At 45.1% G+C, this 72,089-nt stretch overlaps 1 long non-coding RNA gene across 1 annotated transcript; it reads left to right on the forward strand.

Annotated features, from left to right (window-relative positions):
* Positions 1-18,785: 18,785 nt before the first annotated feature.
* On the forward strand, positions 18,786-19,483 carry LOC134608187 (uncharacterized). The gene is made up of 2 exons (XR_010090726.1): positions 18,786-18,859; positions 19,274-19,483. It is a non-coding gene; the product is annotated as an uncharacterized LOC134608187 (long non-coding RNA).
* The last annotated feature ends 52,606 nt before the right edge of the window (positions 19,484-72,089 follow it).

The raw sequence follows: 72,089 nt of genomic DNA on the forward strand, positions 1-72,089 counted from the left end.
AACACACCATGCGTTCCATTACCCGATCGATGTTCATTTCCTGGTTCCGGTCATGTGTATCATCACGTGGGAAGTGTTTCGTGAGCGGGACGCAATATGTGTTTCACATAGGGGGACAGCTTCCCTCTTTTAATGATAATGTCCTCTCGAGCTGATTCTTAAGTAGTGATATTACTGGCATATTCCTATAGTAACCACTGCCTGCTATTTCCAAATGCAGATAGCAATAAAACTAAGAACAAAATAGAGCAAATATATTGCTAAAAAACGATTAAAAGTGACACAACTCATATGACTAAAAGAATGACAATATGGATTCTTCTTATTTTCTTCTTTTTTTTTTTTGTCAATCTTTCTTTTATTGAGGCAGGAGTTAAATGGGGTACAGAATAAAGAGGAGGGGATGCACAGTATTTGTACAGAGTGGGATTGCTTTAACACAGTAGTACATCTCCTTCTAATGACAGCCTCATTTTATATTTTATATTAAGCAAACTTTTCAATAGGTTAATAGCACGCATAAAGAAACAGTTATCAAGGTAGTTTTAACTAAACGATTGTATCATCAAGAGTTAAATGAGTTAAACCAATTGAAAACAAATGTAAAACAAAGGAAAATACCATCTACGCTTATCGTTGCTAGACTAGTTATGAGAAGTAAATCTAAATATGTAGGTACATTCCAGCTTAACAGTGTTATCAGCTACATATTTAAAGTAGTAGAATCGATATTTCGACAGCTTATGTTCTCGTTTGGTTTAGTTGAGTTAACAGGACGTACAGATCAGCAGTGACATATTCGCTAGACCCTGTAGTATGCATGCTGACTAAGCTTGGTAGCTGGCTAGGCTTAACATTATTGTATGAGTAACTGATGGATGGCTGAGTGGTAAACGTGTATGAGTGTCCCTGGGTGATCAACTGTACACTACAAACAATGGCGAGAGGCTCATCAATGTTTCCAAGGATTAACTGTAGGATTCTTCTTATTTTCATCTCAGATTTAACAATACATACAAGGAATTATTTTAAAGATGTAGACGCTAATAGCTACATCGAAAAAAAGAGCTGTCACTACACCCCGTGGTTGTCCAACGCCCCAAAAAGTCAATTCTTAAGAATTAGAAGAAACTGCACGCAAGAGAAAGATTACATACTACAAGCAGAAAAAATTAAAAAGCAATTTACAGAAAAAGGTTACAGTGAAATAGAATTAATGACATGTATGGAAGAAGTTGGAAAAATTAGGAACAGGAACTTATTAAACCGAAAGGAAATATAAAAAAAGAAAAATTATGCAAACAATGAAAGTAAAATAAAAATTCCCTTCATATGCAATCACAGTGGAAACAATACTAAAATAAGAAAAATCGTAAAAAAAATACTGGCCAATTCTGCAAGAAGACCCCATTTTAAAACAGATTTTACCTCCCAAGCCGACGATAGTGTATAGGGGATGTAAAAATCTAAAACAAATGGTAGTTAAAAGTAGTTTTAAAGATAAAAATACAGAACACTTTTTAAATAAAAACAAAGGCTTTTATGGTTGCGGATCCTGTCTAGCCTGCAGAGGGACTAATCAGAGCAAAAGACACATCACTTTCTTGCACTATCAAAAAGACAAAAAATGTATAATAAAAAATGTATTAACATGCTTTTCGAAAAATTTCATCTATATTCTTAGATGCCCGTGCGGCCTGATGCATGTAGGCAGAACAATTAGATGCCTACACGTCAGAATTGCAGAACACGTAAGAAACATCAAAAAGGGTTTGGAAACACATAGTGTATCGAATCATTTTAAGATAAACCACAATAGTGATCCAAAAAATATATTCTTTTGCGCCATCAAACTAGTACACAAAGACTGGAGGGGAGGAGATTTTAATAGAAAAATAGGAGAAGAAGAGTTGCAATATATTTATAATTTCAGGACGCTCATCCCACACGGTCTTAATCAAGATTTCGAATTATGTCACTTTTTGTAGTCCCCTTTTAACAACCTATAAGTTGAAGATAGATTTTAATATGTATTTATTAGATATTAATATGTCAATCAAGTCACAATATTATTTTTATTATAGAATCACAGGAGCACTGTCACTTTAAGTACACAATTATCAGGGTACTTATTGGTAAAGTCTCCATTAAGAGTAATTGCACACTGTCACTTTAAATAACCATGAAGAAACAGGGTTGAGAAATATATATATATATTTTTATGTCAAAACTCTATTTTATATTGTCAATTAACACACCTTTCTTCTTGTTTTTTTCCCTTTGTTTAATTTTAAGCTCTGCTCATACAATACAGTCTTTGAGCCATAAAAATCCCATACTAAAATATTTACGTGAATATATTGAGTTATGTCTAGGACTATATACTGTCACTTTAAGTACTTGGTTATTTTAAGAATCCATATTGTCATTCTTTTAGTCATATGAGTTGTGTCACTTTTAATAGTTTTTTAGCAATATATTTGCTCTATTTTGTTCTTAGTTTTATTGCTATCTGCATTTGGAAATAGCAGGCAGTGGTTACTATAGGAATATGCCAGTAATATCACTACTTAAGAATCAGCTCGAGAGGACATTATCATTAAAAGAGGGAAGCTGTCCCCCTATGTGAAACACATATTGCGTCCCGCTCACGAAACACTTCCCACGTGATGATACACATGACCGGAACCAGGAAATGAACATCGATCGGGTAATGGAACGCATGGTGCGTTCCACACATTAAAAGACTGCCCCACGTGACTGAACACATGTCTAGAACCAGGAAGTAACCAACGATCGGAAGATGGAACGCAAGGTGCGTTCCACGCTCGGAAAAAGACCGCGAAACTGGCGTTTAAAGACACAGAAGGACACAGAGACTAACATACAGCCAACTGAGGAAGCCATAGAGGCGAAACACGTTTTGGCTATTATTTTATACTAATCTTTCCAAACATATTTTATTTGTAATGTACCAATAAATTATATTTTACTTTGAATCAAATTGAATCCCTTGCTGCTTATGGTGGAATACGAAAGGACCCTTGGAAATCCAGAACACCCACAGAGGGATTTGGATCACCCCTAAAAGATCCTGAAGCCTTTGATACCAGAGCCAGGTCCAATTGGCTCTAATTCTGTGAGTGTTTCCATCTATTGCCCCCCTTTTTTTAAAAAATGCAGCCTTGCTGTCAGGGCAGTGACCCCAAGCACGCAGAGTATAACATACCAAAGAAACGTATTACCGGACCGTAGGACGGCCGGCTTTAACGTTTTAGAATAGACGTGGAAATAGCCAAGAGTCAGAGGATACCAGAAAGTGGAACACTGAATAAACTAGTCGAAGTCCGGATACCAGAGAGGAGAATAGTCAAAAGGGCAAGCCAGAGGTCAAAATACGAGGAGACTAACAGGGGAAGTATCAAGCACTAGAGGGAACCAATAAAGGAACCACAATAAGGCACTGATCTAGGGAGAAAGGCGCTCTTTTATACTAGAGCGTCTTAAGGTTTTAACACCATGCCTCCAAAACGTTCGGGAGCGTAGAATACATTGCATCTGTGCAGTATAATCCTCCTGACGTCGGCGCGCATGCGCCACGTCATAAGAGGAGGCGTGTGAGGAGCGGCCTGCGGCCGACAAGCTATGCCGTTGCCCGGAAGTGTTGGAACCTGAAGCTATGCCGCGCGGGTTAGGAAGGAGAAAGGTAAGGTATCATGACGCTTCCAGTGAGTGAATAGTTTGTGCCTATTGATTATTTTGACTATTTTATTTTGATTATTTTGATGTGGGAATAGATGCTGTAGACACCACAGCGGCCATATTGATAAATAAGTAAGGAAACGTCTGATTAAATTGGGATTTCATGATTCACTGTAATGATGATATATTCACCATGTAAATCTATATTTTGAATATATAGCCATTTATCTGTTCAGATCTGGGAATTGGACTTTTGTCAAATTAACATTTATATATTTAAGTGTTATTTCTGCCCAACGCATTTCATACAATTCTGGAACGTCTTATGTTAGAAATATTTTGTAGCAGGTTTAAGCAAGGCATTCCTCACTGTGAAATAAATCCGATATCAGTAACCATTTGTTCTTTGATTTCGGCAGGTGAATATATTTTCCTTAAATTGAGAAGCAGGACGAGCCATGGCTAAGGTTACAAGGAAAGATGGCGGCTCTGTAAATATACGCGAAAAATTACTGGAATCTTTATCTGATGAGACAATCACAGTGGATGTTACAGAAATCCTGCCACCACCTTCACCAATATATTTATATTACCGGAAAACCAATCATTTACCATCTCATGGACAATCCTTTACCAATAGAAAAGCAGATTGGAAGCCTGTTACAGCACTTTCTGAATATATCATGCGCAATAATTGTAGAATTGAATGCGTGTTTCCTGGAAATAGGAATAATGAATGCTGCAATTCACATGTTCCATCAAAATATCCCCTAATAAAATCCTTCAGTTGAAATCTGGTTTTCCATTTTCCTATTTTCTGTCCATCGATGTAAACTCAGCCTGAAGATGTTCTGATTTCACAGAAGGTCTAACATGGTTTGTGATGTGCCACATGTTACATTATTTATGCCGTGTTAGGAATCGGCTTTTTATCTGATGTGTAGGTGTGAGCGTTTCGACACTATACAACCCAATATAAAAGGGTTAAGGAAATTATTATTAATATAAAGCAGCTGTAGAATGGTTAAAGTGCAACGTTGTAACAATCACTTCAATATTACTCATGTTATATTTACCAAAAATATAGCTTAACGTAACACTATAGTGTCAGTAATACAAGCATTTATTCCTAACACTATAGGTGTGAATTGCCATTTAAGCCCCCTGCCCACCTTTCCCCTCCATGAAAAATTTTACTCACCTTTTTCTAGCTCCGCACAGGTCTTCTCGCGTCTGGCCCTTCCCCTATTGGATCCACCTCTGTGGCGTACATATAGGGGTTGCAGGGGTCGCAGCAGCGGCCAGGCCCGTCACTCCAGGGGGCCCAGGTGCCTGCCGCTATTTTTTGCAGCCCCGACGTGCACGGCAACCACCGGGGGCACCATTTAAGGGGTCCATCTGGTGGCCCATGCTGTTAGTGCCACCCGATGTGTATGGCTTTTCAGGGGGCCCAGTCAGCACTGGGCGATTTAACAACGCGACACCTCCGTGAATTAAAAAAAAATACACATTATGATCAGGTATCTGAAAGATGTATAAGGACATCCACGGGGATACAAATAAAACAATAACAGTGTGTATCGCTTAAACAGTCTTTTACAAAAATACACTATACCCAAAGTATGTTTGTTCATAAAAAACATGATCAGTATATATTTTAGAGTGGATATAAATCAGAAAATGTGATAGATCAGCTAGATGGTGATTTACAAAACACAACATGACAACACACACCAGTAACATATATAAGCAGCAACTAATAGAAATCATTCCTGAGGTTGTGCCAACAGATTACAAAACGAAGATCCCACTCGGGGGTCTGCACGTGGGTGACATGGGATACAAACTCTTACTCACGTACAAGAATATCTTCCTTTATTGGGTATCGGTTGTGCCTCAATGTAGAAGGATAAAAACAAATTGTCATCAATAAAATAAATCACATTTATTTAAAGGGACACTATAGTCACCAAAACAACTGTTTCTTAATGAAGCAGTGTTGCTGTATGATTATACCCCTGCGGTCTCACTGATCAATTCTCTGCCATTTAGGAGTTAGACCACTTTTGTTTCTGTTTAGACATCCCTAGCCACACCTCCCCTTGCTGTAAATGAAATGTAAACATTAGATGACCCTTTACAGGAAGTGTTTAGGAAGGCTGTGTATGTCAGATGCAGGGAGGTGTGACCATGGCTATATAAACAAAGTGATTTTTCTCTTCAATGGCAGAAAATTAAGCAGTAAGATTGCAGGGGCTTATATTGAAAAAAGCTTATATTGAAAACGTAATTGCCCAATACAGTGGTGTTGGCAGAATGCATTTGTCCAACAGAACACTGTAATGGTGAATCTAAATGTAAATGTCCACAATCTGACCTGCTCCACCATCTGCATTACACATTTTGTACGTCAGGTTTCATCCAATCAATGGCACCATCTCATACGGCTAATATATACCCATAGTTTAAAGTTCAACCTCCAATCATCGTCACTTCGCGAATGTTTTAAATTTTAATTGATATTAAATGTGTAACGGCACCCATGGCATAAAGGGATTAAACCGCCATTTAGAAGATCTTCCCCTTCCAGAGACACAGGCACAGCTACTGCAGAACACCAAACTCCTGAACTGAATACAAGGGAATGCTCCAAACTCCCGAACTGCATACAAAGTAGCACTCCAATTTCCCGAACTGGAACCTCATGAATAACTGCTAGCAGACGAATAGGAAAAGCACCCAATCGGCTTACACGCCTAGCAATCAGTCTCTATTAGCATACAGTAAATCCCCCCAAGAACGAGACAAGGCTCCGTGTTGAGGGTTAAGCAGTGGTCTGGTTTATTGAGGGCTACCTGCCCAGTATTTATGCAGGTCTCCCAGTTGGTGGACACTCCCCTATGGGACCAGATTGGAGACTGTAACACAGACAGACATGTATCACATTCAGACACACAGAAGTAAAACATCCCCACAATGCATCCTAATTCCCCTCCCTCTATCCTGGAGATAATTGGGAAGTAATCCAATTATCTCCCAGGACAGAGGCAAATTGCCATTATACACGTGGGGACATAAGGACAGTAAAATACTTTAAAATATACAAAGTTACATTTAATACATAAAATACAGACATGTCACATATCCCCAGGTAGCTGGGATCTGAGCGCACATAACTACCGAATAGCGCTCAGATCCTATTCACACAGTTCAATTGCCATGGAGCCAAAGTCTTTAATTACACGAATAGGCTCCATGGTTGTGCTATCTGGGTTAAAACATTCACATAGAAAAAGTCCCAATCAATCCAGCATTCGTCTAAACAGCCACGAATAGAAGCAGGAAAGGCTGGAGGCTCAGCGGTGCCTGCACGTAAAAGTGTCCGCTTTTAGTGCACTGATTCCAGGCTGAGCACCGATGGCCGTCTGGGGAGCTGCATAACACCGCCACCTAGCGGCTGCTAAGTGTAACCGCGGCCACCCAGTAATAGTCAATTAAGCTGCGGTTAACCGCAGCTACTGGGTGGTCAATTGACGGCACACGCTAGCTTCAGGGAGGTGAAATGACGGCACACGCCAGCTTCCCAGTGGTCGCCTTTCTGCAGGGAAAATAAAGTATTTTAAAAGTCCGGTCCATAGTCTAAAGGGAGCAGGCGGGCAACCAGGCTCCTCTAATGCAATGTGGCGAGATTGCTCTCGTCACAAAATGTATCTAAGCAACAGGTAACAGATCAGAACGGGGATTCTAACATATAGCCGTATTCCGGCCACAAAGAAAGCCTTAAAAGAGAAATAGTATACACCTAGTTCAAATCATAAGCAATCTGCAATAAAAAGGGATAGACAAACTAAAACATAATTAGATAAAAATAACAATTATTTATAACAATTATTTTTTTTTAAATCCCAGGTATATTCTGCACAATGTGTATATACTAGTAAATACATCCCACATCTACAAAGTGAATTAGTATTATTACACATGAATATTATTATCATTAAATATATCTAGCTATTTCTAGCACACAATACATAAAGATGAAAAACAAGAGAAAGAGATATACACTTACATATAAACTATATATAAAACTAAAGGCAAAATACTAAAAGACTAAGAATGATCAAAACGTCCTATATGTAGTTACTCTTCGTTATTTATCTAAGGCCATATAAATATGATAATAGATAATAAAAATCATGGATTAACAATGAGTGAGAGAAAGTTACACAGTTCACAATCAGCACAATCGCTGTTAAGTCTGTCCGGTATCGAGGTATAAACTTTGTGTATCCATCTCGCCTCCTGCTGGCTTAGTTTGTTACGCAAATACCCGTCTCCCTTTTTATTCCAACCCAATAAATATTGGTTGCTTCGGGTCTTGTGAGAGATATCGGGAGAAATGAACCAACACTGAGTCATAACTTTTCTTAAAATATTTCTGATGTGTTCCTCTATGTGAATGTGCATCGGAGTCATCGTTTACTCTCTGTACAATTACTATTATTTATATAGCGCCATCATATTCCGCAGCGCTGTACGATAGGTAAACAAGGCAAGCATTAAATTCTAACAAAACATACATGGCATACGGAAACAGGAGGTGATGATGGACAAATATAATAAGGGAAGTAAGGGAATCACATGATCGGCATGAACCTGAAGGATGGGAGGCATGGTGGGGAGGAGGAGGGTAGTAGATGGAAGACAGCACAGAGATTGCAAGGGATGAGAAATTAATGGGTGATCTGGTTATGGAGAGCATTAAAGGACCACTATAGGCACCCAGATGTCACGTCTAAACATTTGTTATGAAGGAACACAACTGCAGATTTCTTATAGTTTGAATATTTATTATAAAAAGTAAAAGGTATTGACTTTAATTCCAATTTACAGATACTGTAGCTTTAAGTAGTAAACGATAACTGAAGTCCACAATTAGATACACTGTAGCTTTAAGTAGTAAACGATAACTGAAGTCCACAATTAGATGCACTGTAGCTTTAAGTAGTAAACGGTGACTGAATCAGAAAGAGTCCTTTAGTAGTATTAGTTAATTAGGTGATAAGAAATTACAATAGCTGTTCCATAGACTTTAACTGAAGTAAGACAGATGCAGCTAACTGAGACAAAGTATGAGTTGAAGTTAGCTGTAACGGGTTGGCTTTAACGAAGGACTTTGGAGACAGGAAATAACAGCTTGAGATGCAACGCTTATCACAGAGGTTTTACTTAGCTTCCGGCACATAGAACACTGGTTCCCAAGTTCTCCTCAGAGGCGGTTTAGCCTGAATGGTGAGAGTTCAGCTTTAGTCGTGGATGAGGAAAGGTGAAGGGAACTTGAAGGCTTCCAGTCTGGTCCGGTAACAGAGGCTTTCACAACGATGTTGCAGCCGGTTCGTGAGTACGGAACGTAGTTCATTAATCCAGCGTCGATCAGCTGGTGCGGTCAGATTAAATAGGGAGACCGAGTCATAAAGAGGTGTGGCTAAGCTCCGTGGAACCAGGAAGTAAGAGGATATTATAATTAAGGCATGACAGTATCCCCTCCTTAATGAGCAACCTCTGGGTGCTATTGACTTGGCTTGGAAGGGTAACGTTTGTGAAACTTGGAAATTAATTTGTCAGCATGAACGACAGAGGAGTTTTCCCATGTATCTTCATCAACTCCATATCCTTTCCATCTGATGAGGTATTGTAAGGAGCCACGATGGATCCTTGAATCCAGTATACTTTGAATTTCGTATTCTTCTTCGCCCTGGACCAATATGGGATCAGGAGAAGTAGTGACATTTCTTTGGAAAGGGTCAGGATGATGAGACTTCAACAAGGATACATGAAAAACAGGATGTAGCTTTAAAGTTGGTGGAAGTTTCAATTTAACAACATTACGGTTGATAACCGATAGTATTGGAAAAGGACCAAGAAAAAGAGAACTTAACTTCTTTGATGGACGATTTGTAGAGATGTTCTTTGAGGAAAGCCAGACAAGGTCACCGATTTGATAAGAAGGTGAAGGTTGTCTTTTTGTATCAAAAAACTTCTCTTGATTGGAGGAGGCCAATTCTAGATTCTCATGCAATTTCTTGAATAAAGAGGACATATGAGAGATTTGATTCAAATCGGAGAGATTAGATGATGAAACTGTCTGAGCAGGAAATGATGAAGGATGAAATCCATAATTGGATAGAGATGGAGTCATTTTGCTGCTGGTATGATGATGAGAAGGAGGTACGTAAATCCGGTCTTTGAAATAGTAGAGACCGTTTTTCTTGGATAATTTCATTGATTTAGGAAGTTCGAGAGCATCTTCACTGAGAACTTTAATGTCGTCAATAAGAGAAGATAAGATTCCAATGACTTTAGGCGAAGGAGGTTCAATTTTAGTGTCTTTATGGATCCTGGAAAGGGCATTAGCCTTTTTGTTTCCAGACCCAGGTCTAAAGACTATTTGGAAGTTGAACCGGGAGAAAAAGAGATTCCATCTTACTTGTCGCGCAGACAGTATTTTATTGGAGTGAAGATATTCGAGATTTTTATGGTCAGTATAAATGATTAAAGAGTTCTGAGTACCTTCAAGAAGGTGTCTCCAGGTTTCTAAAGCCACTTTGATACTTAATAATTCTTTTTCTCCTGTAGGATAATTCTTTTCGGCAGGAGATAATAATCGTGAGAAGAAGGCGACAGGATGAAGAGGTTCTTGAGGAGTTTTGTGTTGAGAAAGGACAGCTCCAATTGCAATTTCCGAAGCATCCGTTTCAAGGACATAAAGATATGAAGGATTTGGAAGTTGAAGAATAGGAGCTGTTGTAAATTTTCTCTTTAATTCAGTGAAGGCGGTTTGAGCCTTCTCGTTCCAATTGAAGGGATGTTTTTTACTGTTAAGTTGATTGAGTGGGTGAGCTATCTCAGAGTAGTTTTTAATAAATTTTCTGTAGAAGTTGGCGAACCCTAGAAATCGCTGTAATTCTTTTACTGTAGAGGGAACAGGCCAGTTGTTGATACAATCGACTTTTGAATTATCCAAAGGGTCACCAGGTATGAGGTCTACAGGACAATCGTAGGAACGATGAGGTGGGAGTGTTTCAGCTTCTTTTTTACTGAATACATCTGAAAAGTCTGAATAACAAGAAGGTATAGTTGGTTCTTTGGAGATCTGAAGAATAGGAATTTGCTGTAAACATGTTTCTTTACAATAATGTGAGTTAAAGGTGAGAGAGAAAGGAGACCATGAAATTTGAGGGTTGTGGTTCCTTAACCAGTTGATCCCTATTATAACGGGATAGAGAGGTGATGGAATAACATCAAATACTAGAAATTCAGTATGTATATGATTAGTGGTTACCTTTAGAGGGATGGTTTCATGAAGAATCGGTCCCGAGGAGATAAAGGAGCCGTCAATCACTTTAATAGGAACAGAAATGGTTTTTCGAACACAAGGAATTTTATTCTTTGTTACAAAAGTTGAATCGATGAATACCCCATGTGCACCTGAATCGATGAGAGCTTCAGTAACAATTCTCACCTTATCCCACTGTATTACAAGGGATATAGGTGTGAACGGAGTGGTCGGTGTTGAGTGGAGTGCACTGAAGATAGCAGAGGTATAGGCTTGTCTACCGGCCTTTGTCCGTTTTAATAAGGGACAATCAGAAACCAGATGATCTTGAGAGGCACAATACATGCATAGGTTTAATTGACGTCTTCGGTTCTTCTCTGCAGGAGTAAGAGGACTTCTTATTACCCCTATTTCCATAGGTTCGATTGGTTCACTTGTTAAGGAAGTCTTTTCTGGAGCTTTTGAGGGAATAAAAGGTTTTCGGTCTTTAGAATGAAAAAGGGCTTTTTCTGCCTTTCTTTCTCTTAATCTTCTGTCAATGCTGATTGATAAGTGAATTAGAGCGTTCAAAGTAGTAGGGAGTTCTGTTCTAGATAGTTCGTCTTTTACAGCTTCAGATAACCCAATTCGAAATTGGTTGCGCAATGTGATGTCATTCCATTGCGTTTCTACAGCCCATCTTTTAAACTCAGCAATGTAATCTTCAACGGGTCTATTTCTTTGCTGTAGTGTTCTGATTGTTAAATCAGCTGTAGCTTGTTTGTTAGGATCTTCATAGAGAAGAGACATGGCTTCAAAAAATTCATCCAGTGAGTCTAAGATGGGGTCATCGTTTTCCAGAAAGGAATGGGCCCATGACATAGGTTCACCTCTTAGAAAGGAAATAACCGAACAAACTTTAGTTCTTTCTGTAGGATAGGATCGAGGTTTCAAAGCAATTAATAATTTGCAGGTGTTGAGGAACTCTCTGTATTTTGAACGATCTCCAGATAACTTTTCTGGGTTACATACAGCAGGATCACTAGCCGAGTGCAGAATGGTATGAGGAGTATGAGTTTGTAGATCTCTGACATAAGTGAGAATTCTTTCGTTAGTAACTTGCAGGTCTTGCACACCTTGGGCTAGTGTATCAACTCTTTGATTCAGCGTAGTTATAGTAGAATCGAAATCTGCTGGATCCATTACAATGGCTGGATTAATCTGTCACGTCTAAACATTTGTTATGAAGGAACACAACTGCAGATTTCTTATAGTTTGAATATTTATTATAAAAAGTAAAAGGTATTGACTTTAATTCCAATTTACAGATACTGTAGCTTTAAGTAGTAAACGATAACTGAAGTCCACAATTAGATACACTGTAGCTTTAAGTAGTAAACGATAACTGAAGTCCACAATTAGATGCACTGTAGCTTTAAGTAGTAAACGGTGACTGAATCAGAAAGAGTCCTTTAGTAGTATTAGTTAATTAGGTGATAAGAAATTACAATAGCTGTTCCATAGACTTTAACTGAAGTAAGACAGATGCAGCTAACTGAGACAAAGTATGAGTTGAAGTTAGCTGTAACGGGTTGGCTTTAACGAAGGACTTTGGAGACAGGAAATAACAGCTTGAGATGCAACGCTTATCACAGAGGTTTTACTTAGCTTCCGGCACATAGAACACTGGTTCCCAAGTTCTCCTCAGAGGCGGTTTAGCCTGAATGGTGAGAGTTCAGCTTTAGTCGTGGATGAGGAAAGGTGAAGGGAACTTGAAGGCTTCCAGTCCGGTCCGGTAACAGAGGCTTTCACAACGATGTTGCAGCCGGTTCGTGAGTACGGAACGTAGTTCATTAATCCAGCGTCGATCAGCTGGTGCGCTCAGATTAAATAGGGAGACCGAGTCATAAAGAGGTGTGGCTAAGCTCCGTGGAACCAGGAAGTAAGAGGATATTATAATTAAGGCATGACACCAGATCACTTCAGCTTAATGAAGTGGTCTGGGTGCCAGGTCCATCTAGGGTTAACCCTGCCTGCTGTAAACATAGCAGTTTCAGAGAAACATATTACATATGGGTTAATCCAGCCTCTAGTGGCTGTCTCATTGACAGCCGCTAGAGGCGCTTCCGCGCTTCTCACTGTGATTGTCACAGTGAGAAGACGCCAGCGTCCATAGGAAAGCATTGAGAATGCTTTCCTATGGACTGACTGAATACCCGCGCGGCTCTTGCCGTGCATGCACATTCAGTCGATGAGGTCGGAAGGAGGAGGAGAGTCCCCAGCGCCAAGGGAGCCTGGCACTGGAGAAAGGTAAGCGTTTAACCCCTTCCTCCCACTTCAGCTCAGCGGGAGGAGGGCCATGAAGGTGAGGGGGACCTATTCAGGGGCGGACTGACCGGTCGGGCACTTCGGACATGGTCCGAGGGCCCGGCCGGGAGGGGGGCCCGCCATCAGGGGGCCCGGCCGCCCCTTTAAATGCTGCAGCCGCCTGAGCGCTCTCTTAAGAGCGCTTAGGCGGCTGCAGCTTCTCACCTCCCCTCCCCGTAGCGTGGCCGAGCTGCTCTGCGTCCGCGGTGCCGGCCGGAGTGATAGCAAAGTGCACACTGAGTGTGCACCTTCCTGTCAGTCCGGCCGGGTACAGGAAACAGAAACTCCTGTTCCGCGCGGAACAGGAGTTTCTGTTTCCTGTACCCGGCCGGACTGACAGGAAGGTGCACACTCAGTGTGTGCACCTTCCTATCAATCGGGCCGGCACCGCGGACGCAGAGCAGCTCGGCCACGCTACGGGGAGGGGGTAAAAAGAGAGAGGGGGGGGGAGGGGGGGAGTTAAAAGAGAGAGAGGGGGGTTAAAAGAGAGAGGGAGGGGGGTTAAAAGAGAGAGGGGGTTAAAAGGGAGGGGGGGTTAAAAGAGAGGGGGGGTTGTTAAAAGAGATGGGTTAAAAGAGAGAGGGAGGGGGGTTTAAAAGAGGGAGGGGGGTTAAAAGAGAGAGGGAGGGGGGTTAAAAGAGGGAGGGGGGTTAAAAGAGAGGGGGGGGTAAAAGAGAGAGGGGGGTTGTTAAAAGAGAGGGGGGGTTAAAAGAGAGAGGGAGGGGGGTAAAAAGTAAAAAGAGAGAGGGAGGGGGGTAAAAAGAGAGAGGGGAGTAGGGGGGGTAAAAGAGAGAGGGAGGGGGTAAGAAGAGAGAGGGAGGGGGTAAGAGGAGGGAGGGGGTAAGAAGAGGGAGGGGGTAAGAAGAGGGAGGGGGAGTAAGAAGGGGGTAAGAAGAGGGGGGGAGTAAAAGAGGAAGGGGGGAGTAAGAAGAGGGGGGAGGGGGGTAAGAAGAGGGGAGAGTAAGAAGAGAGGGGGGAGTAAAGGGGGTAAGAAGAGGGGAGGGGGGAGTAAAAAGAGGAAGAGGGAGTAAGAAGAGGGGGGAGGGCGGTAAGAAGAGCGGGGAGGGGGTAAGAAGAGGGGGGAGGGGGTAAGAAGAGGGAGGAGTAAGAAGAGGGGGGAGTAAGAAGAGGGGGAGGGGGGAGTAAGAAGAGAGGGAGAGTAAGAAGGGGGAGTAAGGAGAGGGGGAGGGGGGAGTAAGAAGAGGGGGAGAGTAAGAAGGGGGGTAAGAAGAGAGTGGGAGTAAAAAGGGTAAGAAGAGGGGAGGGGGGAGTAAAAAGAGGAAGAGGGAGTAAGAAGAGGGGGGAGGGGGTAAGAAGAGGGAGGAGTAAGAAGAGGGGGGAGTAAGAAGAGGGGGAGGGGGGAGTAAGAAGAGAGGGAGAGTAAGAAGGGGGAGTAAGGAGAGGGGGAGGGGGAGTAAGAAGAGGGGGAGAGTAAGAAGGGGGGTAAGAAGAGAGTGGGAGTAAAGGGGGTAAGAAGAGGGGAGGGGGGAGTAAAAAGAGGAAGAGGGAGTAAGAAGAGGGGGGAGGGGGTAAGAAGAGGGGGGAGGGGGTAAGAAGAGGGGGAGGGGGGAGTAAGAAGAGGGGGAGAGTAAGAAGGGGGGTAAGAAGAGAGTGGGAGTAAGAAGGGGGTAAGAAGAGGGGGAGGGGGGAGTAAGAGGAGGGCAATTGCCCCCTCCCCTGTCCGCAGGCACCGTGCGGGCAGCCAGCAGGGGAGGGAGGAAGAGAGGACCCGGGAGCTCAGCCTGCAGCTCCTCTGGGTCCTTCTTGCGCGAGCACAGATCGTTGCCGCGGTTACCACGGCAACGTTACGGCTCTTGCGAGAGTAAACTCTAGCCCTGGAGCTACGGGCTAGAGTTCACTCTCAACATTGTGACCACCAGGTATTCCTGGTGGTCGCAGTGGTGAGAGTGAACTTTAGCCCCATAAACACACTGCCCCCACACACCATACACATTCACACACTGCCCCCCATACACACACACTGCCCCCACACACACCATACACATTTACACACATTTCCTCACACACACACACACATACACTGCCCACCCATACACACACAGCCCCCCATACTAACATTGCCACACACATACACAGCCCCCTCGTACACACATTGCCCCACACACCCTACACATTCACACACTACACCCCCTCACACACACTGAACCTTTCACACACACTGCACCCCTTACACATTGCACCACTGCTCCTATACCCTACTACAGCCTCATATCCCAGCAGACCCCAGGTAAGTTGTCAAACTGTTCTTAAACGGTTTGACTACTTACTCTGGGAGGGGGGCCCGGCCCTCCTGGCACCATAACGACTACACAGAGTAGTAGTGGTTATTGTGCATGAATTATATCTTTAAATAATCTACGAGTGCCCCAGTAGCCAGCAAGCCAGCCAACCCACAGGCCAGCCAGCCCACAGGCTGGCCAGTAGACAGCCAGCCAGCCTACAGGCCACCAGTTAGGCTTAAAGCCAGCAAACCCACAGCCTGCCAACCGCAGCCAGCAAGCCACAGCCTGCCAGCCAGCAAGCCACAGCCAGCAAGCCACAGCCTGCCAGCCGCAGCCAGCAAGCCCACAGCCTGCCAGCCGCAGCCAGCAAGCCCACAGCCTGCCGGCAGTAGCCAGCAAGCCCACAGCCTGCCAGCAAGCCCACAGCCTGCCAGCCGCAGCCAGTAAGCCCACAGCCTTCCAGCAAGCCCACAGCCTGCCAGCCGCAGCCAGCAAGCCCACAGCCTGCCGGCAGTAGCCAGCAAGCCCACAGCCTGCCAGCAAGCCCACAGCCTGCCAGCCGCAGCCAGTAAGCCCACAGCCTTCCAGCAAGGCCACAGACTGCCAGCCAGCAACAGTAATTAAGGTAAGAGGAGCCAACTTGGCCTAGGTATCAGCTATGTTGTGTTGCTATATTGTGAATAGGAACCAGAGTGTTGGAGAGACCCCCCTCCAGGCCCCATTAGACTCCATTGTAGTCTCTAATGGGACCTGGAGGAAATTCTTTCTAACACACTCTCTAAAGGACACTGAGATAGCCTCTGCTAGAATGCTCCCCCCTCCATGGCCCATTAGCCCTCAATTGTAGTCTCTACTGGGGCCTGGAGGCGACTGTTTCCAGCAGGGACACTGAGATGGCCTCTGTTAGAAAGACCCCCTTCCAAGCCTATTAGACTCCATTGTAGTCTCTAATAGGGCCTGGAGGGGATTCTTTCTAACACACTCTCTAAAGGACACTGAGATAGCCTCTGCTAGAAAGAACCCCCTCCATGGCCCATTAGCCCTCAATTGTAGTCTCTACTGGGGCCTTGAAGGGATTATTGCACTTTTGTTCCTTGTGTCTAAAGATTGTGTAGGGTGTGGCTGGAGGCGGTGCATGGAGGCGGGACATGGGTGGCGCTTGCTGCGGAGTATGGGTGGGGCCTGTAAGGGGGCCCTTGATTTATTTTGCCCAGGGGCCCTGAGGGTTCTCAGTCCGCCCCTGGACCTATTAACACTATAGGCCAGGAAAACAAGATTGTTTTCCTGGCACTATAGTGGTCCTTTAAGCACAAGAACTCTGAACCCTAAATGAAACAGGAAGCCAGTGTAGAGACTGACAGAGGGGTGAGAGTTCCTGGATATCAGGTAGGCACAGTCATATCCTCCAACTTGTGCCAATTGATAGTTGGGATGTTGGAAGGTTATGCAGACCACATCTGATCATCTGGAATGGATCGAGTATTTCCTTTTTGGAGTTTGTTAGGATTTAAAAAACAATTATCTTAATTTTCACTTTACTCATGAAATTCAATAATAATCTTTGAATTTTCAGACCCTACAATGAAAAAAAGGATCCACAAGGGGACATTTCACCACCGTTACACACAGCTTCCTTCGTTGGTGAAGCTATCACCCAGCCCGACTCTAGGGACCTGAATCATTTTTATCACATAACTTGTATACAACACATCACCTATAATAAAGAATTTCAGGTGGATATAGGGGTGAAACTATTTTTATTTGATTTTGGTTTAGTTGTATGCATCCCCTAGTGGGCCTGTTTCTTGTTAGCGTTCTAAAGCTAATTTTATCTGGTGCCACTCTAGTCGCCATAACAACCTCACTGAATTAAGTTATGGTGCCAGAAGGTGCCAGGTGCTATCTTACCTTACCTTAATTACACTAAATAAAAAATGGTTTGACCCCAAAGTTTCAAAGACAGCACCTGTTAGATCTGCCCGGTTACTTCATTCAGAGTGCCGAGGTTTCAGCCTTGATGGGGTGAAAGCGTCAGTTAGCTTAACATACAGAAAACTGAGTGAATAATCCATGCCCAGTCTGAATCCTGATTAAAATTTCAAAAGATCAGAACTTAGCTGGACAGAGTAAACAGGTGCTCTCTTTGAAATTTTGGGGTAAAACCATTCGTTAACGGTTTTACCCTTTTAAAGTGACACTATAGTCACCTAAACAACTTTAGCTTAATGAAGCAGTTTTGTAGTACAGACCATGCCCCGGTAGTCTAACTGCTCAAGTCTCTGCCATTCAGGAGTTAAATCACTTTGTTTATGCAGCTCTAACCACACTTCCCTGCATGTGACTTGCATTGCCTTCACAAACACTTCCTGTAAATAGCCATCTAATGTCTACACTTCCTATATTGCACAGTCTTTTTAATTAAGAATTTCTTACCTCCTGCTCTGTTAATAGCCTGCTAGGGCCTGCAGCACCCTCCTGTGTTTAATTAAAGTTCAATTTACACAGCAGGAGATAAAAACCTTTAAAGTAATTTAACATCTGACTGAAGTCTTGTAAAACCAGTGTAACCAAAGCTGATTGTAATGTATGCTTGTTCATTATGTTGGCACAATAAAGATTATATATGGAAATAAAAAAAACATCTGACTAAAGCTGAAACCATTTTGTTTTCATGCAGGCTGTGTCAGTCACAGCCAGGAAAGGTTTGGTTAAGGCAGAATAAAGAGAAACAAAAGTGATTTAACTCCTAAATGGCAAATAATTGAGCAGTGAGTCTGCAGGGGCATGATCTATACGCCAACACTGCTTCATTAAGCTAAAGTTAAAGTTTTTTGTGACAATAGTGTCTGGGACCTCCCGGCACCATAAATTCATTGCAATAAGTTGTTATGGTTCTTAGTGTGTCCCTTTAATAATACAATGATAGCAGCCTGACTCTTTTTTTTTCATTGACCTGTAAATATATTTTTATTTTGTGTCCCTGTACTCTTTCCTCTCAGGCTGGCCCTGGTAATTTCCCAACAATTAAAAACAAGTTCTTCCACTGGAAACCTTGCATAAACAAATTAATAAATATTCATATACAAATTAATTACAGTGTCTGCATCATATATAAAGCTCAGTTCGATAAATACTGCACAACACAAGGAGCAGTTTAACCACCAGGACATACCAGCTGGTTCACACAGAGATACTGGCCGTCCACTAGCCAAAGTAAGGAGATCACAGACAGGTGAGATTAGAGCGTTAGTTTGTATTTATCATTTTATTTATCTCGTTATATCACTATATAACCAGAGGGACCTAATGCCAACGGGCAGGGGTTGAGGGCTCTAATAAAATAGATAAGGGATGACCTAATGTCCCCACCCAAGCCCCCACTCACTGGCTGCTCACTGTTTAGTAGATATGACCCCACCTGCCTCATGGTATTAATTTAACTCTTTAACTTGTTTCATATGGTGACTGACTTTCACGCCAAGGGTTAACTATTGCCCACTGGATGGCATACAGACTTTAGTGAATAACCCTGTTAGAATTCTACCCAACGCATTTCATATTGTTCTGGAACGCCTATAATTAAAATAAAAATGTAAGCAGGTTTAAGCTGTGAAATCAAAAACTTTTTGTTCTTTGATTTCAGCAGGTGAATATATTTTCCTTAAATCGAGAAGCAGAACGAGCCATGGCTAAGGTTACAAGCAAAGATGGCGGCTCTGTAAATATACGCGAAAAATTACCGGAATCTTTATCTGATGAGACAATCACAGTGGATGTTACAGAAATCCTGCCACCACCTTCACCAATATATTTATATTACTTGGAAACCAATCATTTGCCAACTGATGGACAATCCTCTACCGATAGAAAACCAGATCAGAAGCCTGTTAATAATCCCTTCAATATCCTTTGTATGGATTGCATGTTACCTGGAAATAGGAATAATGAATGGTGTAAAGAGCATTGTTATGAATCTTAAACTGAGTAACATAAATACAATAAGCATTTTGTTTTAAAAGAAACTGTTATATAAAAATATCCTCTAATAAAATCCTTCATTAAAACCCATTTTCTGTCCATTGACTTTAACTCTGCCAGAAGATATTCTGCTTCCACAGAAGGTCTAATATGGTTTGTGATGTGCCACGTTACTTCTGTAGCCTGTGTAGCCAAAAAGTCCTCGCGCCTGCCCTGTGTCTACGTTCTCATGTTACTTCTATTACATGTCTTTACTGCTTTTACATTTTGGGATTAAGGATAATTTAATCCCCTTTTTATTTCAAATTAAGATAATGCACATATAATTATTTAAAGGGTTTCATTGAATATATTCAGAATTATGTGACGACATTTATCGGCTTGTCCCCATGATATGAGTATAAGATTAGACCCTGTATAACGTGTTCGCTATATTCATTTATCAATACATTGTGTGACGGCATTTATCGGCCTGTCCCCATGATATGACTTTAAGATTAGACCCTGTATAACGTGTTCGCTATATTCATTTATCAATACATTGTGTGACGGCATTTATCGGCTTGTCCCCATGATATGAGTATAAGATTAGACCCTGTATAATGTGTTCGCTATATTCATTTACCAATACATTGTGCGACGCGGTAGATGACCACCAATTCAGAGTGATTCCAACCAATTAGGATTTTGTACAGCAGTAAATTTACTGTTCATTCCCTATAACGTTGTCTCCAGATTGCTCTGAATGTTTGCCGTGAACTGAGTTGTCACAGAATTCGGTTCTTTATAAAAACTCTACGTTGGAGAAATTCTGCAACGATATAACTAAGAATAGTTCAGTTAGTCGCCCTCTCTTTTTTAAGATGGAGTGAACAGTATCTCTTGAAATTCTCTCTATATACATATAAAAAATTTCATAATTTTTTGATTTATTGTAACTGTTAATATTGAGTTATTATATTTTATTATTATAAAATTACAATTTTTTCATGGTGAGACGACATTGTGAAATAAAGGACTTTGTGAAATCAGAGTTGACACAGTCTAATGGCACACCTTGTATTGCTTGTCTACTCTCAAAATGAACCGGTCCTGCCCTCCTACACCGAAATTTATTACATATCAGGTATTCTTTAAGGAAATTACTGACTAATATATTTTTATATTTATTTTTATAAATTTTATTTTTATTTTATATTTATTTTTATTCTATTTCTTTTTCTTTTTTCTTTTTCTTCTTTTTCATATATATATATATGGTTTATGATGTACATATATATGTATACACATGTGTTGTTCTTGATATATATATGCATTATTTTTGTATTTTTTATGCATATGTTAAAAGGCCTGAACTTGTGGAGGCCTGAATTTGTGGGAGGAGTAAGTCCCGTACTTAAACTCCCAGCCCCTACTCACCTCTGCCGTTCAGCTGATTGTTTGGTCCCCATAGCAACCAGCACTTCCGGTCCAGCTTCCCGCCAGAATTTCTCGTGTTGCCAGCAGACAGACGTCCAGAACCAGTCCTCCGTCCGTTCGAGGCCTCCAATCCGTTTCCGGTCGAGGTACCCGGCTTCCGGTCACGAGATCGGCACGTACTCGTGAGTTAGGCGAAGGAAATAGCGTTCCGCTATTTTTCCTGCCGTTCGGGCCTAAAAACGTGGGGGTAGGCTCCCTCTAAACTTAATCATACTATTACATGCTCGTTTAAACGAATCCAGCACTCACACCTGTACAGACGAACGCTCGTCACTTTTTCACCTTGTTTACATATTCGTACGTTATTTACCAATTTATCTTATGAATTATATACACAATAATATTACCGGTATTCCCTTATTACGTTCGGTCACCCAGGACCACCATATTTCGTATGTTTTAAGTACAAACACTATGTTCCAACACATATTCGATTAGATCATATTGAAATAGGCTACAGTATGCACTTAGGCCTATTTTAAAGAATTCTACCAACTTTTATGTATATTCCCTGTTCAGGTTACTATTTCATACCTACTCATCTGTTTGGTGTTATATTTAACTTGTTTAAATACCAGCCTTTTGATTTTCTATCAATGTTAGCCAGCTATATTTATTTTACTAACCTTAAATACGCCCACTACTATTATAAAACATACGGTTCTATACATGTCTTCAAATTATCTGCCATACGTCACATATACTAATAAATACTTTGTCTAAACATAACATTAAACACATGTACTAAGCATTTCTCATATAATCACGCCGCCACATATTTTTGACTTTACAGAGTACTTCGGTTTCTCGCTTTCTGAGCTAAAGTTGATAGTTTCAAGGTCTTTATTACAGGAACAGGTACGGTATTTCATCACTCTGAGTCATCATGGTCTAAGTCAAAAATTCATTTAAAAATATAAAAATGTATTACATACCATCGCATCTGTCGTTAACTATGTATATTTTGTTCGGTTAATCCTTAAGCTCCTGTATTAACCTAGGCTTCCACCGGTTCAACACTGTTAACCTACTACGTCTAAACGAAATTTCTGTACGTCTAACCAAGGTATACTTCTCTATTTTCTACTTACAAACTCTTCATACAAGACCTCACGTGGTCTCATTATTTCATTTCTACTTTTTCAAAGGCTTACGCCCACGATACGTTAACTCTTTATTTTCTTCTACCCAGACATACGGTCATACGACCTTCAGGCTCTGGAATAAACACCAAATCCTAACCCGGTACTCAGCCATATCTTCAGGTACTTACGCCCTTCCCAAATACGTCCATTGTCCAACCCAAGGCCTCATTCAGCCTTCTCTAAAAATATCTAAATCATCCCAATCACACACTATAAACCTTCCAGATCCCTCAACGCAGGATCACACGTGCCGCCCCTAACAAAATACAAATCATACGCCACCACGATACGCATAAATACATCCACATCTGTCTTAAATTCCCAGGATTCTTCCTCGAGGACAACAAGAAGACAAGACTCACTACATTTAAACTACCAAAAAGGTTCCAGAGACCATTTGCGTCCAGTCAAGGTTGGTATCCACACACCACTCCAGGCCACGCATTATACCCTTTAGTATACAATCGAACTGGCTACAGAGCCGAGGCTAATGCCTTAAGCTCACCCTATTAGGTAATCCTATCCCGCGAGGCCATCCATCCCCGCCCCACCTCAACACGGAGGTACGGCCCCACGCCCAAATCATAGTTAGAAGCCTCGCATACCCTACTATAGGGCTCTAGTCAGGGCCTCACCCGTCACGGCTACACGTTTTGATCTCTCTTTACTGTCACCGAGAGGCCAACATCCCGCCACCACGTCTGTGGCAACCACGTCATAAGCCAAATCATAGGTAGAGCCTCTCACCGCCACTTCGCATTAGCAGGGCCTCACCTACCCAAAAATTCAACAGTTAAACTCTTCGCTTCGGCATCTAGCATTACAGTCCAGTTCTTCCATTTACTCCACCCCCCACACACCCCCAACTTCCTTACTCCCTCACTAATATATCTTCGCATAATCATTCCTTTTTTAGAATGTCCCAAGAACCAATGCCAACTGAAGAACTGACTGAAGATATACCGTTCACGCCAACCAGACCCGAGTCTCCAGGCGATTCACTCACCCTTTCAACCCCCACGTCCTTGAGAGCATAGACTATTCCCAAAATTACGGCCGAACTTAGGCTCAGGGGAATCCCCTTTCCGGCCACAGCCAGAAAGGCTGAACTTTATAGGCTACTGACCCACCAAGCCCCCGAGCCTAGGCCAGGCACTAGCTCTCAAGGACTACCACCAAGCTACAGCACGGCCAACCAGGATACCCTGGCAGAGATCTTGGCCAATCTACAGGCCCTCAATAACAGGCTATCCAAGGTGGAGAGCGCCATCTCCTCCCCAGGTACTACACGGTAGTCCCAGCCCCTATCACGGTAGTCCCAGCCCCTATCACGGCTGTACCCGGCATCCCTACATGCCCTCCTATACCCCCCCCCCAGCACCAGGCACAGCCATTACACCATTTGAGTCACCAGCACACTCCGTCCCTGACTCTATCAAGAAAGATATCCTAGACGGGAAGGACGTGTGTCTGGTGTCTCTGCTCATAGCCTCTCAGGATGTTCTTGAGAACAAGGCCTTCAACTATGGTGAAATTTCTGTGTTGCTCAAGACAAGGGATCCCAGGCTTAATAAGAAATTGTCAATTCCCCAGTTTGTGATAGCCTTCGGGATATATCGAGACATTATTTGCACGGTGTACCCCCACAAGAGAGAGGAATTAGACCTTTATCTACACAAGGTGGTGGATCTAGGCATCAAGTACGGGGGCTCCTCTTTCTATGACTACCACAAGTCAGTGTCAGCGAAGGCGGCGACCCATCTGAAACAGTTCAATATTAAAATGAACTGGGGTCAGATGGACACTGAACTGTTCTGTCGCCACTTCGCTGGACTCAGGCCCCCGGCTTGTGCCATATGCAACTCAACATCCCACATGGCGGACTTATGTCCAGTCGAAGCAGATCCCACCACCTCCACACCCACCTCACTCCACTTTCACCCCCTACAACAAGTCATCAGGTGGTCTTCGGGATAAGCTAGGTAGGCCCATCTCTTTTCTAGGGAAGGCGCAGGTGTGCAATAACTTCAATGCAGGCTCCTGCAGTTTCAGCGCCTGTAGATTATTGCACATCTGCTCCATATGTTTCAGGGCACATACAAAGACCATGTGCCCAGCCAGGTTGTCACCAAACAAATGACTAACCGACATAAACATCGACAACCTGTTTTTTTATCTAAGGTCTCACCCTAGCAGGCATCTGGTAGATTATCTCACCACAGGGTTCACTAAAGGGTTTCTCACGGGTATAGTAGCCATTTCCCCAGGTACATTAGAATGCCCTAATCTACAGTCAGCACGTTTAGACCCAGTCTCCACAGACACCCTCATTGCCTCAGAAATCACCAACGGGTTCATGGTAGGCCCCTTCACCTCTTCACCATTCTCCTCCTGGCGCACTAACCCCATTGGCATTGCTACTCACAAATATTCTAATAAAAAACGTTTAATTATTGATTTATCGGCACCGCACTCCTCTTTTGTTCCTAGCATAAACGCACTCATTCCAGCAGACGAATTTTCACTTCAATACGTAACCATCGACGACGCCATACACTCCATCATATCATCTGGTAACCGACCCTGGCTTAGCAAAACGGACATTACTAACGCTTTTAAATTACTACCCATGCACCCCTCACTCGGGCACTTACACGGTATTAAATGGTGTGATAAATACTACTTCTCTACACGACTCACTTTCGGTTCTCGTAGCAGCCCCAAACTGTTCGACATTTTTGCAGAGTCGTTATGCTGGCTGCTCCTGAACATCACCAGGTGTCACTCCGTTATCCACTACCTCGACGACTTACTTATAGAGCCAGGGTCACCATCACCCACATCAATCAAAAGCACTACTGCACTATTTGCTACACTCGGAGTCCCTTTGTCCCCAGCCAAAACTATAGGCCCCACAACTAAATTGACCTTTCTGGGGATAGAACTGGACTCGGTTAACCTCAGAGCTAGCCTCCCTCACGACGAACTGGCACGTTTGAGAGGGGAAATAGACTTGTTCCTGCGGAATGATGTTTGCACTAGGAAGGAACTTCAGTCCCTTCTCGGATCCCTGAACTTCGCCATGCGCATCATTCCGCAGGGAAGATCTTTCATATCCAGACTTCTTTGCCTCATGCACGGAGTTCCGGACTCTGGCACAGTTTCTTTGGACCCCCACGCCAAGGCTGACTTGGCGATGTGGGGGAAGTTTTTGAAGGACTGGAATGGAATCTCCATGTTTATCCCCCCTCTCTCCACCTCTTCACCCATCATCCACACAGACGCAGCAGCCAATACCGGTTTTGCAGCCATTTTCGGGAACCACTGGTTCAGGGGCCATTGGCCCACTGATACGGATGCCTTGCCAGGATTCAGAGAGACCTCAGCACTATTTGAAATTTATCCCATTGTGGAGGCCGCACACACCTGGGGTCATCTCTGGTCTGGCAAGGCAGTCAAATGCTACTCTGATAACTCGGCAGCTTGCGATATCGTGAACAAAGGGCGATCATCTTCCCTGACCATCATGTGGCTGATTCGCAAGCTGACCTGGTTGGCAGCATCCGGCCAGTTTCACTTAGTTTGTTTTCACATCCCGGGTATTCACAACACGTCCGCTGACGCTCTTTCTCGTTCTCAATTTCATGCATTTTCTCAGGCACTCCCAACGGCTCACCTACAACCATCCAGGACACCACGGTTCCACGAGCTAATCCTGGATTAAGCACACTCTTGAACCACGCTAGAGCACTCACTCACCAAGCATTATCACCAAACACGGCTATCACTTACAATAGGGCTCTTAATATATTTAATAAATTCACTGCAGAGTTCGGTTTACAAGGTGACTTCTCTATTCAAACCATGGTGGCTTTTGCCTCTTTTTGCCACCTACACCTTAAACTATCTCACAACACTATTAAACTCTATCTCACGGGGGTCCAGCACCACAGCCTCACCTTTTTTCCTAACAACACGCCTTTCCTGTCTTCATACCCCGTCAAAAAGGTTTTGAAAGGTATATCAAAGGTTTCACCTCCACTCACTACCATTAGATTACCTATAGATGGGCCTATCTTCAGGTCACTTAGCAATCTCCTTGACACAGCCCCATTCGACATCGGCACAAATACGGTGATCAAATCTGCTATATATCTCGCTTTCTACGGTTTTCTCAGACCTAGAGAGTTCACCGTAATTTGTCAAGGAGATATGAAGCTAAGTCTTAAAATATCACTCCTCACTAAAATAGAGGATCACTACCAACTTTCGATCCCTACAACTAAAACCAACCGGTCACTACACCCTACTATAATTCCTCTCTTCCCTACTGATAATGCCTGGTGTCCGGTCACCTACCGGACTCTCCGCTCTTAACACTACAAGGGCACTCGTTAACCACAGCAAAATTGATGGTTCATATCAGAACTCTGTTATCTAAGCTAGGACACAACCCGACTGCATTCTCTGGGCACTCCTTCCGTATAGGAGCCGCCTCGGCAGCCTCTAGCACTAACACACCTGTCCATATCATCAAGAGACTGGGGTGGTGGAAATCCTCCATATATACTGCATATATTCCACAGCCGGAGAAAGAGCTTCGCCAAGCTTTCAGGAACTTGGTTTTGTAAAAAATGCAATAAAGTGTGTATTTCTCGAATTTATCTTTTTGCCCTCTTTTATTTACAGGCCCACTCGTACGTTGGTTTCGGCAAACCACAACCAACTTTGCTCACAGTTACTATCCATTACGTATTTAAATTCCGAGCACAAGTTAAAAGGCCTGAACTTGTGGAGGCCTGAATTTGTGGGAGGAGTAAGTCCCCTACTTAAACTCCCAGCCCCTACTCACCTCTGCCGTTCAGCTGATTGTTCCCACCCACCTACACCCTGTTATAATTACATTCTCCTTGGTGGGCCCTCTTTTATTTACAGGCCCACTCGTACGTTGGTTTCGGCACACCACAACCAACTTTGCTCACAGTTACTATCCATTACGTATTTAAATTCCGAGCACAAATGTGTATATATTTTTTTAGGTTTGGGTCTCTTGTAAATCCGCATATATATTCTTCTTTCTTGTCATTTGCATATGTGTGGTTATATACATGGGCATATATGTTCGAGATGACAATGGGTTTGTTTGTTTGTCTCTTTCACCCACTGCCACCTTGAACTTCTTCTCGTTGGTTTTTATTTCTGATGTGCGCTCCATTGTGGAACGCTGCAATGAAGGTTCCGGTGTGCGTTCCACTTTGGAACGCGGAAGTTCAATAGACGGCCGTATGACACATGACGCTCTTCTGGATCTGTCCAATGAAAGACGATTGACGTCAGACCCCGGAAGTATCCAACACCGCGGGAAAATTCAAAAATGTTATTGATGAGAAATACCTGCATTTAAGGATATATAAAGGAACGATTTTAGACAGTACTCATATCCCTGAAGAAGTCAGCATTGACGAAACGCGTTGGATTGAGTATTGAAAAGGACTTTTTTTTAAATTGTATTTTTATTTATTTTTAGCACTTAGTGCGGTGTGATCAGCCATTGTTCCATCTCCTGCATAGACCCATTCTGTCATCTTGGTCCACTTGTTAGTGGAGATATGCTTGCTGATTGCGACCTGAATGTAAGTGCAATCAGTGTAATAAATTTATAAAATTTTAAACAGTACTATTCTATGTATATTTCTCTTTCTATCCATTTGAGGATCTCATATTTGAAGAGAATTTTCGTTTCTACAAACAGACACCCTTAAAGGGAGATAAGTGCAGACCATCAATACCTTTTGTAAGTTCTCTACCTCCTGGATGTTATTATTCCTTTCATGCATACTTCACTATATATTATTTATTATCATCCTTTAGATTTGTTCAAGATGGCTCCCTCTATATACAGTGTAAACAGGTAAACAGGTTGTATCCTCCATTTTGTACGTTGTTACTATATGTGCTATCCCACTCTTTTAGCTCATTTTGCTTTTTAAGCTATATTAGCTAATTTACTTATTTCTTGTATTTAATGCTGAGTGAGTGAGGTACACTCTTGGTGATAGCACTTTCTATTTCTGGGGTTACGCTATAGTACTATTTTTATATATTCCTAATAAGCCTTATATAAACCATTCCAGAGATAGATTAGTCCTCACACTGTACATGACCAGCAGTCGGACGCCAGTAAGAATGGAGGCATTTCAGATTCTGGCCGTGTTTCTCACTCTCGTTATCTCCACCTACGCTGCTCCCCTCACTCCAGACTCGCAGAACATTCCAGAATACACAGACTCTCCGGAGAAAGATCTAGAGTTAAATTCAACCACTGAGGAGGTAAGTTACACATCACTGATTTTTACCAGATCAGAATATCGTGGAGGTGCCTCACCATACCCAGAGAAGGACTAGAGGGTAAGCTCTGTGGGTGGGCTGGCGGGCAGGCGGACAAGTTAACGGGTCTATGTATAGGTGGGTGGGTCTGTGGACAGACGGACGGAAGCTGCTAACCCTCCCCCAAAATGTCAGCACAGTATACGAGTTGGGTCAATCTAAAAAGATATTTACACATTCAATGAAAACAGTAAACTATTCTTAAAATAAAACATTCTGAATTTGTATTCCCAGTTTATTCCACATTAACCTGTGTTGTCTTCACTAAATTCACCGAGCAGATCAGAATCCATGTAACATTATCACACCCATTTAAAGGTACACTGAGCACAAACAAATGCTATTTCTCAATTTAGAAACTTTGTTTTTTAGAAGCTTTGTCAGCCTCCTATGAATGACAATGTAAACATTATCCTTTCTGAAAAATGGTAATGTTTACATTTTATTTAAAACATCCCCTCTGTTTGCAGTTAGACAAATGGACATTACAGGCATTTCATCCTTAAAGGGTTACTCCAAGCGCCATAACCACTGCAGGGATTTGAAGTGGTCATGGTCCTGGAGTCTATATGTGTGTTTGCTTTAAAACCCTGTACATACAGGATTTAACCTCCTTGACTCCACCCCCATAATAGCATAGCCAACCCAGAACAAGAGTTCCAGCCTGACTAATATTAATTATGTGCCTATTCACAGAATTGCCTTCATTGGCTGAGAGCAGTCAGCTGACATTCTCATCCAATAAATGGCCAGCGGGATCAAGTCTGCAGAAGCTAGGTATCATCACTGGCCGCTAGAGAACCCTTGTGGTCTGGTGGGGACCCAGGTAAAAGGGCAGTAAAGCTTGTTTTAATGGTTATGATTAGTGATGTCGCAAACACGAAATTTTCGGTTCGCAAACGGCGAACGGGAACTTCCGCAAACGTTCGCGAACCGGGCGAACCGCCATTGACTTCAATGGGCAGGCGAATTTTAAAACCCACAGGGACTCTTTCTGGCCACAAAAGTGATGGAAAAGTTGTTTCAATGGGACTAACACCTGGACTGTGGCATGCCGGAGGGGGGTCCATGGCAAAACTCCCATGGAAAATTACATAGTTGATGCAGAGTCTGGTTTTAATCCATAAAGGGCATAAATCACCTCACATTCCTAAATTGATTGGAATAACGTGCTTTAAAACATCAGGTATGATGTTGTATAGATCAGGTAGTGTAAGGGTTACGCCCACTTCACAGTGACAGACCAAACTCCCCGTTTAACGCACTGCAAACAACCACAAACAGTCCATTTGCACAACCGCAAACTCCCCATTTGCACATGTTTTAGTGCAAACTAGTCTAACTACTATGACAGTCGCACAGTCGGATTTGCCGGCATATGTGCTAACCTTATCCAAACCCCCATTAAAACACGGACACAGGTTATACTGTTGGAAATAATTAGTCCACAGCTTTATTAAATTCTTAATCAAATAATTAAGGAATAACAAATGGGGTTATTGCCAACAAATCTTATTAAAGTTAACATCCCCCCATATACATAACATACCCCTAGCAATGACCCCACAATAATAACAATAGGTAACAATCTAAAAAACATGTTAATACAGAAACTGGCCGTCCAATATCACCACATTTCCACCAGGTTAAATTGTAGGGGTGTACCGAGACACCGCTACCCACCATATCGATTGCAGGGGTGTACCAAGACACCGCTACCCACCATATCCATTGTAGGGGTGTACCAAGACACCGCTACCCACCAGTTCCAGTGTAGGGTGTACCAAGACACCACCACACCCCCAGGTTCGGAGCCACCGACGGGCTCGAACCTACCAACCACGTGCAACACTGCCCAATCCACACTAAACCTCAGGATGCCCACTTTCTCCTCCATCTACCCTCCGATTTAACCAGGCCATTCCCCGCCGCTGTGAAAAATGGGAAATCAACTAATCTAACCAAATACAGGGAGGGTGGGAGGGACAACTGACAATATACAGAGTAACATGGCTCCCTCTATATACAGAGTAACATGGCTCCCTCTATATACAGAGTAACATGGCTCCCTCTATATACAGAGTAACATGGCTCCCTCTATATACAGAGTAACATGGCTCCCTCTATATACAGAATAGCATGGCTCCCTCTATATACAGAATAACATGGCTCCCTCTATATACAGAATAACTCGGCTTCCCTCTATATACCGTGTAAACATGGCTCCCTCTATATACAGAATAACATGGTTCCCTCTATATATAGTGTAACATGGCTCCCCTCTATATACAGAGTAACATGGCTCCTCTCTATATACAGAGTAACATGGCTCCCTCTATATACAGAATAACATGGCTCCCTCTATATACAGAGTAACATGGCTCCCTCTATATACAGAATAACATGGCTCCCTCTATATACAGAATAACTCGGCTTCCCTCTATATACCGTGTAAACATGGCTCCCTCTATATACAGAATAACATGGCTCCCTCTATATACAGAATAACATGGCTCCCTCTTTATACAGAATAACATGGCTCCCTCTATATACAGAGTAACATGGCTTCCCTCTATATACAGAATAACATGGCTCCCTCTATATACAGAGTAACATGGCTTTTCTCTATATACAGAGTAACATGGCTTCCCTCTATATACCGTGTAAACATGGCTCCCTCTATATACCGTGTAAACATGGCTCCCTCTATATACAGTGTAAACATGGCTCCCTCTATATACATTGTAAACATGACTTCCCTCTATATACAGTGTAAACATGGCTAATCTCTATATGCAGAGTAACATGGCTTCCCTCTATATACTGTGTAAACATGGCTCCCTCTATATACAGAATAACATGGCTCCCTCTATATACAGAGTAACATGGCTTCCCTCTATATACCGTGTAAACATGGCTCCCTCTATATACAGAATAACATGGCTCCCTCTATATACAGAATAACATGGCTCCCTCTATATACAGAATAACATGTCTCCCTCTACATACAGAGTAAAATGGCTTCCCTCTATATACCGTGTAAACATGGCTTCCTCTATATACAGAATAACATGGCTCCCTCTATATACAGAGTAACATGGCTTCCCTCTATATACCGTGTAAACATGGCTCCCTCTATATACAGAATAACATGGCTCCCTCTACATACAGAGTAACATGGCTTCCCTCTATATACCATGTAAACATGGCTCCCTCTATATACAGAGTAACATGGCTTCCCTCTATATACAGTGTAAACATGGCTCCCTCTATATACAGAATAACATGGCTCCCTCTATATACAGAATAACATGGCTCCCTCTATATACAGAGTAACATGGCTCCCCTCTATATACAGAGTAACATGGCTCCCCTCTATATACAGAGTAACATGGCTCCCCTCTATATACAGAGTAACATGGCTTCCCTCTATATACAGTGTAAACATGGCTCCCTCTATATACAGAATAACATGGCTCCCTCTATATACAGAGTAACATGGCTCCCTCTATATACAGAATAACATGGCTCCCTCTATATACAGAGTAACTCGGCTTCCCTCTATATACCGTGTAAACATGGCTCCCTCTATATACAGAATAACATGGCTCCCTCTATATACAGAGTAACATGGCTCCCTCTATATACAGAATAACATGGCTCCCTCTATATACAGAATAACATGGCTCCCTCTATATACCGTGTAAACATGGCTCCCTCTATATACAGAATAACATGGCTTCTCTCTATATACAGAGTAACATGGCTTCTCTCTATATACAGAGTAACATGGCTTCCCTCTATATACCATGTAAACATGGCTCCCTCTATATACAGTGTAAACATTGCTCCCTCTATATACAGTGTAAACATGGCTCCCTCTATATACAGTGTAAACATGACTTCCCTCTATATACAGTCTAAACATGGCTCCTCTCTATATACAGAGTAACATGGCTTCCCTCTATATACCGTGCAAACATGGCTCCCTCTATATACAGAGTAACATGGCTCCCTCTATATACAGAGTAACATGGCTTCCCTCTATATACCGTGTAAACATGGCTCCCTCTATATACAGAATAACATGGCTTCTCTCTATATACAGAGTAACATGGCTTCTCTCTATATACAGAGTAACATGGCTTCCCTCTATATACCATGTAAACATGGCTCCCTCTATATACAGTGTAAACATTGCTCCCTCTATATACAGTGTAAACATGGCTCCCTCTATATACAGTGTAAACATGACTTCCCTCTATATACAGTCTAAACATGGCTCCTCTCTATATACAGAGTAACATGGCTTCCCTCTATATACCGTGTAAACATGGCTCCCTCTATATACAGAATAACATGGCTCCCTCTATATACAGAATAACATGGCTCCCTCTACATACAGAGTAACATTGATACCGGAGAAACTGACGGAAGCCAAGCACAGAGAGATGGACACAGGTTTCTTCAGGAAGGAAGAGATTCTTTATTCGGTTCACCGATCGGGACTCAGAGGGACTAAAGTCACCAAAATACAACAAGTTCTGAGCCCCGGACAATAGTGCAGGCTCCTTATATAGGCACATAACTCCTCCCATATTAAGCTCCACCCGCACATTCTCTTGACCAATCAATACAAATAAGAATTAACTTCCCGCTTGACCGCATGGCCTGTCCAGCACAATGGAGGAGGGGAATACTACATCCTGTATTCTTGCACATGCTCCGTACACTACTGATCGTATCTTGCCACGTGCAACTAACTGATCGATACGTCAGCATATGCACGTACACATGCCACGTGGTAATCTCGGCCTACTAAATTTATTTTTACCGAGATTTCACCACATTCCCCCCTTTGATGCCTCTTGATATTTCACAATTATTTGAGGCATCACTTAACCTTGGTTTGCATACACCGCAAGTTACCATGAACCAGACCAGACTTATCCATGATGTGAATCTTCAACACTCATCTTCCTGCATTGGTTCTCCCTGATCTAGAGCCTTATATTTATAAATTGCCATTATCTGTGCAGCAGCCTTCCTCTCTGCTATATTTTCTATCAGGCTTTGCACAGATCTAACTACTAAGGGTATAAGGCATGGCAGGAGTAGACACAACATTAAAATCAGTAGGACTCCACCTACCAATGCCTCAAGCCCTCCAAACTGCTCATACCAGCTACCAAACCAACTACTTGGATTGTACCCTTTCCATACCTGAGTAGGCACATGCGCTAGTTTAACCATATGGCTAGTAAGCTCAGCTATTGCTTGCCCTTCGTCATCTATTTGAAGACAGCAATTGCTCAGGTTAAACTTCCCACATACACCTCCCTCTACTGCCAATAGGTAATCCAAGGCTAATCTATTTTGGTATACTGCTGTCCTCATCCTGGTATTATGCTTCGCTAGAAGATTGAGCGCTTGTGAGGTCTCATTAGTAATAATCTCAACCACTGCCTGTAATCTTATAATACAGTTGAGCATATAAATTGGGGTTCTATAACCAAAGGTACCATCCTCTGCCCACGTGGCTGGCCCATAGTAATCTATAATACGCTGGGGAGGCCATTCATCATCTTCCCAGGCGCCTATCTCTATGGGTCCCCTTTTCTTCCTATGATTCACATCATAGACTTTAACACCTAAAGTCTCACCTGTTTCGATAGGTAACAAGAAGAAGGATGGTTTGAGCATACCTAACACACATGCCCCTTCCCAGTCCTGTGGCAACTCCGAATAGGCTTTCTTACCACAGATCCAGTACAAATTTGCTGGGGCTCTCCAATTAGATGTGATGGATAGATCAAACCACACATCCTTTAAATTGGCGTATCTTGCAAACGGGTTAGATGGTTCTGAGACATTTGAAGCCGACCACCAAGTTGTATTCTTTGTATCATCATCATAAGCTTTTTGCCCTAGACAAGTTAATTCTCCTACAGAAGTATTATACATCATTCCTTTCCTCGCTATGCAAACATAACCTATGATGGAGTTCTTTAATCTCCACTCAGATTTACCTCTAACACTCATATGATAATCGGCTTGTGAAGATATTAATTGGTCAACTGCCTCAGAACCGGACATTACCTCCTTTGCTTCCCAAGGCCATTGGTCTCCCATGTTAGTACCTCCACACACATAGCAGTTGGTAACATTAAGACTACCGGCAATACTTTCAGCTAAATCAATGAACAGGTTTTTAGCATTATGGGGGATCTTATTATCTATACTCATTTCCTCATAGAAGGAATGGTATACCTGATGAGTCTGGGAGGTTACCGTATCAGTCTCTATCCCTATAAACAATACTGTCCCAGGGTCTAAACCCGTCCCATATATTTGAAACCCAAATAAATTACCATATTTATCTAAGAACTTGTCGGGGTTATTTATAAGTATATGGACTGGATTGCATTCCATAGACTTACAATATGGATTGGTAGGCAACTTAGTCACAATCATGTCCTTGTCTGCTGTCTGTTCCCAAGTTGCCCACCCCACACAAGACCAATACGGGCAAAAGTTATAATCTCTATTTGGGCATCTGGGACTCACATACTTATTTTTACTACTGGGACAAATATATTTATCGTTAGACCCATACGTTCTCTCCCATCTAAGATTCCCACATACATTCCACGGCTTTCTACCACTTGATATCGCTTTACACGCATCAAATAGCAGAACACCTGAAGAATATACGGATTCTAATACCGTTTTGTTAATTAGGGTCCCCTGAGGATCTCCATTCCTGAGAGTCAACCAAATTGTACGGGGTTGATACTCTGGACTGAAGCACTTAGGTTCTCCTACTCCTAGATGGCACACACTATATTCTATATTTAAGTATCTACATCTTGATACATCTCCTTTACACTCGTATTGCGAATGCCAAATTAGGGTCTGGGAAATATGGTTACCTGTTCTTGTAGTCTTAATGCATACCTCACAGCTAGGAGTGTCGGTACCTCTACCTTCCTGAATATAAAAATACACATATAAAAACATTATTAGAAACACATCTTTCGTCGTCATCCTCAGTCTTCGTCCGTGCGATGGCACCTCAGCTTCCAGGATGTAAGGGCTGCAGGGAATGGAGTTCTGCTCGTCTTCACAGGGGTCCCTTTGAGACTTTTCCTGACTTATACACTATACGTCGGTGAGCGGACAGGCTTTATTATGGCCTTCTCACTCACTTACCAATCTCTGAAACAATAAAATTTGTAATCCACAAGGTTCCTCGTCACTCCGACTGAGTCGTGCGCTTGAACCGGATCTTGCAGGGATTCTCTGGATCTGCTGTAGCTTGCCAAGAATCGACTGCTGCTGGTTTAACCCTGGAGTGATGTATCCACGGAGTCACTTCGGCCACTTTTATCGCTGTAGGTGTAGACAAAAGAACAACATAAGGACCTCTCCACTTGGGCCCTAACGGTACATTATTCCACTCTTTAATCCACACTTGGTCTCCTGGGTGGTAACTATGAACTGGGGGATAAATATTCACAGGTAATCTATCTTGTACCCATTTCTGTACCTCCTCCATAGTCTTACCCAACTCTACAACCTGCTGCCGGGTAATTCCTTCTCCCAACTGACTCGAATCCCCCCATTAAGTTACCAAGTACGGGAGGTGGTCGCCCGTACATGATTTCAAAAGGAGAGAGGCCCATCCTTCTGGTAGGTGTACTGCGGATAGAGCTATGGGCAAGAGAACGTTCCACTTAAGTTGGGTTTCCTGACACATTTTAGCCAACTGGTTCTTAATAGTTCTATTCATTCTCTCTACCTTACCAGAACTCTGGGGTCTATATGCCGTATGAAGCCTCCACTTTATGCCAAGCATATGAGTCAGTTGTTGTAGGCACTGATGAACAAAAGCTGGACCATTGTCCGATCCTATAGAGCAGGGTAGTCCATATCGGGGTATTATTTCTCGTAGCAGGAATCTCACAACTTCTCCTGCTTTCTCCGTACGAGTAGGACATGCTTCTACCCAGACTGAATAGGTGCACACAACTACCAGTAGGTAGCAATGTCCACCAGATTTAGGCATTACTGTATAGTCAATTTGTAGATCGGACATGGGGAGTCCCCCCATAAACTGGACTCCTGGTGGCTTTACTGGTCCTTGCCTTGCATTATTTTTAGCACACGTTACACATCTTCGTACAATGGCCTGAGTCAAGTTGGACAATCTTGGTATGTAGAAATGTTTTCTGAGAGATTCTTCTGTGCTGTCTCTCCCAGAATGTGTCCCGTTGTGATAGTTTTGGACAATTTCTACCGCTAGTGATGCTGGAATGACTACTCTTCCATCTTCTAACTGATACCATTTGTTCTCCAAATACTTTCCAGGTTCAGTCTTTAACCACTCCTCTTCTTGAGCTGTATAAACTGGAGTCCATTGAGACAGTGGAGTTGGTATAAGAGCAGCTATATGCTCCACATATTCCTGTCTTCCTGATTCAGCGGCACGCTTAGCTGCACTATCTGCCATCCGATTTCCTTTGGTTACATCACCATCTCCTCTCAGATGCGCTCGACAATGTATAATACCGACTTCTTTCGGCTCCCACACTGCTTCCAATAGTTGAAGGATTTCAGCTGCGTACTTGATTTCTTTGCCTTCTGAATTCAATAGTCCTCTTTCTTTATACAAAGCTCCGTGGGCATGAGTGGTTAAAAACGCATACTTGGTTTCCGTGTAGATGTTCACTCTTAAACCTTCAGCCAATTGTAACGCTCGTGTCAGTGCTATCAATTCTGCCTTTTGTGCTGATGTTCCTTTTGCCAGTGGCCGAGCTTCTATCACCTTATCTATCGTTGTTACTCCATATCCTGCATAGCGGATCCCTTCTTTCACATAACTACTGCCGTCGGTGTAATATTGAACATCGGGGTTCTGGATAGGAAAATCACGAAGATCTGGTCTACTTGAAAATACTTCATCCATCACTTCCAAACAATCATGTTGACTTTCAGTAGGTTGTGGCAAAAGGGTAGCTGGATTTAAGGTATTTACAGTCTCTAAATGCACTCTTGGGTTTTCACACAACATTGCTTGATACTTGGTCATACGGCTGTTACTAAACCAATGATTTCCTTTGTAATCCAACAACGTCTGTACTGCATGTGGGACTCGTACATAAAGTTCTTGACCCAGAGTGAGTTTATCGGCTTCAGCTACTAGCAGGGCGGCTGCAGCTACGGCTCTTAGACAAGGTGGAAGTCCGCTGGCCACTGCATTCAGTTGCTTAGACATGTAGGCAACAGGTCTTTGCCATGATCCCAAGTACTGTGTCAATACTCCCACAGCCATTCTTCTTTGCTCATGTACATACAGGTAGAATGGTCGTGTGTGATCAGGTAGACCTAATGCTGGGGCACTCATCAAAGCCTTCTTCACATCTTCAAATGCTGTTTGCTGTTCTTGAGTCCATAAGAAGGGGTCGTGCTCTGTACCTTTGATAGCTGCATACAGAGGTTTTGCCAGTATCGCGTAGCTGGGAATCCATATCCTACAGAAGCCTGCTGCCCCCAAGAATTCTCGCACTTGTCTTCTATTCTTGGGTATCGGTATTTGGCACACAGCTTCTTTTCTCTCTGGCCCCATAATTCTTTGACCTTCAGAGATATGGAATCCCAGATATTTGACAGTTGGCAAACACAACTGAGCCTTCTTTCTAGACACCTTGTATCCTGCCTTCCAGAGAATGTGTAGTAGATCGTGCGTTGCTTGCTGACATATTTCCTTTGTAACTGCTGCTATCAACAAGTCATCTACATATTGTAACAATACACACTCTCCTGGGATGGACTCGAAATCCAGTAGATCCTGACTTAGAGCTGAACCAAATAGGGTAGGTGAATTTTTAAACCCTTGGGGCAGTCTTGTCCAGGTCATTTGGCGTTTTGAGCCCGTCACAGCATTTTCCCATTGGAAAGCGAAGATACATTGGCTTTCTGCAGCAATTCGGAGGCAAAAGAAGGCATCTTTGAGGTCTAAGACTGTAAAATAAGTAGCCCCGCCCGGAATTAAAGCAAGCAGGTTATACGGATTGGGCACAACTGGATGTATACTAACAACCGCATCATTGACTGCTCTCAAGTCCTGCACAGGTCGATACTCATCTGTACCGGGCTTTTGAACAGGCAGCAATGGGGTGTTCCAGGGGGAAGTACAGAATTTTAGGATACCATACCGTATGAACTTATCCAGATAAGATTGAATGTTCTTCTTAGCCTTCTGCGGGATGTGATATTGCCGTAGGCTCACTGGATAAACCCCAAGTTTTAGTTCGATTTTAATAGGTGGAATATTGCGGGCCAGTCCTGGTGGGTTGTTCTCTGCCCAAACTCCTGGTATGTTGAATAAGGATTCATCACTCCTAGGGTTTTGGCTAGTCAACGCTGTATAAAGTCGCCACTCTTCTTCCTTTGGTACAGATAATGTCATAATACCTGAAGGTCCATTAAACTTTAAGGATGTGGCTCCATTTGGTAGGAACGTAATCTGCGCTTGTAATTTGGATAGCATATCACGTCCCAGCAATTGGACTGGACATTCAGGCATGTAAAGGAATTGATGTTTTACTACGTGGCCTCCCAATGTACAGAGTCGACTTTTAAGAACCGGTTTTGCAGCACTTCTTCCAGTTGCTCCTATTACAGTAATAGTTCTTCCAGATGGAGGAGCAACTAGGTTAGTCACCACCGAATGTTCAGCACCAGTGTCGATCATGAACGCACTCCTTTTTCCCCCTATTGATACATCGACCATAGGCTCCGCTCGACCAAGGGGGATGGAGCCCGGTCGGTATCAATAGTCCTCCATGACCGTGTCAGCCAATCCTACAAAGTCCCTACCTTCTCTATCGCGGGACCTTTGCGCTGCTGGATAGTACCTGTCTGTGACAGACCCCTTTTGGAGTGACAGATACCATCTCGGAGAATTGCCGTTGTATGTGGATTATTGTGGATTTCGGGTACTTGTGGATCCGTACGGTATACACCGCCACGTGGAGAGAACAATGGGTCGCGGCCATTTTGACCGCATGGACTAATGACCGAACTTTCCACACGACGAATTTCGACCTTACCGACAACGTACGCCCATGCTGGTCGACGGATCCAAAGTACCGAAATAAAGACACCGGATCCAAAGGAGAGTTTTTGTTTATCTTGTACAGTTCCTGCGTAATTGGTGCAAACGTGTATCTGGCGAACGGTCCAACCGATCTAGGGGATTTTCACGTATGTTGTTCCCTTAGATCTCCGTTCCCTAATACACGTAGCACATTGTATTTTCGTTGCATATTGTGTGTGTTATTAAACCTGTAATAATTGTAAAATATTCTGCCCGGTACAGTGGGAGTGACTCCCACTGTAAATGTATTATCTCCTCCGGATACGGGGAGGAGTTGTTGTACGGCATAAAAGCCCGAGTTGCAGAATAAACATTATTCCTACTTTGACCCTCAACACAGAGTCTCGTCTCGTGCTTGGAGGGGATGGCTATTACTTGGATTCGTAATTACTGGGACCCTGTTATGCTTTAGCTGACTTCAGCTTGTGGGGGAAAGGACACCTTCTCAGCGGCGTAAACCCCTACTACACCGGGGTGCCGCTACAATTGGTGGCAGCGGCGGGATCGTTCTTTCACCCCAGAAGGACAGCTACCGAGAGCAGACAGGATGGAGGCCTACTACGGAAGGTTGAAACGATCTACCCTAAAAGACTTGTTGGAGAGCCGTGGTCGTTCGGCTAGCAACAAAAAGAAACGAGACATTTTGGCAGAGTTGGTCGCATTGGACTTAGCTGAGCATAATGGCGAACTGGGTGTCGAACCAAACCCAGAACCGGAGATCGCATTGGTCCGAACCCCGGAAGACGAACGATTCGACCACGAGGTGAGGGTAAGGCTGGCTCACTACGGACCAAACCCCTCACCTAGGATTGTAACCCAAGTAATTGCGGCGGTCGATGCCAACCGGCGCCAGACTTCCACCAGCGCCAGTCCAATTGCTGGGACTTTCCAAACTCCCGAGGAAAAGAGGAAAGTACACTCTGCCGCTTTTAAAAATTTTGTGGAAGCAGAGGGGGAGATTGACCAATACCTAGCGGACTTTGAACGTCAATGTGCCTTGCATAAAGTACCCTCCGAGGAGTGGGTCAAAATTTTGTCTGGCAAATTATCCGGACGAGCCAGTGATGCTTTCCGGGCGATCCCGGACCATGAGGTGGGAAACTACCGATTGGTAAAAGAAGCTCTATTGTCCCGATATGCGGTAACCCCCGAAGCATATCGGAGACGCTTCCGAGAATCCCGAAAGCAAACCAGTGACTCCTACACCGAATGGGCCTGCCGATTACAACGCACGGCTGGCCACTGGATGGATGGGTGCCAAGCTACCACCGCGGAGGAGGTTTTACAGTTGTTTTTGTTGGAGCATTTTTTTGAAAAGGTGGACAAGGAGCTCAGAGAGTGGATTCGGGATAGGAGATCCCTTACCCTACCCGAAGCCGCACGGTTGGCCGACGAGTACGCAGACGCCCGCAAACCCGATCTCTCGGTCCAAAAGACAGCTGCCCGAGTAGAAAGCCGCCCCGTCGGCCCTACTCCAACCACCCCCGCTACTCAACCTAGCTACAACACTTCCGCCCGCTTCGCCCAGTCCAGTGTCCCGGACCGCCGGCGGTGCCATAGGTGCCAACAGGTGGGCCACCTGAGAGACAAATGCCCCCTTGATCCCGCTCGACAAACTTCCTGGAGGAAGCCCGCTGAAGGGAACCCCCGGCCCTTTACCTCAGGGGCCCATTGCATTGAAGCCCAACCCCTGGGGGAAGAGCAATGGGAGATTTTGCACGAGGCCAATCCCCTATATGCGGCTGCCGTAGACAACCGGCAGCATCACCGACAAACAGTCCGAGTAAATGGACAAGTTGTCAGTGGATTACGAGACACTGGGGCCACCCTAACTTTGATTCAACACGACCTGGTCCCCGAAAAGGAACATACTGGACAAACGGTGGCCGTTAGAGTGGCCGGGGGTGCAGTACATCGCCTCCCCACGGCCCGAGTGCATTTGGATTGGGGGGTGGGAGCTGGCCAAGTGAATGTGGGCCTGATGAAAGGGCTACCCGCGGAAGTACTCTTGGGAAATGACTTAGCCCCGCTGTTGTCCGCTTTTGCTCCTCAAGGCCCTGCTGGAGCCTGCCCTGTCACCACCCGGGCTCAGGCTCGTGCCATTGGAATCGGCCCGCCGGTCGTGGAGACCCAGGTAAGATCTAACCCTCCGACTGTGACCTTAGAACAGACCCCCTTAGACTGGGATACCCCTGAGACTTTCGGGAGGGAGACACGGGAGGACGTCACTCTACGGAAGTATAGAGAAAAGGCTGACAAAAAGGAACTAGGGACGGATGGGGAAAGCTACGAGTGGGTGGGGGATAGACTGTATAGGATCCCCCAGGAGCCCGCAACAGGTAAAAACCCCGTCCCACAAAAGCAACTAGTGCTACCGAAAAAGTACCGACAAGAGATCATGAGGATCGCTCACGATATACCCTTAGCCGGCCATTTAGGAGTACGTCGCACGGGCCATAGGATTACCCAGAATTTCTTCTGGCCAGGGTTTAACCGGGACGTGCGACAATATTGCAGAACCTGTGACACTTGCCAACGGGTGGGTAAGAGGGGGGATCGCCCAAAGGCCAAATTAATGTTGATGCCGATCATTGGGGAACCTTTCTATAGGGTCGCCGTCGACATTGTAGGCCCCCTAGCGCGACCTAGCCCATCCGGTAAGAAGTACATTCTTACTGTGGTAGACTATGGGACCCGGTACCCCGAGGCAGTGCCTCTGTCAAATATTGAAGCTGAGACCGTGGCCGATGCCTTGGTTAAGATATTCACTCGGGTAGGGTTCCCTAAAGAAATCCTATCCGACCAGGGAACCCAGTTCACTGCCGTACTCACACAACAGTTATGGAAAGTGTGCCACATTAAACCCCTGCTCAGTTCCCCGTACCACCCCCAAACTAACGGTCTCTGTGAGCGCTTTAATGGGACTCTCAAACAAATGTTGAGGACCTTTACGGACGGTTGCAGAGACTGGGAAAGATTCTTACCCCACCTGTTATTTGCATATAGGGAGGTCCCCCAAGAATCTACGGGTTTCTCTCCCTTTGAGTTATTGTATGGGAGGAGGGTGCGAGGACCCCTCGATCTCATTCGGGACCACTGGGAAGGGGAGACTGAACAGGCAGGGACACCTATTGTGCCATATGTCCTGGAACTCCGGGACCACATGGAGCAGCTCTCCCTATTGGTAAGGGAGAATCTCCAGGCGGCCCAGGGGCGACAGAAACGATGGTACGATAGGGGTGCCCGGCAACGACTATTCCAAATAGGGCAGAAGGTATTGGTGCTAAAACCGGTGAAGGACAACAAACTGCAAGCTGCGTGGCAGGGTCCTTACAAGGTTTTAGCCCAACTCTGTGATACCACCTACCTTATTGCCAGCTGTGCAGATGAAAGGATCCAACGATCCTTTCATGTGAACATGTTGAAGGAGTACCAAGAACGGCAGGAAGATATTCACGCTGTTTGTGCCCCAGCTACCGATGACCCCGAAAGTTTACCCCTACCGGACCTGCTAGAAAGGGAGACTCACCCCGACCCAGTTAGCCTAGTGAAACTGGGAGAGCGACTGCACCCTACGGAGCTGGAACAAGCTAGACAGCTCCTATGGGAAAAACAGAGTACCTTTTCCCAGGAGCCAGGATACACCACCCTGGCCATACACAAGGTAGAAACCCCAGGGCAGGCCCCCCTCCGACAACCCCCTTACCGTATTCCGGAAGCCGTCCGAGACGGGATGCTAAAGGAAATACGGGAAATGATCCAGCTGGGGGTCATTGAGCCATCCGACAGTCCCTGGGCCTCTCCCGTAGTCCTAGTCCCCAAGAAAGACGGAACCACTCGGTTCTGTGTCGACTACCGACGACTGAATGAAAAGACTACCACTGACGCTTACCCCATGCCCCGGGTAGACGAATTACTAGATCGCATAGCCAGGGGTAACTATCTATCTACCATAGACCTCTGCAAGGGTTATTGGCAGATTCCCCTGGCCGAGGATGCCGTCCCCAAGTCGGCATTTGTCACCCCGTTTGGCCTATACCAATTTAAGGTCATGCCATTCGGGATGAAAAATGCCCCGGCTACGTTCCAGCGAATGGTGGATCGGCTCCTCGATGGATTCCAGGAGTTTGCATGTGCATACCTGGATGACATTGCGATCTACAGTGAGACTTGGGAGGAACATTTAGTCCACATAGGAGTAGTCCTAGATAAGATTCGGGCCGCGGGCCTGACCCTAAAACCCGAGAAGTGCCATTTAGGAATGGCCGAGGTCCAATACCTGGGTCACCGAGTAGGGTGTGGGAACCAGAGACCGGAGCCTGCCAAGGTTGAAGCAGTAGCGAACTGGCCCACACCTAATACCAAGACCCAAGTATTGGCCTTCTTAGGGACCGCCGGGTATTATAGGCGTTTTGTCCCTGATTATAGTACGGTAGCCAAGCCCTTGACTGACTTGACCAAGAAGAATTTACCCAGACAGGTCCTGTGGTCTCCCGCTTGCGAAGCCGCATTCCAATCACTCAAACATGCCCTTGTTAATGCTCCTGTCTTGGCTGCCCCAGTACCTAACAAACGTTTCCTTGTACATACAGACGCTTCCATGTATGGACTGGGGGCTGTGCTGAGCCAGATCGGGGAAGATGGAAAGGAGCATCCGGTCGCATACTTCAGCCGAAAGTTGCTACCAAGGGAAGTGAGTTATGCGGCCGTAGAGAAAGAGTGCCTGGCCCTGGTATGGGCATTGAAAAAACTAACACCTTATTTGTATGGACAAGAATTTTCTTTGGTAACCGACCACAATCCATTGGTATGGCTTAACCGGGTCGCAGGAGACAATGGCCGATTGCTAAGATGGAGCTTGGCCCTGCAAACGTACAATTTCACCATCAGCTATCAACCCGGTAAGCTAAATGGCAACGCCGATGGGTTGTCTCGACAACTTGACAATTCTCCGGACAAGTGAATTCCGGTCATCCCTAAGTTAATCCGAAAGGATCAATCCAGGTCTGCCGGAGTGTACCACTAGGAGGGAGCCGTGTGACAGACCCCTTTTGGAGTGACAGATACCATCTCGGAGAATTGCCGTTGTATGTGGATTATTGTGGATTTCGGGTACTTGTGGATCCGTACGGTATACACCGCCACGTGGAGAGAACAATGGGTCGCGGCCATTTTGACCGCATGGACTAATGACCGAACTTTCCACACGACGAATTTCGACCTTACCGACAACGTACGCCCATGCTGGTCGACGGATCCAAAGTACCGAAATAAAGACACCGGATCCAAAGGAGAGTTTTTGTTTATCTTGTACAGTTCCTGCGTAATTGGTGCAAACGTGTATCTGGCGAACGGTCCAACCGATCTAGGGGATTTTCACGTATGTTGTTCCCTTAGATCTCCGTTCCCTAATACACGTAGCACATTGTATTTTCGTTGCATATTGTGTGTGTTATTAAACCTGTAATAATTGTAAAATATTCTGCCCGGTACAGTGGGAGTGACTCCCACTGTAAATGTATTATCTCCTCCGGATACGGGGAGGAGTTGTTGTAAGGCATAAAAGCCCGAGTTGCAGAATAAACATTATTCCTACTTTGACCCTCAACACAGAGTCTCGTCTCGTGCTTGGAGGGGATGGCTATTACTTGGATTCGTAATTACTGGGACCCTGTTATGCTTTAGCTGACTTCAGCTTGTGGGGGAAAGGACACCTTCTCAGCGGCGTAAACCCCTACTACACCGGGGTGCCGCTACACTGTCTTCTCTTACACTTCCTCTGTTTCCATTACTTCCTCTATTACCATTCCTCTATTACCATTGCTCCCTCCGGGGCCTCCTCTACCTCTCGCTCTGCCTCTAAAGTTTCCATAACCTGCCCTCGTACTGCTCTCTTTGCGGACACTCGCTTCTCCAATGCCCTTCTTCCCTGCAATACGCGCACTGATTCCTACTCAAGGGCTCCCTATTCCACCTACTATCGCCTCTATCTGGGCCCCGTCTATTTACGCCTGCGATCGCTACCGCTAGCATATCAGCCTTCTTACGCATCTAGCGCTCTTCCTCTTTCTTACTTTCTGACTCCCTATTCATGTACACCTTATTCGCTACCTCCATTAGTTGGGTGATAGACATACCTGCAAACCCTTCTAACTTTTGTAGCTTGCGCTTAATATCTCCGTAAGCTTGGCTGACAAAGGCGGAGTTTACCATTCGGGAATTATCAGCGTCTTCCGGATTAAAGGGGGTATACAAGCGGTATGCCTCCAATAATCGGTCATAAAAGACACTGGGCGCTTCATCACTTTTCTGAATCACCTCAACTGTCTTCGACATATTAATGGCTTTCTTCCCTCCGGCTTTCATGCCAGCAATTATAGCGTCTCTACAGGCTTTTAGTTGAACCATATCTGCACCATTAACATTCCAGTCGGGATCGGTATTAGGATAATGTGTTGCGGCCCATGCTGCTGGATTAGCTTGATTTAAAGCACGGGCTTCATCCTCTAGCGCTTTAATGGCCGCTTGGTTAATCCTAGTCCTTTCCTCATTATTGAACAATGTCATTAATAACTGCTGGCAATCAGCCCATGTCGGATTATGTGTCTGAACTATCGAGGTGAACAGATCGGTCATAGCTTGTGGTTTCTCAGTGTACGAGGAATTGTGGGTCTTCCAATTCAAGAGATCGGTAGTCGTGAACAGGACATATACGAAGACTGGGTCAGCATATACCATTTGACCTGCGGCATCGAGATAGGCTGACCCAGGATTCAGACGAAGAGGCATCTGGTAATGTTTGGGTCGTTGGGTACCGGTCAGTTGTCGGGTTAGTATAGGGCTACGTGGAGGGGCGTCGGTTAGAGGTTCCGGTCGGGGGGTGGTAAGGCATGAGGATGTAGAAGCTTGATTTTGGGAAAGGTCGGTGAATAGAATGTTCCGAGCCGAGCTAGAAGAAGCTTGACCGGAAGTTTGAAGTGGCGCCAAATCAGGATATTCGGATCTAACGGGGGTTGGTTCCGGAAGGGAAGGTTTAGTACGACGGGGGGTGGATTCTGCACTGGAGGAGGAAGCGGAAGTGGATGGGGGCAATGGGGGAAGGGGTGTAGAACTTCCTGTACTCGTATCACTTCCTTCTAAAGGGAAGTAAGGGGGCGGCAAAGGGATCTCGGACTCAGGGGGCGTGTCCAAAATGGGCCTAACCATAGTCCTAGTGGACAAACAAGTCCTGGTCACCATGAGGCGACATTGCTCCTCGTGGCATATCCGAATCCATCTTGGCGAGTCGTTTACGGCCTGTCTCCAACAATCAATATATGGAAACTGTCCGTAAAGTTCAGGCCTACCTGATACAGCCACGTGTACACGCTGTACCATAGTTGGATCCAAACTGCCACGTGGCGGCCATGCCGCAACCAAAGTAGGCCACTCCCTAGTGCACAAAGTGACCAAACGTACAGGAGACATTTTAACCCCAAAATCACATGTTGTAAATCCCTTTTTAAAATTCTTTACCATACAGCCTAAGGGATCCAAAATCGTCGACTGAGACGCGCCCATACTTATCAATGGAGCGTCGTTGACAACGAATACTATGCACACGTTTTATTCAACAGTCACACCTGTTTCTTCCGGCAACAGCACCACGTGGTACAGTTACCAAGTGAAACGTACACAATAACACAATAAACACTCAGGGAATTCCCGTACACACACAGCTGTTACACCAGTCACTAAATAATCAATATTATGCCCTTTGGCGAAACTATACAGTCACCCACGCTATAATTCTATATATATGAATTACTCGTCTATAACACACCCCAGTAACATCGTCTTTTACAAATAGCGGTTACAGTACGGTTAGCATAGGTCAAAGCACAATTTAAGGTCACAATACAATTATTAGTGGTTATGGTGTTAAACATGCAATAGACAACAATGATTAGTACTTATATACAGTGTCAGTAAATATACAGGGTTATGGTACCGTGCACTATGATACAGCAACACACTATTAACACTCTCGCTAGACGGCTGAGCTTGCGCTATCTAACAAGATATACACTTTACTAACAATCTTTAACACATATACAATCCCAACTAAACTATTGGCCAGTACCTTGATGGACTACCTAAAACTATCTACATCCGTTTTGGTTAGCCACACTGCCCAAGCACCACATATAGCGAACTAGAGGGCGGAATTTACAACAGAACCCTTTTAGTCTTTCTACTCTATCAATAGTCTAGTGGGTTCCAAATTTACACGCCTTCCCACTTAGCCAAGATAGGTTGAGATCTAGCAAACGATAATGTACATCAGAGTCTGCTTAGTCTCCCGGTCCCTCCGACCTAGCGAACAAATTGTACACCCTAGAACGCTAGTCTAGACAAGACACCGGTGTCCGGCTAGGCTATTTACACCAGAACCCCGCCTGACTCCAAACCAAATCAAACGGTCTTACTAAAGAGCGTTCGATTGAGCGGTGCGCCTTCGCTCCTTCCCTCCGACAGAGGGGGCAGATTCCATACACAGATTTAAACCCCTTATGGGCCTACCGCACAATCGGTATACCCCTAGTGGGTCCGCCGTCTAAAACAGCAGTCGTCTTACCTCCTCGTTCCTGAACCTGAGTTCACACTCATCGACGGGGACACCCCAGCACTTCTTACGTAGAGGCCGATGATCTCCTGGACAACAGACCAGTGGCGCCGAGACGAAGGGAGGTCCACGCAGAAGTTCAGGGGTGCAGCCGTAGAGAACGTGGGCAAAGATAGACCGTCTCACGCCTCTGCCTCTCAGCTACCGTTGAACGATGAGTTTCCCGGCCAATGCACCAAATGATACCGGAGAAACTGACGGAAGCCAAGCACAGAGAGATGGACACAGGTTTCTTCTTTATTCGGTTCACCGATCGGGACTCAGAGGGACTAATGTCACCAAAATACAACAAGTTCTGAGCCCCGGACAATAGTGCAGGCTCCTTATATAGGCACATAACTCCTCCAATATTAAGCTCCACCCGCACATTCTCTTGACCAATCAATACAAATAAGAATTAACTTCCTGCTTGACCGCATGGCCTGTCCAGCACAATGGAGGAGGGGAATACTACATCCTGTATTCTTGCACATGCTCCGTACACTACTGATCGTATCTTGCCACGTGCAACTAACTGATCGATGAGTCAGCATATGCACGTACACATGCCACGTGGTAATCTCGGCCTACTAAATTTATTTTTACCGAGATTCCACCACAACATGGCTTCTCTCTATATACCGTGTAAACATGGCTTCCTCTATATACAGAATAACATGGCTCCCTCTATATACAGAGTAACATGGCTTCCCTCTATATACCGTGTAAACATGGCTCCCTCTATATACAGAATAACATGGCTCCTCTCTATATACAGAGTAACATGGCTTCCCTCTATATACCATGTAAACATGGCTCCCTCTATATACAGTGTAAACATGGCTCCTCTCTATATACAGAGTAACATGGCTCCCCTCTATAAAGGGGCATACCTGGAGCATTTGGCACCTGGGGCGGATCCTTTATTTGGCACCCCCCTCCCCAACTTTGAAATGTAAAAAACAACTGCATTTTTTTTTTAAATGTATGTTTATGCAGTGTCTGTATAGTGTGTATAGGGTGTATGCAGTGTGTGTATAGGGTGTATGCAGTGTGTGTATAGGGTTTATGCAGTGTGTGTATAGGGTGTATGCAGTGTGTGTATAGGGTGTATGCAGTGTGTGTATAGGGAGTGCAGTGTGTATAGGGAGTGCAGTGTGTGTAGTGTATGCAGTGTGTATGCAGTGTGTGTAGAGTGTGTATAGTGTATGCAGTATGTGCAGTGTGTGTATAGTGTGTATAGTGTATGCAGTGTGTGCAGTGTGTATAGTGTGTATAGAGTGTGCAGTGTGTGAATAGTGTGTGCAGTGTGTGTATAGTTAGTGCAGTGTGTATAGTGTATGCAGTGTGTGTATAGTGTATGCAGTGTGTGCATAGAGTGTGCATAGTGTATGCAGTGTGTATGCAGTGTGTATGCAGCATGTACAGTGTGTGTAGTGTGTACAGTGTGTGTGTACAGTGTGTGCAGTGTGTATATAGTGTGTATGCAGTGTGTGTATAGTGTGTGCAGTGTGTATATAGTGTTTATAGTGTGTATAGTGTGTATACTGTGTGCAGTGTTTATAGTGTGTGAATAGAGTGTGCAGTGTGTGCATAGAGTGTGTATAGTGTGTATGCAGTGTGTAGTGTGTGTAGTGTGTGTAGTGTGTGTGCATAGTGTGTACATAGTGTGTATAGTGTGTGTATAGGGTGTGTGTAGTGTGTATAGGGTGTATGCAGTGTGTGTATAGGGTGTGTGCAGTGTGTGCATAGAGTGTGCAGTGTGTGCGTATAGTGTGTGCAGTGTGTATGCAGTGTGTGTAGTATGTGTATATTGTGTGCAGTGTGTATGCAGTGTGTGTAGTGTGCGCATAGTGTATGTAGTGTGTACAGTGTGTGTGTGTGTATAGTGTGTACAGTGTGTGTGTACAGTGTATGCCGTGTGTATAGGGTGTATGCAGTGTGTATAGGGTGTATGTAGTGTGTGTATAGTGTGTGTAGTGTGTATAGTGTGTGCAGTGTGTGCATAGTGTGTACAGTGTGTGTGTATAGTGTGTGTATGCAGTGTGTTTATAGTGTGTATGCAGTGTGTGCAGTGTGTGCATATTGTGTATGCAGTGTGTTTATAGTGTATGCAGTGTGCGTAGAGTGTGTATAGTGTATGCAGTGTGTGTGTATACAGGGAGTGCAGAATTATTAGGCAAGTTGTATTTTTGAGGATTCATTTTATTATTGAACAACAACCATGTTCTCAATGAACCCAAAAAACTAATTAATATCAAAGCTGAATATTTTTGGAAGTAGTTTTTAGTTTGTTTTTAGTTTTAGCTATTTTAGGGGGATATCTGTGTGTGCAGGTGACTATTACTGTGCATAATTATTAGGCAACTTAACAAAAAACAAATATATACCCATTTCAATTATTTATTTTTACCAGTGAAACCAATATAACATCTCAACATTCACAAATATACATTTCTGACATTCAAAAACAAAACAAAAACAAATCAGTGACCAATATAGCCACCTTTCTTTGCAAGGACACTCAAAAGCCTGCCATCCATGGATTCTGTCAGTGTTTTGATCTGTTCACCATCAACATTGCGTGCAGAAGCAACCACAGCCTCCCAGACACTGTTCATAGAGGTGTACTGTTTTCCCTCCTTGTAAATCTCACATTTGATGATGGACCACAGGTTCTCAATGGGGTTCAGATCAGGTGAACAAGGAGGCCATGTCATTAGATTTTCTTCTTTTATACCCTTTCTTGCCAGCCACGCTGTGGAGTACTTGGACGCGTGTGATGGAGCATTGTCCTGCATGAAAATCATGTTTTTCTTGAAGGATGCAGACTTCTTCCTGTACCACTGCTTGAAGAAGGTGTCTTCCAGAAACTGGCAGTAGGACTGGGAGTTGAGCTTGACTCCATCCTCAACCCGAAAAGGCCCCACAAGCTCATCTATCATCTTTGATGATACCAGCCCAAACCAGTACTCCACCTCCACCTTGCTGGCGTCTGGAGCTCTCTGCTCTTTACCAATCCAGCCACGGGCCCATCCATCTGGCCCATCAAGACTCACTCTCATTTCATCAGTCCATAAAACCTTAGAAAAATCAGTCTTGAGATATTTCTTGGCCCAGTCTTGACGTTTCAGCTTGTGTGTCTTGTTCAGTGGTGGTCGTATTTCATCCTTTCTTACCTTGGCCATGTCTCTGAGTATTGCACACCTTGTGCTTTTGGTCACTCCAGTGATGTTGCAGCTCTGAAATATGGGCAAACTGGTGGCAAGTGGCATCTTGGCAGCTGCACGCTTGACTTTTCTCAGTTCATGGGCAGTTATTTTGCGCCTTGGTTTTTCCACACGCTTCTTGCGACCCTGTTGACTATTTTGAATGAAACGCTTGATTGTTCGATGATCACGCTTCAGAAGCTTTGCAATTTTAAGAGTGCTGCATCCCTCTGCAAGATATCTCACTATTTTTGACTTTTCTGAGCCTGTCAAGTCTTTTGACCCATTTTGCCAAAGGAAAGGAAGTTGCCTAATAATTATGCACACCTGATATAGGGTGTTGATGTCATTAGACCACACCCCTTCTCATTACAGAGATGCACATCACCTAATATGCTTAATTGGTAGTAGGCTTTCGAGCTTATACAGCTTGGAGTAAGTCAACATGCATAAAGAGTATGATGTGGTCAAAATACTCATTTGCCTAATAATTCTGCACTCCCTGTATATATACGCGGCGTGTGCTTGTGCTTTAGGGTGCACACCCTAATGCAATAGGCTGCGCACGCCTATGGTGTGCAGTGTGTGTATAGTGCGTGCAGTGTGTGTATAGTGTGTGTATAGGGTGTGTGCAGTGTGTGTATAGGGTGTGTATAGGGTGTGTGCAGTGTGTGTATAGGGTATATGCAGTGTGTGCATAGGGTGTGTGTATAGGGTGTGCAGTGTGTGTATAGTGTATGCAGTGTCTGTAGAGTCTGTATAGTGTGTGTAGAGCGGCGGGTGGGGACCCTAAATGAAAATCCCCCCTCCCCATCAAAGGTGACTAGGGGTCCCCAAGCCCCTAGTCACACACCAATAAAAAAGCCCCTACCTACCCCTCACCCTAAAAATAGTGAGGGGGGAATAAAATTACGACCCTGTAAAGTAAAATTCAACGTCTTCTTTTTTCTAAAATCTTCATTTTTCAGCCCCAAAAAAGGCCAAATAAAAAGCCATCATACCCGTCGAACTTAAAAGTAAAATAAAAAACCTGAGCGCAAAAAAAAATTAATCCATCTTCACCCATGGAGGGCTCTGTGTCAGTGTTTATCAGGGATCCTTAGGATAGGTGTCAATCCATATCTGCCAAGTGACCCTATGTAGGGGGAACAGTCCCTATTCTGCTCTGTGTCAGTGTCTGGAGGGAGTATCTGCAGTAACACAGAGTGTCTGCGGGGAGTATCTGCAGTAACACAGGGTGTCTGAAGGGAGTATCTGCAGTAACACAGGGTGTCTGGAGGGAGTATCTGCAGTAGCACAGGGTGTCTGGGGGGAGTATCTGCAGTAATACAGAGTGACTGGGGGGAGTATCTGCAGTAATACAGAGTGTCTGGGGGGAGTATCTGCAGTAGCACAGGGTGTCTGGGGGGAGTATCTGCAGTAATACAGAGTGTCTGGGGGGAGTATCTGCAGTAATACAGAGTGTCTGGGGGGGTATCTGCAGTAATACAGAGTGTCTGGGGGGGTATCTGCAGTAATACAGAGTGTCTGGGGCGGTATCTGCAGTAATACAGAGTGTCTGGGGGGGTATCTGCAGTAATACAGAGTGTCTGGGGGGAGTATCTGCAGTAATACAGAGTGTCTGGGGGGAGTATCTGCTTGTAACATTTATATGCACTAAAAAAAAAAATAATAATAATAAATTGAAAAAAAAAATGGTTGCAGCTTCCGAATTAATCTAAAATGGATGCTGTCCAGTAGGTGGGAGGGTCCGCTAGGGAGGGTGTGCTGCTGATTGGCTGTAATGTGTCTGCTGACTGTGAGGTACAGGGTCAAAGTTTACTCAATGATGACGAATAGGGGGCGGACCGAACACCGCATGTGTGCGCCCGTGGTGGCGGACGCGAACATGCTATGTTCGCCAGGAACTATTCGCCAGCGAACCGTTCGGGACATCACTAGTTATGATGCTTGGAGTAACCCTTTAAGACCTTCACACTTTTAAATTTTTTTTGTTTCTCTGATGGCAGTTCCTCTATCCTTTAACACCATAAATGCTATTGAACAATTTACTGGGTACCAATAGATGCAAACATAAAATACACTTAACCCCTTAAGGACACATGACATGTGTGACATGTCATGATTCCCTTTTATTCCAGAAGTTTGGTCCTTAAGGGGTTAAAGGGACACTCCACTGCCCAAAAACAAAAATCACTGTTTAGTAGATAAATCTCGAAGGAAGATATCTATGCATTTACATTTTTCAATTGAGAGTATATCTGAGAACAGTTTTCACAAAAGGATCAGCGATAGATAAAGTTACAAAAATTTAAGTTTTATATTAGGAGGCAGCACACCTTCGGATGAGAAGGGTTCCCTCTTGATACCCCACAATTTATAAAGAAAGAGATGCAAAGTAATAAGGTTGCACCTTGTAGAATTTGGAATATTTCAAAATAGTGACAAAGATAAAATATCCGATAAAACAATTAAAATGCAAATAAAAAAGTGAAAAAGAAAATGTAAAAATATAATAAAAAGTCTTAAAGAGAACAGCCAAGCTTGAGAGTCAGACGTTCTTGACGGTTTGATTCTTGTAGTTCCAGAGGTGCATGCAAGACATAAAAGGAGGGACTCCAATGGTACAGTATATAATGAGGTATATAAAGAGTGCTGGATGGTTAATATTCTACTCACATTTACCAGAGCTATGTCCAACTCTGGTGTGTATAGTGTGAAGTGGAATGATCCCCACTTCTAGGATATGTGTGGTAGATAGTTTTTTAAAAATATTTCCAGTATTAGCAATTCCGGACCGGGAAAGAGAGAATGTAGTAAATATAGTGCTCACTGTATCAAATTGTAATAAAAATAGATAACTGTAGAGGAGATGTACTCACATTTCTTTGAGCAGGCTTACTGCTCGATGAATAGGGCACTGGTGGTGTGATCCCCACCTAGGATTCTTTGGTCCTTGCTTGGGATGGTAAAATCAGGACGCCAGGTATAGAGGCCCTGGGGAGATAGCGCAGCTAAGCGGACAAGGGCACATGTAGGAGTGTGGGGATAGATGCAGGGGAGGGTCTTTGACAGTGGGTGTATTGTGTGGGTGGGGGTTAGGGCTATGTGAGCTAGCAGGGGGGAGGTCTTACCTCAGTGCCACTTGGGATTCGGGCCAGTGAACAGCTTCCTCTTGCTCCTGTTTGCCTGGGCCTTTAGTCTCCACAGCTTGAGGGATGGATGTTGAGGCGATTCTGTCGTCCCTCAGGGCTGCTGCTGCGCTGGATGGTGGCCGGCAACTGAGGGAGCAATTTGCCAACATGACTGGAGGTATGGCTAGCGGTGTGGGCACCCCCCGTGGCCTACCCTCCCCTGGGGTATCTTCTGTGGTCCCCCCTGCTGCTCCTTCTACGGTCCCTGCCCCTGGGGGCCGCACCAGCACTGGCAGGCGTTCCCGGCCGCCTGCCAGGCTCTCCCCTGATCCTACTCCTCGGGCCCGGTTGAGGACTGGGAGCCCGGGCCCGAGTCGTCGCCAGGACCGCGTGTCTGGGGCTCCAGACACGCGGCCTGCTACTAGGAGGAGTAAATTGCGGCCTTCTGCGGCCGCGCGCGTGGCACGGCCTTCAGGCACGGGGCCTGCCACTGCCGCGCGGCCAGCCGCCTCTACTGCCGCACGGCCTACCAACTCGAGGCCGGGGACGCGGCCTACGTCCGCCGCGCGGCCTGCGGCCTCCGCGGCCGCGCGGCCTATCACTCCCAGGCCGGGGATGCGGCCTGCTTCCGCCGCGCGGCCCCCTGGTGCGGGTGCCGCGCGGCCTACCAGTGGATCCCCTACTACACCTGCCGCCCCGGCCGCCTGTGCTGGTTTGCGGTCCGGGGGCGGTGGGCGGCGGCATATGCCAACGTTCCAGGTCCCCCCACGGCCGGCGGGGCAGTAGGGCGGTGAGTAGGCCCTCGCGGGCCGCGCGGGGTACCTCTGTACCGCCGTTGGGGGTCCGTGGGGGGTCTCCCTGCCCGTCGGGAGCCTCCTCTGCCAGTGAGGATGGCTCCCAGGGCTCTGTCTCCCCTCCTCGTTCTGCTATCTCCTCCAGGGGGCCCAGCCTCCCCTTTCCTGGGCCCCCTGGTCCCCCTCCATCTGGCCCGGTTTCTGCCCCCTCCCTTTCCTCCTCTGGGGGGCCCCCTCCCCCTCTCCCTTCGTTTCTTACCCCTCCCCCCTCTTTTCTTTCTCCTCCTGTCTTTTCTTCCCCTTCTTCTGGCCCCCTTTCCTCCCTGTCTACCCCCCCTCCCTTCTATCCTGCCTCCTCTGCCCTGCCTGGCCCCCCTCCCCCCCCTGCAGGTCACTTACCTCGGCCATCTCCGCTGGGGCATGGGCTCACGTCCTCTCTGCTGCTCTCTTCTCAGGATACGGCTGCACTTCATGGATCCGTCCAGCAGGTGGCGTCTGGATCCCAACTGACGTCTTCAGTGGATGCTGGAACTGCAGTTTCCTTGCCTCAGCCTTCTGTGAGCGCAGTACCGGGCTTGGATCGCCAGTCTGCGACCGGTGAGTACCTTATTCCTTCCGTTTCTGGCGCTGCGGGTCCCGGGTTGGGGGGGTTCCTCTTAGGTCTTAGGGTTTTTTTGGATCAGTGGGAGAAGGGGGTGGCGGTTAGCGGTAATGCTATTGATGGTCAGCTCCGGTCAGCGTGGTCCCCTGCCCTGCTCCCTCCTCAGGTTCAGTCTTCTCCTACTACTGGGCCCCTTCCCGGGTCGGGTGGCGGTGCGGTGCCTCTCGACAGCTTGAGGGCTCCTCCAGTGGCGGACAAGGACAGCAAGGAGTCAGAAAAGGATAGGGAGAAGTACCGTTATCGCAAAATTCCCAAAAACTTTGGGAACTGGATTCGGGCTTTCTCTATTTTGGCCAGTGTGGTGGGGGAGAAGTCTCCCCAGAAGTGTTCCGCTCTGTTCTGTTATCAGGACACGATTTGGAACGCTTGTCGCACCTATGGGGGATTAGGTTGGTGGAGGTACGACGAGCAGTTTCGACAGCGGCTGGCAGTGCGTCCCTCGCTGTCGTGGGACCAGATGGATATCGGTCTGTGGCTCTCCATCATGACTCGTCCTGCCCCTCAACAGGGTGCTTTTTCGTCTTTTCTCGGGGGGGCCGGTGGGGGCGCATCCTCCTCCTCATCGGCCTCCAGTCCGAGGTCCGGCTGTTGTTGGAAATTTAACGACAGTCTCTGTAAGTGGGGGTCCTCGTGCCGGTTTAAGCACGAATGCTCCGGCTGCGGTGGGGCCCATCCTGCCTCCCGCTGTTTCAAGCGGGGCAAAACGGGGGAGAAAGGGGACATGGGGGCAAAGGGCGACGACGCCGGTCCTCGTAAACGCGATGCGCCCGTGGCTCGACCTTTATGAGAATCGGGCTGCGGCGCGTATCTTAGTGGAGGGGTTTGAACAGGGGTTTTGGATCCCGTTCACGGAGCGCCCTCCTATGCTCACCGTACGGAACCTCAAGTCCGTGCGGGCTTTTCCCCAAGTGGTGCGGGAGAAATTGGATAAAGAGGTTTCCTTGGGTCGGATGGCCGGCCCTTTCTCCGCCCCACCGATGGCGAATTTGCGGGTTTCTCCCTTGGGTGTGGTGCCCAAGAAGGAACCCGGGAAATATCGTTTGATTCACCATTTGTCATACCCTCGTGGTGGTTCGGTGAATGACGACATTTCCACGGAACTCTGCAGGGTTTCCTACGCATCCTTTGATGCGGCGGTTCGCATGGTGAGAGCAGCGGGCCCGGGGGCGCTGCTAGCTAAGGCGGATGTGGAATCCGCTTTCCGGCTGCTCCCGGTGCATCCGGATTGCCATCATCTTTTAGGGTGTGCCTTTGAGGGCCAGTTTTTTGTGGACATGTGCCTCCCCATGGGTTGCTCGCTATCCTGTTTTTATTTTGAGTGCTTTAGCACTTTTCTGGAATGGGTGGTGCGGAGGGAAGCGGGGGTCGCTTCCCTCCTGCACTACCTGGATGATTTCCTGTGTGTAGGCCCGGCGGAGTCGCACGTCTGTGCTCTCCTGCTGCGAGTTCTCGGGGAGGTGTTTCAGCGCTTCGGGGTCCCGCTGGCGCACGACAAGACGGTGGGTCCGGTCACGTGCTTGAGTTTTCTGGGCATCGAAATTGATTCGATGGCTGGGGAATGTCGGCTGCCGCCCGATAAGGTCTTGGACCTGCGCCTTGCGGTGTCCCGTGCACTGGGTCGGCGTAAGATCCAGCTGCGCTGCCTGCAGTCTTTGCTGGGGAAATTTAATTTTGCCTGTCGGATCTTGCCAATGGGGCGGATCTTTAATAGGCGCCTGGCGGCGGCGACATCGGGGGTCGCTCATCCGCTGCATTTTATCCGGCTTACCCGGCCCTTGCGGGCCGATTTGGCTGTCTGGGACTCCTTTTTGGCCTCCTATAATGGCAGGTCTTACTGGCAGGCACCGGAGGTCTCTAATGCGGACCTCCATTTGTTTACCGATGCGGCGGGGTCTGCCGGTTTTGGAGCCATTCTAGGGGCTAGGTGGTGCGCTGACTCGTGGCCGGAGTCCTGGTATGCGGCGGGGCTCACTCGGAATCTGGCGTTTCTGGAGCTCTTCCCAATCTTGGTAGCATTGGAGGTATGGGGTTCCCTGCTGGTGGATAGGCGGGTGGTTTTCCATTGTGACAACTTGGGTGTAGTCCAGGCTATCAACCAGCTGTCTGCATCTTCCCCCCCCGTGGTTCGCTTGCTCCGGCGCCTAGTGCTGCGCTGTCTGGAGCTGAATGTGTATTGTAGGGCTGTGCACATCCCGGGTGTGCGTAATGTGATGGCCGATGCTCTCTCTCGTTCACAGTGGGACGTGTTTCGGGCCGTGGCTCCACAGGCCGAAATGGAGGGTGTCCCGTGTCCGGCAGAGATGTGGTCCTTGGGTCTGGCAGACTGATGGAGCTGGTCCGTGGGTCGGTCACTGCGGCAACATGGGACCGCTATAATAAGGTTTGGCGGGAATGGGAAGGGTGGGAGGGAGCCCACGGGGGCTTCCGGGACTCATCCTCTCGTCTGCAGGGTTTGGTTCGGCTCTTGGGGGATTGGGAGGCCGCAGGACTGTCGCCCTCGGCCATTTCGGCTCGCTTGTCAGGACTCAGCTTCCTGTTTAAGTTACGGGGTTGGGAGGACGCTACTAAGGCGTTCATTGTGCGGCAGGCACTAAAAGGCTTGAGACGGGGGAGGGTGTCTGTGCCGGACTCAAGGCGTCCGGTCTCGGGCACGCTCCTGACTGCTTTGTGTGAGGTGTTGCACGAGGTTTGCCATTCGGATTTCGAGGTTCGGCTGTTTCGCCTTGCCTTTTCCCTGGCATTTTTCGGCGCCATGCGGATTGAGGAGCTAGTATGCCCCAGCCGGCGGCAGGTAGGGGGGGTGCTATTTGGTGACGTTTCGTGCGTCACTGATCAGATCTCGGTCCGAATACGCCGCTCTAAGACGGATGTCTTGGGGAAGGGTAAGTGGGTTTGGGGGCTGTGCCGGGTTCCGGCATTTGTCCCGTGTGGTCCTTTGGGGATTATTGTGCTGTGCGCTCTTCTCCTGCGCTGCCTCTCCTGGTGCATGGAGATGGTAGTTTCCTTTCCCATTTCCAGTTTGTTAGAGTGTTTCGTTTGGGGCTGGAAGCAATGGGGTTGGATAGCAGGGAGTTCGGGGGCCATTCCTTCCGTATTGGGGCGGCGACCGAGGCCTCTCGGCTAGGCATGCCAGCGCAGGTGGTTCAGAGGATTGGTAGGTGGGACTCAGGGCGCTATATTTCCTATGTTCGTCCGGCCGGTTTATTGACGTGATTTCTTTCCACAGTTTCTGTTTCCCCCAGGATCTGGATCGTCGGACACTCTTATGTTTACTGGGCTGGGCAGCGGGCGGCGGTTCGGCCTGGAGGTTCGAGGTTGGGTTTCACGCCTACCGAAGCGGAAGTTCGATGGCTCGGTGCGCGGGGTATGAGGTGGTCACGGCTCCTCCCCGAGTTAGTGCGGCTGTCTCAGCTCCTGGGTGCGCCGAGTGTCCTGGTGATCCACCTGGGGGGGAATGATCTGGGTTCGGTGCCCATTTGGGATTTGATCTCGGCAGTGAAGCGGGACTTGGCCCGCATCTTGGTTTTGTTCCCGGGCGTGCGCTTAATCTGGTCTGAAGTTGTCGCCCGCAACTATTGGCGTGGCGCCAGGAGTCAGAGTGCCATGGAGCGTTGCCGGCGCAAGTTGAATAGGCGGGTTTCCCAGTTTGTTTTGGGGGCTCATGGACTCCCGGTCCGCCATAGGGTTTTCGAAAAGGAGGCGGCTCATTTTTTTTTGCAGGGACGGGGTACATCTCACGGATGTCGGGCTTGACCTTTTTAATCTCGCCCTACAGGGGGCGGTGGAACAGGCCATGGCTGGTTTTGGTGGGGTTCCCCGCTGATTTAGGGGTAAAACAGCGGGTCTGGTGGCGGGGGTATGTCCTTGCCAATTAAGTGTGGTTATGTTAAGGATGGAATAAGTTCCTCATGTTTACAGGTCTCAGCCTCCCCTGCTTCAAAAGGTTTAACTTTAGGTTGCCTGAGGTCTCGTGCCCATCGAGCGTGGATAAGGTCGGCTGATGGCAGGCATTGGAATATGTTTTTTATGACGGGGGGGGAGGTGAGAGGCAGTGGTGTTTAGGAGCCACTGCAGGTTTTTATTGGCAAGGACGGGGGGTTCTCTGTATAGCACTGTATGTTGAATTGTTATTTATATATATATGTTGTTTATGTTTTGTTGCTAACAATTTCGTTACAGAAAGAAGAGTTTAATATATGGAGTTATGGGTGTGTTATACAGTAATTTATTTATGTTTTAATAAATGCTGTGGCCTGTTCATCCATACCACGTTGTCTGTCGTTATTGGGGGGAGGTTGAATGGGGTTTAATTATGTTTATGCTGCATCGTAATTCCCCACTACGTACATACAAGGCCCTGGGGAGATAGCGCAGCTAAGCGGACAAGGGCACATGTAGGAGTGTGGGGATAGATGCAGGGGAGGGTCTTTGACAGTGGGTGTATTGTGTGGGTGGGGGTTAGGGCTATGTGAGCTAGCAGGGGGGAGGTCTTACCTCAGTGCCACTTGGGATTCGGGCCAGTGAACAGCTTCCCGCCCGCCCACCCCGAGTAGGTTTAGTTAGTCACAGCGAGTCGGGGGTATGTCCTTGCCAATTAAGTGTGGTTATGTTAAGGATGGAATAAGTTCCTCATGTTTACAGGTCTCAGCCTCCCCTGCTTCAAAAGGTTTAACTTTAGGTTGCCTGAGGTCTCGTGCCCATCGAGCGTGGATAAGGTCGGCTGATGGCAGGCATTGGAATATGTTTTTTATGACGGGGGGGGAGGTGAGAGGCAGTGGTGTTTAGGAGCCACTGCAGGTTTTTATTGGCAAGGACGGGGGGTTCTCTGTATAGCACTGTATGTTGAATTGTTATTTATATATATATGTTGTTTATGTTTTGTTGCTAACAATTTCGTTACAGAAAGAAGAGTTTAATATATGGAGTTATGGGTGTGTTATACAGTACGGCCAACTCACGCTTGCAGGACTTCTCACGGGCGGCTCCTCTCCTATGGAATAACTTGCCTACTGCCATCAGACTCTCCCCTAGTCTTCAATCATTTAAGAAGGGCCTTAAATCCCATCTCTTCAGGAAAGCGTATGGCCTCCCAGAGTAATCTCTCCCTTACATACCTGTCCCTATGGGATAGTGCTTTGCTCTCTCCTCCAGCTCTGCTTCACTCCTACTTGATATTTCCTATCCTAATGTTTCTAATACCCCACCTCCTATAGACTGTAAGCTCATTTGAGCAGGGTCCTCTTCAACCTATTATTCCTGTAAGTTTTCTTGTAATTGTCTTATTTATTGTTACATCCCCCCCTCTCAAAATATTGTAAAGCGCTACGGAATCTGTTGGCGCTATATAAATGGCAATAATAATAATAATAATAATAATACAGTAATTTATTTATGTTTTAATAAATGCTGTGGCCTGTTCATCCATACCACGTTGTCTGTCGTTATTGGGGGGAGGTTGAATGGGGTTTAATTATGTTTATGCTGCATCGTAATTCCCCACTACGTACATACAAGAGTATTATTACAAAAAAAAAATGTATTAGTACAAAAAATATAAAATATTCTACAACGCGTTTCATCTTGCAAGGCTTTATCAAGTAGAATAATCAAATGAAATAATCAACCTGGCATGTCTTTGTTTATATAATGGACTAATTACATACAAATTATTGAATTTTGGCGCCAAAATGACGTCACGTGGGCGGGTCAATAACAAAATATTGTATAGAGTATAAAAATCTAACATACATATCTTACATAAATAATCTGATTGATTCTTCTATGTTGTTAACTTTATGTTTAAAAACGAGGCTTATTCTAAGTGTTATCGTGTATTTATTTTCATCACATGGCGTTCGATATCATTTCCGCGTCACATGGTACGCGGTATAGCTTCCCCATCATGTAGTGTGCTATGTGCGCACGTGTACAGTGTGTTTGCTATCTGCGCATGTCTTTAGCCGTATGGGAGGGAAATGTGGATGTTGCCGCGCCCTTATTTATGCGTCGTGACTCACGTCATGAGTATGGATGTTTATTCACTTCCGCATCACGTGAGCGGGCTTCAAAAGAGAAGGGAGATGTAATCTCCTCTCTCTATTTATTTGAATGAAGCTTAAAAGTTATAATAGAGAGCAAGCTAAGGGTTGATATATTGTCTTTGTACATTTGATGTGATGACTTTGCCTGACTCTGATATATAATAACACAGTAAAGGGGTTTAAGCATGCGTGGGATAGGCATAAGGCTATCCTAACTATAAGATAAGGCCTGGGACTAATGAAAGTATTTAGAAAATTGGGCAGATAAGATGGGCGAATGGTTCTTATCTGCTGTCACATTCTATGTGTGAAGAAATTACTCTATTATCCGGTATTTCTGCATATTTCTTGCTTTTTCTGTTTATTTTCAATCGGCAGATGGGACTGCCGAACAAAGACCACCCCTGGCTCACTTAACTTCAAAGCCAGCATCACTTTCACCCTCTACGTGTGCGGTCAGCGTTCGTACTGCCGAATGCCACGTGGCAGAGAAAACCGCGGCCATCTTTTTTTTCGTCAAACAAAGGCAGCGGGACTTGGTCGTCGAGTGTCTGGAACTAAAATCGGACACTCGACTTCCCGAACACCGGTCTCAATCATACGAACGCTGGAACTATAGATACCGATTAGCTAGAAGAGCGCTATTCGGTACAAATGTGCACACGAATGAGGGGAACAATCGCTGCTAGGAGCCAGGGGAATCCATTCGGTACTTTTATTCGTTTTTCCCCTTTTTCTAAAGTGACCGGCAAAACCACACGAACCTCTGGAACTATTTTGGGCAGCCCACCCACGGTGAACCGGTCACAAAGGACTTCCATGGTTTTTGCGAACCCATGAACCGATCTGGGTGAAATTTGGATATGTTGGTCACCCAGATCGGGGCTATCAGGGGACATAGGATTTGTGGGGATACCCCATGTATAAAGGGGTGTTCCAGAAATTGGTGGAAACAGTGATTTTTCAGCCTGGAGATAATTAGGTTGTTACTGTATCAGACCTGATTATCTCCAGGACTAGGGGAGGGAATTATCTGTTTGTATTGGGTGTGTTTTATATTTTTACTGTACAGGATTGGATAAATGTTACTCCTCCCTGTGGGATGTCCCCTTGCATGGGGACCTGCATAAAAAGCCATGTATGTGAATAAAGCTTAGTTCTACTTGTATCCTGATCCTGGACTCTGACTGTTATTTGGAATTCGTATGCTTTACCAAGGGAATTATCTTGTGAAGTTGTTTGTATTTCGTATGGATTTCGTTTCCTGTAACTACCGAACAGAGGTCTCTCTACATTAGACTCTGGCATTCCGGGAGGAAACTACCGAAAGAGGTTTGGCTAGACTTGGTTTCCTTACAACTGGTGGCAAGCGGAGGGATTTGAATCCCGAATGGACATTTCAAACCAAGCAAGGGAATGAATGGCTCAGCAGTACCAGCTACTTAAAAGAACCACACTAAAGGACTTACTGGAAGCTCGAGGCAGAGTGGCAAGTAACAAGACAAAAGCCACATTAATTGCAGAATTAATACAGAGCGATAATACCAGTAATACAGAGATGGATCCTTACACTATGTTTCTATGTTTCTAAGTAATAGTTGAGAATAGGAAATAAAATAAAACCTTAAGATTAGTTATAAACAATGAGATGAATGTAAGTATATCTATATGGAGAGGGGCACTGATAATAGGACTCCTATTTAGGGAGATAAATATTAAAATGTTTAAAAGTGTAGGGAATGTAAAAAATATATAATAAAAAATATATAAATAAGGGTAAAGATTGTTTAGATAATAGGTATAGAAGATAAAAATGAGAGAAATAGGACTATGAAATGAAAAGAAAGAGGAAAAAGATATGATAAAATAAAAAATAAATAAAAATAAAAATAAAAATAGGACTAGAGATAAAAAATGGATGAAACTACAGATACAAATGTGGATAGGTAAGAAATAAAAATAGTTATACATATATGTGCAGACATTGTTAAAAAAATAATAAATAAAAAATAGTAAAATAAATATAATAAACTAAAGTGAGATGTAAGTACAAAACAAATAGAGAGAAAAAAATAGATAGTAAGTAGTTAGAGAGAAAAAGAGGGATGTAAAAACTGTTTTATAAAAAGTTATGAAGGTCGAAGTCCACATTTAGACCTTGCGGGGCGAGAGTTTTTAAATTAAAAACCCATTCCATTCCTGTACTTCCTAAGATCTTTTTAATGTCGCCACCTCTCCATGGGATATTGCACTTTTTTATTCCTAGTGCATCATCGGGGTGTGAGCTGGGTGTGAGCGGTTTCGTTTGCTGGGGGGATTGGTAGACGTTTGAGTGTGTCTTGTGCCGTTTGGCACTTATTCAGCAGGTTTGGTTTTTCCCCCTAAGGTGCAGTATCTAGGTCTAGAACATTTTACGTTGCGGGTGTGCCTCAAGGGTCGCAGGTGTTTGAGGTGTGTAGAGTTTTGTATTATGTCCTATGTCCTATGTGTCTTGGGTGGGGTGGAGGGGGAGGGATTTGTGGGGATGAGGGAGTGTGGGTGCAGGATGGGTGGTTATGTTTAGAGAGGTGGGGGTGAGTGGAATGTGTCAGGGGGTGGTGCGAGGGTGGTTCTCTTGGGGAGGTCACTCGCCCCTGGGTCCCTCTTTAGACCCCGAGCTAGCGTCCCACTATCCAGGGGTCCCAGATCTTATGATAGTATTTGGTTGTGTTGTGTAGGAGGGCCGAGAGTTTGTCCATTTCCATGGTTTTGGCGTCTTTTTGGAACATTGTCGCCAGGGAGGGGGTGGTTTGGTTTCCCCACTGTTCTGCTATTGTGCGCCTTGTGGCCAGGGCTAATTTTGCTACTAGTTTACTTTGTGCCCATGTGAGGGGGGGATGGGGCTTAGAAAGTAGCCATATCCATGGGTCCTTGGGTATGTCTTCATGTAGGACCCTGGAGACGAGGTTAGTGACCGCCATCCATAGTTGGGAGCTTTGTGGGCTTTCCCACCACATATGGATGTATGTGCCCTGATGTCCACATCCCTTCCAACAGGAGTCCGTAAGCGTATGTCCCATTTGTTTCAGTCTCAAGGGTGTCAGATACCAGCATAGCATTGTTTTGTATGCTTGTTCCTTGTGATTTACGCATATAGTGAATGATGCCGTAGTTTCCCATATGTCCGTCCAGTCTGAGGGGTTAAACGGGGGGTCTATGTCTCTTTCCCACGTTTTTGTGTATGTGAGTGCGTCTGATGGGGAGTTGGAACTCAGGAGGGAGTATATCGCGGAAATCTGTCCTTTGTGGATGGGTGTTTGTAGGCAGGTTTTTTTCAAGCATGAAAAAAAGTGTGAGTTTTGTGGTGGCTGTTTCTGTGCGCTGCGCAGTATCGGAGCTATCGGAAGTGGTCAAAGGTGTTCAGTGGTACCTGTTGTGGTAGTTCTGCGAATTGTAAGAGTCATTGGCCCTGGAAGAAGTGCAGGTATCTAACAAGGCCATTATCTTCAAAGTGTGCGAAGTCTTGGGGAGTCAGGCCTGGAGGGAACCATTTGTTCCACAGGACTGGCGTGAGTGGTGATGGAGTGTTTATTATGTGTTGTCGTGCGATGGTCGCATCCCATATGTGGAATGATGTCGTCAGAGCCGGTGTTGTCGGCGGGGTGTCTGGTCTGTCACTTTTGGGGAGCCAGAAGAGGAGCGAAGGGTGGTCTCTGCCTAGTAGATCGTGTTTCAACCCATAATTTTATGCCTGGTGGTGCATGCAGGTGTTGGATTTGGGCTAGTTGGGCTGCTTGGTAGTAGTGGTAGAAGTTTGGGAGGCCTAGGCCTCCAGTCTTGATGGGTTTATACATTGTGGCTCTCTTGATTCTTAGTCTCCTGTCTATACAAATAAATGTGTCTACCTTCGTTTGGAGGGTTTTGAAATCTTGTTTAGATATGGGGATAGGCAGAGCTTGGAATAGGTAGAGGAAGCGTGGGAGGAGGTTCATTTTTATCTAGGCTATTCTGCTGAGCCATGAGATGGATATGGGTTTCCATCTCTGCAAATGATCATGTGCTTGTTGAAGCAGAGGTGTTTAATTTAGTGTATAGGTCTTGGAGAGGTCCTCGGGGAGGCGTGTACCCAAGTAGTTGATGCTCTGCGTGTTGTATTTAAATGGATGTGTGTGTTTTATATGGGCTAGGGATTGTTGTGGGATACCTAGCAGTAGAGCTTACGTTTTGTCCAGGTTTAGTTTATATACCGAGAGGTTAGCATAAGTCTGTAGGAGTGTGAGTAGTGGTGGTAGGGAGTGGCTGGGGTTGGTAATGGTCAGGAGGATGTCATCGGCATATGCCACAATTTTGTATTCTTCACACCTGATTTTCAGTACTTGAATCGTTGCAGTGTTGCGTATATTTTGGAGTAGAGGTTCAAGGGAGAGGGCAAAAAGGAGTGGGGACAGTAGGCATCCCTGTCTCGTTCGGTTTTGTATAGTAAATTCCGGTGCTTTAGTGTTGGGGACGAGAAGGGTGGCCGTGGGTTGGTCATATAAAATCGTGAGAGCCCTGATGATGGGATTGGGGAACCAAAATTTTTGCAGGGTAGCGAAGAGGAAGGGCCAGAGCAGGCAGTCAAACGCCTTTTTGGCGTCCATCGAGAGGAGTAGGGTCGGGATACCCCTGTGTTGGGCCCTCCAGATTAGGTCTATCATGCGCAGGTCCGGCCTTAGGCCTTTAGGCGCCCTGTGCGAAAAATCTTCACAGTGCCCCCCCTTCCCCACTCCTTCCCCCCTCCATCCCCCTTCCCACACACCCTGTCACACACACACACAGGCAGACAGCCATACACACGCACACAAACACACGCAGGCAGTCACACACAGACAGCCACACACAAACACACACAGACATAGAATGTGACGGCAGATAAGAACCATTAGGCCCATCTAGTCTGCCCAGTCAGTCACACATAGGCAGTCACACACACACACAGACAGCCAAACACACAGAGGCAGACAGACAGCCACACAAAAACACACAGGCAGACAGCCTAAACACACAGAGGCTGACAGACACACACACACACAGTCACACACACAGGCAGACAGTCACACACAGAGACAGTCAAACACACAGACAGTGACACACACACAGGCAGACAGTCACACACACAGGCAGACACACATATAGACAGTCACACAGACAGTCACACTCACAAGCAGACAGTCACACACACACAGTCACACACAGTCACACACACACACACACACACACATAGACAGTCACACACACAAAGTCACACACACACACAGACAGTCACACACTCACACACACACAGTCACACACACAGACAGACAGTAACACACACACAGGCAGACAGTCGAACACACAGACACACACACACAAAAGCAGACAGTCACATAGTTACCTCTGTTAATTATGGAGGCAGATAGGCAGTGCAGCTCCTGGATTCTGGTTGTTGGGGGAAGCATGGACTCCTTCCTGCTTCCCCTGCAGCAGTTTTCCGGCGCTTTTAGCTCCGCCCCGCCGCACGGTAAGCTCTGCCCCCGCGGCAAATTTTTACAAACATTTTATTCCGCCGGCCATGTGTGAGCTGTGTGGGCCACATGGCGCCCCCTGCTCCATGACGCCCTGTGCGGCCGCACAGCTCGCACACCCCTAAGGCCGGCCCTGATCATGCGTCTCGTATTGTCGCATGCTTGCCGGTTGGGAATAAATCCAACTTGGTCTGGATGGATGAGTTTTGGGAGGAAGGGCTTGATTCTGTACTGTTGGTTCTCCTTTCAGTAGTGAATTACAGAGAGTGGTTAGGTGGGGTATTAGTATATCAGCGAATGTCTTATAATAGAGGCCTGTGAAGCCATCTGGTCCCGGGCATTTGTTGGGTTTTATGGCCTTCAATGTGAGTGCCACTTCCTCATCTGTGATAGGGGGAGAGCACCCTCATCTCTGCGTCTGTGAGGGACAGAAGGGGAGTCTCCTTGAGGTAGGTATTTTGTTGGAAGTGTGGGTGTTTGGCGCAGTTCCGTTGTGTGGTCATATAGTGAGGAGAAGTAGTCGGAGAAGATAGAGGCTACGCGATCGGGATCCATGTGGGTGTGTCCACCGGGTGAGTTGATTTTGTCTATTTGTTTGGTGTGATAATTGTTTTTTTAAAGCTTGGCTTTTGATGTAAAAGATAAAGCATCCCGAGCTAACTTCCAGTTATGTATTGAATTGTAAAACAAAATAAGGAAAAACAAGTATGTACACCGCCCTTAACACAGTGTGTAGAGTGTGATAAACAAATATTGTCCCTTTAACTTTTTTCAAAAGATAGTGTATATATATATTGTATTGAATCGTGTCGCTCTGGTTGTAACAGCGCCATTTTAAGATTCAATCGACGGCTTTATTTAACCTTTTGCGTCTTTGTAATTTTCTATGTTGTCAGTATTTCTACACAATGACTCAAAAACTGAATTCGGCTCCTTCTATAAAGAGAGAGGTAAGGAGGAGATAGAGAGAGATATCAAAAGAGAGACAGAGATAGAGGGAGGAAAGAGAGAGAGATAGAAGGAGGTACGAGACAGAGAGATAGAAGGAAGAACATAAGAGAGAGAAAGAAATAGAGGGGAAGATGGAAGAAGAGAACAAGAGAGAGGTAAATAGAAGAATATACCGTCAGTAATTAGAGCATTGCTATTTTCTGTACCGTATCCAGCCGCCATTAGTAGTGGTTATAATGTATAAACCACACCTGCCGTAGTCTGCTAGAAAAGTGAAATGGCTACTGTCTGCCACTTTACTATTCAGTATTCATTCACATAAATCTGCATAGAATATTAATGGCCGGATTGTTGGAGAATACATGGAGGGGTCGATACAAAGCTCTAACAGGACAATCAGCAGGAATCTCCCATTGGTTTCACCTTCCCCCTTACATTGCTCTATATGTAGAGACCGTACTAAGAGATTGTTATTTCTGGTCAAAAGAGACAGGGGCAAATTATTATTTAAATCAGTGAATTGATTAATGCAGCGTTTCCCAAGCCAGTCCTCAAGACCCACCAACAGTCCAGGTTTAGTGAGTATCCTCATTGGAATAAACCAGGAAAATACATAAATCCTGGGCTGTTGGTGGGCTGTGAGGACTGGTTCGGGAACCACTGGATTATCTGCTTGGGGCAAACAAAGGTAAATCAATTATTGGTTGGGATATGTTATAAACCACCTAATGTAAATATTATCGAGGAAGAACAGCTGTTAGAGCAAATTGAGAAAGCTGCAAATCGGGGTAACACGTTAATTATTGTAGATTTTAATTACCCAGACATAAATTGGGATAGAGGGACTAGTACTTCAGCAAGGGGAATCAGGTTTTTGAATGTGTTAAATGACACCTTTATGTTACAACTGGTACAAGCACCAACTAGAAAGGATGCTTGTCTGGATCTCGTCATAACAAACAATGTTCATCTTTTAACCAACATTCAAGTAGGGGAGCATTTGGGAAATGGTGATCACAATATGGTACATTTTAAAATAAACTCAGAAAAGCAAAAGCAAGTGGGGTTTACTAAAACATATAATTTTTAAAAAGCCAATTTCAATAAGATTAGGGCAGCTCTACAACATATCGACTTGCATAAACTCATTAGTGATAAAAACACTGAGGATAAATGGAAACTATTCAAATAAATATTAGAAAGGTACATTTCTCAGTATGTACCATTGGGTAATAAATATAAAAAAAACAAATTAAAACCAATGTGCCTTAGTAGAGAAACAAAACAAGAGATTAAAAATAAGAAAAGGGCATTTAAAGCATTTAAATCAGACAAATCAGAGGCATCCTATTTAAGATATAAGGAAGCCAATAACGCTTGCAAAAAGGCAATTAAAGTGGCTAAACTAGAAAATGAGAAATTGATAGCAAAAGAATGCAAAACCAACCCCAAATTTATTTTCAAGTACATCAATTCTAAAAAAAAAAAAAAAATGAAAGTGTAGGCACACTGGAAACAGAGTTGGGTTTATTAGCTAATGGAGACCAGGAAAAAGCAGAAATTTTAAATAACTTTTTTTTTTTCAGTATATATTAATGAGGATCCTATGGCAAAAGATATGCAAATGATTTCTGCAAAAAAAAGCAAATAACTCGTGATTGGATAACTCGAGACAAGGTGCAACAGCTATTAAAGAAAATGAATGTAAATAAAGCTCTGGGGCCTGACGGTATTCACCCACGAGTACTTAAGGAGCTAAGTGGGGAAATAAGTGAACCTATGTATTTAATTTTTCAAGATTCTTTTGTTTCAGGTGTTGTACCGGAGGATTGGAGGAAGGCAGATGTTGTTCCTATATTAAAAAATGGTTCAAAATCCTTGCCTGGAAATTATAGACCTGTGAGTATTAAGGGATAATATTCAGGAATTCATTGGGAAGAACTTTGTTATTAGCAATAATCAGCATGGTTTTATGAAACATAGGTCATGTCAAACTAACCTAATTGCATTCTACGAAGAAGTAAGTAGAAGTATAGATCAGGGTGTTGCAGTGGATGTGATCTACTAGGATTTTTCCAAGGCATTTGATACGGTTCCTCACAATAGGCTAGTCTTCAAACTAAAAGAAATTGGTCTAGATGAATATTCTTGTTCTTAGGTAGAACATTGGCTTAAGGATAGAGTACAACGAGTTGTAATTAATGGTAACTTTTCCGGCCGGACAAAAGTTGTAAGTGGTGTCCCTCAGTGTTCTGTTTTGGGACCACTTCTATTTAACATATTTATAAATGATCTTGAAATAGGCATTGAAAGCCATGTATCAGTGTTTGCAGATGACACAAAACTTTGTAAAGTAATATATGTAAATTTGGATAGATTGGGGGACTGGGCACTAAAATGGCAGATGAAATGTAACGTAGAGAAATGCAAAGTTATGCACTTCGGGGTTAAGAATGCACAAGCAACTTACTCACTAAATGAATTAGGGATAACCACACACGAGAAGGATTTGGGAAATGTTATAGACAACAAATTAGGCAGCAATATGCAATTTCAATCTGCAGTTGCTAAGGCCAGTAAAGTTTTGTCATGTATAAATAGGGGCATAAATTCTCGGGATGAAAATATAATTTTGCCTCTTTATAAATCGCTGGTAAGACCACAACCTTGAATATGCTGTGTAGTGATGTCCCGAACGGTTTGCTGGCGAATAGTTCCTGGCGAACATAGCATGTTCGCGTCCGCCACCGCGGGCGAACACATGCGGTGTTCGGTCCGCCCCCTATTCGTCATCATTGAGTAAACTTTGACCCTGTACCTCACAGTCAGCAGACACATTACAGCCAATCAGCAGCACACCCTCCCTAGCAGACCCTCCCACCTACTGGACAGCATCCATTTTAGATTAATACAGAAGCTGCAACCATTTTTTTTCCCATTTTTTTTTAGTGCATATAAATGTTACAAGCAGATACTCCCCCCAGACACTCTGTATTACTGCAGATACTCCCTCCAGACACCCTGTGTTACTGCAGATACTCCCTCCAGACACCCTGTGTTACTGCAGATACTCCCCACAGACAGTCTGTGTTACTGAAGATACTCCCTCCAGACACTGACACAGAGCAGAATAGGGACTGTTCCCCCTACATAGGGTCACTTGGCAGATATGGATTGACACCTATCCTAAGGATCCCTGATAAACACTGACACGGAGCCCTCCATGGGTGAAGATGGATTAATTTTTTTTTGCGCTTGGGTTTTTTATTTCATTTTTAAGTTCAACGGGTATGATGGCTTTTTATTTGGCGTATTTTGGGGCTGAAAAATGAAGATTTTAGAAAAAAGAAGACGTC

This window comes from Pelobates fuscus, chromosome 4 (genome assembly GCF_036172605.1).
Source record: "Pelobates fuscus isolate aPelFus1 chromosome 4, aPelFus1.pri, whole genome shotgun sequence".
NCBI lineage: Eukaryota > Metazoa > Chordata > Amphibia > Anura > Pelobatidae > Pelobates > Pelobates fuscus.